We start from the raw sequence: 72,089 nt of genomic DNA on the forward strand, positions 1-72,089 counted from the left end.
ATGCCTTTCCATGAATAAGATATTACATTTTTACTTTATAAAATGAAAAACCGGATATTTTATTACTCGTCGTGACATGGAAATTAATTTCGACTCTTAAATTTATTAAAAGAATGAATTTTTACCTTAAATTTTAATTTCATCAGATGACACTTCAAACTCATATAAAATATTGCAATTTTAACCTTCAATTTGAAAACAAGTTGAGTTTCTCAATTCAAAATTCATTTTTTAAACAATGTTTCTTTTTATAGTTCAATAATTTATATAACATATGCAAGAGATGAATCCGATACAATTTTAAACAACAATAGATTTAGATTTTGTTGTTAAAATTAAAATTACAACGTTTGTTTTGGATTAAATAACCATGATATCTCAAACATCTTTTATTAATGCTTGTAAAAAAAAAGTTATTTAATCCAAATCAATAGGAATACTTATAATACTATCCAGAACTTAGTTTGGGAGTAAAAACAACTTAATTATTAATCTAAGTAAAATTTATAAATTTCATACTTTTTTAGAAATATTCGTCAATATCGATATTTTATCCATATATCCCAATGATATTGAAATTTCGATATTGATACTAATATCGATTTTTTAATGTAAGTCGATTTATGATACAACTTATCAAATTTAGGAGACAAAATTGAATATTTTTCCTCCGATGTATGTATTATATAGTATTATTAACATTTTCAAAATGCATGGAACATACACTAGAGGAATTCCAGATCCAAATAAAGACAATTACAATAAAAGGGGCCCCCAAAAAGAAGGAATTAACAAAGTACAAATTATAAATAAATAAATAAATAAAGATGCTAAATGCTTTGTTGGATTTTAGAGAAACGAATCATCACTCATGTGACCTTGACTTCTCTGTCCCATCTACAATTCTTCCAACAATTTCTAGTCGTGATTGACCCAAGTATAAATATTTCTTCATTTCTTCATTTTTCTCTTTAAATTTTTTATTAAAAAAGTAATTTTATTTAAACTATTTTGATAAAAACATTTTAAAATACACGTGTTTCAAAAATTATTCTGAATAATGGATAAATATTTCAATTTTTTTCCAAAATTAAACCAACCACCCTTTAAAATTTTAATTTTGTATAGATATAAATTTTATAAAATATCAAATAGGTCAAAGACATATTAAACACTTAATTACAAATGAATCCAACCTTAGTTCAAATGTGAAGGCACTGGTATGGTATAGTAACTCAAAAGTGATGAGTCCAACTTGGGTATATATCCACCAACTCAAAAGTGTTTAGTAAAACCGATTATTTTTTCAGTTACATTTATTTTAAAATATAAATCATAATTGACTCTTTTTTTTTTTTCCAAATTAGTACAATAACTATTTTTATGTTAAGTTTATAAACAATATTTTTCGCATGTTATCCATTTTCTTCTAAATACTTTTAAAAATCAAACTAGGTTTTGAAAAAATTATTATTATTATTATTATTATTTTGGAAATTCAACTAAAAGGTCAAATTTTTTTTAGTACAATTAGAAAGTTAGTTATTACTTGTCAAAATCATAATAATAATAATTAAAAAAAAAACTAACTGGAATCAATCATATATATATATATATAGACTAAAAATGAAATCGCTATTGAAGGGACAATTTTCATTTTATATATTCAATCTAACCTTTCTTTGTTAAAAGTTGCATTTGAATTTTGATTTGAAGAGGTTAAAAAGAGAAATCTTAACCACCTTTTTTATATTGGGTAAATCTAATAATTCATTAAAATCACTTTCGAAAACTCACATTATTCACACTTTTTAGAAAAAGAAAGAAAAATTGGTATAATAGTAGATTTTCATAGAATCAGAGTCCACATCTTAACATATTTTTAATTTCTTTTTTTTTTCTTAAAAAAAATAACATTAATTTTATACCTCTAGTATATATATATTTTTAATTCTTTTTTATACAACCAAATTTGGTCTCCTTTTGAAATTGATTACCACAATTACTTGGAGGGGAAGGAAGAATAAGAAAAATTATATAAAGACGAGAAAGTTCCGAAAATTTTGAAGGAAAGTGCAATCAATTTCAAGGGATTATTCGGATTTCGAAGTTGGAATTTATTTTCTACCTTTCTACAAACCATTCCATATTTCTTTTTTGTTTAATTATAAATTGGTCAAAAATTATTTATTTATTATTTTTTTCAATGGTACTATAATCAAAGTGTGAGATGAGGGAATTTGTAACAACCCCACTTTCTAGGACTATTAAAAAGGGGATCCCTACTACATGCATGCATAAATATTCTCATTGAAGAAAATAAAGTAAATTAAAGAAAATAATCATAATCTTAAATTGCATTAAATATATAAAAAAAATGTTCTAACATATCTCAAAATCTTAAATTGTTCAACCCGAGCATCCTTTTTAACAAGAAACAATTTATAAAAAAAATGAATAAATAAATAGATTAATTAATTAATTAAATTATGATAAATCCATGAATGGATAAAAACAAAACATGCGAAAATATAAACAGTCAAATGCGGAAGCAAATTCTGGTTCCTTTGGCACTGTCACGGATTCCTCTTGTCAGTCGCCCGAGTATCCTTGCCCTTACCTGAAAAGAAATAAGGATAAAGGTTGAGTATAAAATACTCAGTAAGTGATCCCATTACTGGGATCAGACTATGCATCCACGATCAAAAGAAAAAATAGCCTGTGACTCATACGATTACATCGGTTTTTTATGATGAAAGAAAAACTAAAAGACGTACTATCTTGCTTTGAAACACATGTCTAGCAGCCCGTAGGCACACCGTCAAACATGATAATAACATGAACGCGAACCCGTCGACCCACGCATGTCTAGCGGCCCGTAGGCACACCGTCAAACATAATAATAACATGAACATTAACCTGTCGGTTCACACATGTTTAGCGGCCCGTAGGCACACCGTCAAACATAATAATAACATGAACGTTAACCTGTCGGTTCACGCATGTCTAGTTGCCCCTAGGCACACCGTCAAACATAATAATAACATGAACGTTAACCGTCGGTTCATGCATGTCTAGTGGCCCGTAGGCACACCATCAAAACATGAAATATGAAAATAAAAGTAACATGAACGTAAACCTGTCGGCTCACGCATGTCTAGCGGCCCGTAGGCACATTGTCAAACATGATAATAACATGAACGTTAACCTGTCGGTTCATGCATTTCTAGCGGCCCTAGGCACATCGTCAAACATAATAATAACACGCGTCAAGGCAAGACAATAAATCACTCTACTGGTCTATTCATGCATCACATACATAATATCAGTACTGATTATAATTTTAACATGCTCATAATACTTGTAACCACCATGCAATTAGCAAAACATAATATCAAACAAAATCATACTCCAGAATCAACCAAGTAACTTGATAGGTCTAATCTAGATCACCTGGCACGAAGGCACCAGTAATAGTATCACTTACCTTAACTTGGTCACAAAAGTCCACGCAAATAATTCCCTAAAACCTTTGGAAAACTTGAATCAACCCAAAGTTGTGGCTTGATCCAAGACAAATTCCAAAATTTGATTCAAGTAGCCAATCTGATCAAGAATTAATTCCAAAATCAATAACTTATTTTTTTTTTCCACTATTATTCTCAATCCAAAAGAATAACCAACCAACTTACACAAAACTTACCCAAACTAAAACTCTCCGATGAAGAGGATGGTTCTTTCTTTGTTAGCAACGCCTCGAAATCCAAATCCTGAAAGTCGACACAATGGGTAACAACAAAATCGTTTCCAACACCAAGAGGCACTTTAAAAACACTCAACACCAAACCGTGCCCAAAATAATCTAATTCTTACCCAATCTCAAAAAGGCAGTGGCGGCGAACGAAACGGCAAGGAGGCGGCGCTGCTCGCGGCAGCTGGGACTCACGGCGGTGACGATGGAACGGCAAGGATGGCAGCTGGAAGGTGCTGGCGGCTAGGGCTGGAAGGAAAAGAAGAAGAAGGGAAGGAAAAAGGGTTGCGTGCGTGTGGGTTGAGGAGAGAGAAGTAAATTTAATTTTCTTTTCTTTTTTTCTTTTTTTTTTTTCATTCCTTTAACCCTTTCCATAAATATATATAACCAAATTAAACTCTTCCTTTTCCCTTAAAAAAACAAATTCCTTAATTATCTCCCAAAATATATATACTTATATATATATATATTCCTTTTCCTTTAAAAAAAAAGAATCTAATATACACATTTAATTATCTCCATAGATAATCAAATCTCCCAAAATATAAGCCAAAATAAAACTCAAATAATTCCAAATAATTAAATCATATTTTAGCTTAGCCCAAAAATATAAATCTCATATAATTTATCCAAGTAGCCAACAATAAAACAAAAAACTTAATTACAAAATAAAAACCAGGATGTTACATTCTACCCCCCTTAAGAAACTTTTGTCCTCGAAAGTTCAAATCCTGAAAAAGCTCAGGATAATGCATCCTCATGTCGTCCTCGCGCTCCCACGTTGCTTCCTCGAACGGGTGATTCCGCCAAAGAACCTTCACCAAAGCTATTTTCTTGTTGCGCAAAACTTTCACTTCCCTGGCCAGGATTCGAATGGGCTCTTCTTCGTAGCTCAGGTTCTTATTTAAATGCAAAGACTCATAATCCACAACATGAGATGAGTCTGCTACGTACTTCCTCAACATGGAAACATGAAAAACATTGTGAACTGCAGAAAGAGATGGGGGCAAGGCCAGCCGGTATGCTACAAGGCCAACCTGCTCCAAGATCTCAAATGGCCCGATGAAACAAGGGTTCAACTTACCCCTCTTGCCAAACCTCAACACTCCATTCATAAGTGCCACTTTCATAAACACCTTTCCACCTACCTAAAACTCCAGGTCCTTACGCCTAATGTCAGCGTAACTCTTCTGCCTGCGTTGAGCTGTCAACATTCGGGCCCTAATCTTCTATATTGCCTCGTTCGTGGTTTGTACTAACTCAGGTCCTAGTAATTTTCGCTGACCAACCTCATCCCAACATACGAGTGACCTACAACTCTTCCCATAAAGAGCCTCAAATGGTGACATACCAATGGTTACCTGATAACTATTATTATAGGCAAACTCTATCAAATGCAGGTGAGAGTCCCAACTTCCTGAAAACTCTAGTGCACAAGCACGTAACATATCCTCCAGTGTCTGGTTCAAACGCTCAGTTTGATCGTCAGTTTGTGGGTGAAAAGCCGTACTGAAATCCAAACGTGTACCCAATGCTGCCTGAAGGCTCTTCCAAAAGCTGGAGGTAAATCGAGGGTCCCTATCATACACGATGGACACTGGTACCCCGTGCAATCTTACCACTTCTTTTATACACAACTGGGCCCACCTACTCACTGAATATGTAGACTTCCCTGGAATAAAATGTGCCAGCTTGGTAAGTCTGTCCACAATAACCCAAATTACTATAAAACCCTTCGCCGTTCGCGGCAAACCTATAATGAAGTCCATCGAGACATGCTCCCACTTCCATTCCGGTACGCTCAAAGATTGCAACAAACCTGCTGGCTTTTATCTTGGGACCTTTACCTGCTGACACACCAAGCACTTACTGACAAACTCTGCTATCTCCACTTTCATGTTATTCCACCAGTAGCAACGTTTTAGGTCCTGGTACATTTCGGTATTGCCAGGATGTATTGAAAATGGGGAGTTATGAACTTCCCATAACAGATCGTTCTTGAGGTCACTATCTGCTGGTACACATAAACGTCTTCGAAAAGTAAGACCATTATCTGCTGACAAGGAGAACTCACCACCATGTCCTATCTTCACTTGCTGCGCTACTTTAACTAAGTAAGGATCACTGCGTTGAGCAACAATGATCTTCTGCCTTAAACTTGGTTGTACCGACAATTATGCTAACTACACAGATACCTCCCCTACCACCACTGTTATCTTAGCCCGCTCAAGGTCCTTACATAAACGACTCTGTCTGGTGATAAGGGCTGTTGAATGGGCTACCTTCTTACTTAGAGCATCCGCCACTACATTCGCCTTTCCTGGGTGGTACAGAATCTCGCAATCATAATCCTTCACTAGCTCCAACCATCTACGCTGCCTCATGTTTAACTCCTTCTGAGTGAAGAAGTATTTTAAACTCTTGTGGTCGGTGAAAATCTGTATCTTCTCGCCATACAAGTAGTGCCTCCAGATTTTTAAAGAAAAAACAACAGCTACCAACTCCAAATCATGTGTGGGATAATTTAGTTCATGGTTCTTTAACTGGCGGGAGGCATAAGCAACTACCTTACCTTGCTACATCAACACGCACCTCAATCCTCTCTTGGAGGCATCACTGTAAATAACAAAACCACCCCTTCCATCTGGTACAGTGAGAACCGAGGCAGTAACCAACCTTTATTTGAGATCTTGGAAACTATCCTCACAAGCCTTACTCCAAATAAAGGAAGCTCCTTTTCTGGTCAACCGGGTCAGAGGGGTGGCTATACAGGAAAAGTCCTTCAAAAAACGATGATGATAGCCTGTCAACCCCAAGAAACTACGTACCTCTTAACCTATGGTAGGACGAGACCAACTCGTGACTGCCTCGATCTTTGCAAGATCAACAGATTCACCTTCCTTGGACACCACATGCCCTAGAAAGAACACCTGCTTTAACCAGAACTCGCACTTGGAAAACTTAGCATATAACTATTGCGCCCTCAAGGTCTCTAGAACCTTTCACAAATGTTCCTCGTGCTCCGCCTTTGTCTCAGAGTAAACCAAAATGTCATCTATGAAGACTATCACGAAGGTGTCAAGAAATTCCTTAAACACCCTGTTCATCAGGTCCATGAATACTGCAGGAGCGTTCGTCAACCCAAATGATATCAGGACGAACTCATAATCCCATACCTCAAACGAAAAGCTGTCTTGGGAATATCACTGTTCTTTATCCTCAACTGATGATACCCCGACCGAAGATCAATCTTAGAAAACACTGTAGCTCCCTGCAACTGGTCAAACAAGTCATCAATCCTAGGAAGCGGATACTTGTTTTTTATAGTCACCTTGTTTAGTTCCCTGTAGTCAATGCAGAGCCATAATGACCCATCTTTCTTTTTCACAAACAACATCAGCGCACCCCAAGGGGACACACTAGGGTGTATGAAACCCTTATCCAACAACTCTTACAATTGAACTTTGAGTTCCTTCAGTTCTGCTGGGGCCATTCTGTACGGAGCTTTCGAGATAGAAGTTGTGCCTGGCTCCAACTCGATAGCAAAGTCTATCTCCCAATGCGGCGACAAACCTATGAGTTCTTCTAGAAAGATATCCGGGTAGTCACGTACTACTGGCTCCAAAGTTAAGGAGACCTCAGGCTCTCTAGTGTCGACGACACTAGCTAAAATACTCCAGGTACCCTGGTTAAGCAACCTTTGGGCTTTCATGGCAGAAATCACTTTGGGCAGGACCACAGTCCTCGCCCCTTTAAATTTAAAGTTGGCTCTCGTGGGAGGGTTAAAGATCACCTCCTTGCGAGAGCAGTCTATACTGGCATGGTTAGTAGCTAGCCAATCCATGTCGAAATTCACATCAAAATCCCGCATGTCCAAGACTACTAAAGTCACATCTAGGGTATGACTCGCTACTTCAATCTGACATGCTTTTATCTTTTTCTTTACTAACATAATTTCTCCAGACAGAGTGGAAACCAACAACACATAGTGTGAAGGCTCTAGTTCTAACATGGCATGCTTAACAAACAGCGATGATATAAACGAATGGGACGAACCCGAATCAAACAATACTAGCACAAGATGCCCTAAGATTGGGAGCGTACCTGTCACAACAGTGTCTGCTTTCTCGGCCTCCTGCCGGGTGGTAGAGTAAACACGACCTTGCTGATGTTGAGGCCTACCCGAACTCCTCTGATCACGGCCTACAAACTGGTTCCCAAGACTGAGCGTGCCTCTAGCACGACATCTATCTATCGAGTGCCCCTGTCTGAACCTCTAGCACGAATAACTGCCTAAAATGTCGAAGCGATCTGTCTGAACCTTGAACCTTTTGATGGGGATGAGGCTCGAAAGCCTTCTGATATGCCTTCCTCTTTTGACCTGAGGAAGGTCCCGCCTCGAATACTTGTGAAAACTCATCTCCTGACTGTGGGTCCACCTCGATTGCCAAACGAAGTGCCTCAACATGAGTGGTTGGTTTGAATGCTCGCACGATACGTCGTATACTGTCTTTTAGGCCTTGAACGAACCTTTCTGCCCTCATGGTTTCCATGGCGACCAACTCCCGGACAAAACGGGATAAGGTGTCAAACTCCTAGTCATACTCCTCCACTGACCTATGTCCCTGCCTCAGCTCCAAGAACCCCCTCTGCTTATTGTACCTCAGGTTGGCAGAGAAGTACTTCGCGTAAAAGCGCTCCTTGAACTGCTCCCAAGTCACCGGATCCCCTTCTACACCCAACATCCCTTCTGCCGACTGCCACCAGATCTAAGCCTTATCGGTAAGCATAAAAATAGCACACTGCACCTTCTGGTCTTCCGGGCATTTCATATAACGAAAAATCATTTCAATTGAGGATATTCATAATTCTGCATTGGTAGGGTCCTTTAGTGATTCATTGAAGGTGCTGGGGTTGTACTTCCTGAAATCTCACAAATGCTTGGCTTCTACCGAAAGGCCTGACATGCTTTGGTTCTGGATCATGTTCTGAATCTGGACTTACGGCACCTGATCCTGTGGTGGTGGTGTCTGATAGAGCTGGGCAAACTGAGCCAGTCGTTCGTCTAACATGTCCTTTACCTTACCCAACACAGCTGATGTAACTGCTTCCCCAATAGTGGCTACCCAATCGGTAACCTCTGCTGGAGCGATGGGGTGGGCTCATCTGTGGCGGCATGGCCGTGTGCTGAGCTCTCCTTTGTGTCCGGGTTCGCGGCCACCCTGACCCTGTGGGGTCCCTAGGCGGCAAGAAATCCTCTGGTACCGGAGGGTCCTGAACTTGTGCATCTTGAATTTGTGGATCCTCATCATGAGGATCTTGATCCTAAACTGACGGATTCTGCTCTACGGGAACACGCTCCTTTCCGATAACCCTATGACTGCCTCTTCCCCTAACACGAACCATTTTCCTGACAGTTATTCGTAACCACCCCTTAGCTACTTTCCTTACTAGCATAAAACACATCCATTGCAATAATAAATGCTATTAACTCGGGTGTATATTATTCTAAATACTTTTCATAAAGGACATACCTGGCGACGATGAAGAATCCGTTTTTCCAAAGGAACAATCTGGACTTACATAATAAGTCAGTCTACAGAACCCCAAAACACGGGCTCTGATACCAACTGTAACAACCCCACTTTCTAGGACTACTAAAAAAGGGGATCGCTACTACATGCATGCATAAATATTCTCATTGAAGAAAATAAAGTAAATTAAAGAAAATAATCATAATCTTAAACTTCATTAAGTATATAAAAAAAATGTTCTAACATATCTCAAAATCTTAAATTGTTCAACCCAGGTATCCTTTTTAACAAGAAACAATTTATAAAAAAAATGAATAAATAAATAGATTAATTAATTAATTAAATTATGATAAATCCATGAATGGATAAAAAAAAACATGCGAAAATATAAACAGTCAAATGCGGAAGCGAATTCTGATTCCTTTGGCACAGTCACGGATTCCTCTTATCATTCGCCCGAGTGTCCTTGCCCTTACCTGAAAAGAAATAAGGATAAAGGTTGAGTATAAAATACTTAGTAAATGATCCCATTATCGGGATCAGACTATGCATCCACGATCAAAAGAAAAAATAGCCCGTGGCTCATACAGTTACATCGATTTTTTATGATGAAAGGAAAACTAAAAGACGTACTATCTTGCTTTGAAACGCATGTCTAGCAGCCCGTAGGCACACCGTCAAACATGATAATAACATGAACGTGAACCCGTCGACCCACGCATGTCTAGCGGCCCGTAAGCACACCGTCAAACATAATAATAACATGAACATTAACCTATCGATTCACGCATGTCTAGCGGCCCGTAGGCACATCATCAAACATAATAATAACATGAACGTTAACCTGTCGGTTCACACATGTCTAGTGGCCCGTAGGCACACCGTGAAAACATGAAATATGAAAATAAAAGTAACATGAACGTAAACTTGTCGGCTCACGCATGTCTAGCAACCCGTAGGCACACTGTCAAACATGATAATAACATGAACGTTAATCTATCGGTTCATGCATTTTTAGCGGCCCATAGGCACACCGTGAAACATAATAATAACACGCGTCAAGGTAAGACAATAAACCGCTCTACTGGTCTATTCATGCATCACATACATAATATCAGTACTGATTATAATTTTAACATGCTCATAATACTTGTAACCACCATGCAACTAGCAAAACATAATATCAAACAAAATCATACTCCAGAGTCAACCAAGTAACTTGATAGGTCTAATATAGATCGCCTGGCACGAAGGCACCAGTAATAGTATCACTTACCTCAACTTGGTCACAAAAGTCTACGCAAATAATTCCTTAAAACCTTTGGAAAACTTGAATCAACCCAAAGTTGTGGCTTGATCTAAGACAAATTCCAAAACTTGATTCAAGTAGCCAATCTGATCAAGAATTAATTCCAAAATCAATAACTTATTTTTTTTTCCACTATTACTCTCAATCCAAAAGAATAACTAACCAACTTACACAAAACTTATCCAAACTAAAACTCTCTGATGAAGAGAATGGTCCTTTCTTTGTTAGCAACGCCTCGAAATCCAAATCCTAAAAGTCGACACAATAGGTAACACTAAAATCGTTTCCAACACCAAGAAGCACTTTAAAAAGACTCAACATCAAACCTTACCCAAAATAATCCAATTCTTACCCAATCTCAAAAAGGCAGTGGCGGTGACGGAACGGCAAGGAGGTGGCAGCTGGAACTCGCAGCGGCGGCGACGGAACGGCAATGTTGGAGGCTGGAAGGTGGACAGCGGCAACTGGAAGGTGCTGGCGACTAGGGCTGGAAGGAAAAGAAGAAGAAAAAGGGAAGGAAAAAAGATTGCTTGCGTGTGGGTTGAGGAGAGAGAGAGAAATAAATTTAATTTTCTTTTCTTTTTTCTTTTTTCATAAGATAGATGGGTTATTCCTCTCATTGCCAATTGGTTATGAGATAGATTGGTTACACTCATATTGCCTGAAAATTAAAATTTAATCCTTATAATTTTAAAAGTTAAAATTTAGTTATTATCATTATTTTATAATAGGAAGTTCTTATGGTTTAATAAAATTCTCACAAATAATCTCATATTTATGATTATAAAACATCACAACTAAATTTTAACTTTTTGTTGAATGAGAAATTTTAGACCAAACACAAGTTGCCACATCATTTACTAAATTAATGATGAAATTCCAAATCATTAAATTTGGGCTCAATTAGTAGTTAAATATGTCCTGAATTGAAGTTGAAGACAAATTTCGATGATGCCATGTGGTTTTATCATGACCGTTGAATCAGATAAGATTAATTTGACCCAATTTGATATTATTATTTGGGTCAATGTACAACTAAGTCCATAAATAGGCTGAATTTGACTCAAATGTCAAATCAGACCTAAATCCGATTAATTGGGCCCAAAAGCCAACCCCATGGACCAATCAAGCCCAAGTCCAACTAATTGAGCCCAAAGGCCAGACCCATAGATCAACCAAGCCCAAGCCCACCTGTGAACTCTATAAATAGATAAGCTCTTTTCATTTGGAGGGGGTGAACAATTCTATACTCCAGAGAGCTTATAAGGATTTCTCTATAACCAGAAGACTCATTGACTCCGAAGCTGATCACATCTGAAGACTGAAGTCCTTCAAAGATATAAGCATTCTGAAGACTGAAGTCCTTTGAAGATGCAAGCATTCTAAAGACTAAAGTCATTTGAAGATACAAGCATTCTGAAGACTGAAGTCTTTTGAAGATACAAGCATTTTCTACATTCAGAGAGTCTAGAGAATTCATCAACAAGCAAGTATTCTTCCAAGACTCCACTCCTAGAAGACGGAAGACCCTTGAAGACATAAAAAATACTCTTCCAAGACTTCTACTTCAAGAACGTTCGGTGCTTTTCTTCTTCAAGTCAAGCACATTCACCCAACTGAGAGAGAATCAGAGGATCAAGTATTAGAGATCGAACCACATCGCATCAAAACAAATTCAATATCAACACTAACTCAAGTTCAACTCCACGAAATAAGTTTCTCCGGAAGCCTCGTGTGAACAAATTGGCACGCCCGGTGGGACCATCTCTACCTCTCATCTCTCTCTCAGCATCCAAACAAGGCAAATGACACCTAAGAAGATGGCATCCAAGGCTTCCTCCACAAACAACTCATACATGGGACCTGTCACCTGCAGTCGCTCAAGAGAAGACATGCAGGAGCAAGAACAGAGCTCCCTCATTACCCACAATATCTTGAGGCAAATGACGAAATCCCCACAAGGCAGGGTTGTCATCAAGGAAAACCCCCTGTCCCTGTTTGAAAACTCTATTTCCGTCTCCAACAAGCCGAAAAGAGATTCACCGCCAGATGTGATCTCTGTCATGATGACAGATGTGACGGCAGAAGCGGCTATGGCAGAAATGGAAAGGAAGATTCACTTTTTGATGAAAGCCGTTGAGGAGCGAGACCATGAGATTGCTGCCCTGAGAGAGAAAATGCAGTCTCGAGAGGCTGCTGAATCCAGCCAAGCACCTATGGTCAAAGAAACTGACAAGGGGAAGACCGTGCTGCAAGAGAACCATGGGCGACAGTCAGACTTGGTGGCCTCGTCCAACAACTGCAAGACATGATCATGACCTCCATAAGAGCTCAATATGGAAGGTCGACTCAAACTTCCTTCATGTATTCCAAGCCATACACCTAGAGGATCGACAATCTAAGAATGCCGATAGGGTACCAACCCCCAAAGTTCTAACAATTCGACGGAAAGGGCAACCCAAAGCAACATATCGCCCACTTCGTAGAAACATGCGAGAATGCGAGAACAAGGGGAGATCTACTAGTCAAATAGTTCGTCAGAACCTTCAAAAGAAACGCTTTTGACTAGTACACAGACTTAGAGCCTAAGGTGATTGATAGCTGGGAGCAACTTGAAAGAGAATTCTTGAATCACTTCCACAGCACTAGGCGCACCATCAACATGATGGAGTTGATAAATGCCAAACAACGGAAAGGGGAGCCGGTCGTCGACTATATCAACCGATGGAGAGCTCTGAGTCTGGATTGCAAAGATCGACTCACCGAATTATCTGCGTAGAAATGTGCATACAGGGTATGCACTGAGAACTTCTCTACATCCTGTAGGGAATAAAGCACTGTACCTTTGAAGAATTGGTGACTCGTGCCCACGACATGGAGCTAAGTATCGCCAACAGAGGAATGAGGGACTTCTTAAGCCATGAACCGAAGAAAGACAAGAAGGAAGTGAAGGGTACCGAGAAAATTGTGAAAGGTGCCACAAAGGAATCAATGGTCGTTAATACGACCCCGTTGAAGTTCTCCTCGAAAGGGAAAAAGAAGAAGATAGAAAAGAAAGACGAAAGAGGCGAAAGACATCGCCTAACCCTGAAGGAACGACAGGAAAAAGTCTACCCGTTCTCCGACTCTGATGTTGCGGATATGCTTGAGCAACTACTAGAGAACCACCTTATCCAGCTACCATAATGTAAACAACCGGAACAGGCCGACAAAATGGATGATCCTAACTACTGCAAGTATCACAGGGTTCTTAGCCACCCAGTTGAAAAATGTTTTGTACTAAAGGAATTGATCCTCAAATTGGCTTGTTTGAGGAAAATAGAGTTAGATCTAAAGGAGGTGGTCCAAACGAATCATGTTATGGTGACGCTAGCTCCAAGTGTGGCGGCACAAATCATATATTATGAAGAAAATGAGAGCTCGGTCCAATTTGGGACCTTCGAACCTATGGTAGTGCGGTTTTTGCAGGAGGTCCAAGCTACAGATCCTCAAAACGAAGGAGAGCGCGCTGACGATGACGATAACAAATATTGGATTCTTGTGGTGCGCTGTAAGAAGAGAAGACAGAACTCTACCCAAAAAGAGCCATGCTCTCATAGAAGCTACAAGAGAGGGAGCAAGACACAAAAAAGGAAGGGTAGAAAGAAGGCTTGAAGGCCCAAAGCTATTGACGAGAGAGACGAGGATGTTCCTCGTCCCAGACGACAGACAACGTAGCAAATTTTCTCCCGAAGAACTTCTGCAATTGGGGTTTAGAGAAGACACCAGAGGTTGCTGTATGTCATGCTGTCAATATCAAGGAGGACGAATATACCATTCCAGGTCCATTAAATTTGATAGGAGAACCAAAGGGTTCGTCACCATTCAATATAAATGACCTACTTTCACTCCCGCGATAAGCTAAGACAACCCTCATTGAGGCACTGTTAGAATCCAATGCCTCTGGTGCATCGACCTCTGCAACACGTGCTTATGCCTCGTGTTACACATCCATAGGCTTCTCAGACGAAGATCTGCTACTGGGATCCAAATTACATAATAGGTCTTTGTACGTCTCTGGATACATTCGAGAACAGAGAGTGGGTCGAATCCTCATCGACAATGGATATGCCGTCAATATAATGCCTAAGACGACTATGAAATAGTTGGGCATACTCATGGAAAAGCTATCAAACAGAAAATTAGTAATTCAGGGTTTCAATCAAGGCAGCCAAAGGGCGATAGGCATGATACGCTTGGAGCTCCTCATTGACGATCTGAAGGCCGACGCGCTGTTTCATGTGATAGACTTAAAGACCACCTATAAGCTTCTATTGAGACACCCTTGAATTCATGGGAATGTTGTTATTACATCGACACTACATCAGTGTTTCAAGTTTTACCAAGACGGGATTAAGAAGGTTGAAGCAGATTCTAATCCATTTTTCGAGGTCGAGTCTCACTTCGCAGATGCAAAGTTTTACCTAAAGAGTGAGAATTCCAGTGAGACTATGCCGACAAAGAACTTGCTGGCAAAGAAAGCAGGTGGATCCCAGTCGAGGTTGCCAATAGACACAGAGAAAAGGGCGGCTAGAAAGGTACAAGCCTCCAACCCTAAAGAGAGTAGAATATCCCTCGGCATTGGAGAAACACCCGTGGTGAGGGGCAAAAAACCTCAAAAACTCCGATTCTGCACTATGTCCCTTTGTCGAGACGAAAAAAGGGTGAGTCACCTTTTACGGAATGCTCAAAAGGTTTGCAGGTCGAAGACATAGAAATTCTAAAGGAGAGTTTCGTCACACCCCTCACGTCGATAACAAAGCAGGAAGTCCACAAGTTGAAGGTGGAAATGATAGGGTTAAAGTTGTCCGAGAGGCAAACTAAAGACAGATTCGATCCCAAGGCTTACAAGCTGTTGGCGAAGGCGGGCTACAACTTCACAACTCACACTGAGTTCAAGAGTTTAAAGATTTATGAGCAACCTCGACTCTCGCCAACCTAAAAGAAGCTTTTGCAAGAAAGACACACTATATCCACGTCGAGGTCGGGACTCGGATATGAGCCGTCAGAGCCAGTCCATATAATCAGAAAGGCGAAAGGGAAAGTGGCCAACAGTAATCATATCACTGCAGAAAAAGTCGATGATACAGGAGAAAAGGAGGGTAAAGAAAAAGAGCCTCAGCCTTCGACTGTATTAGATCGCCTGTCGCACGCGCCTTGGTCTTCGAGAGGTTAAGCATGACAGAAACAGAAGGGAAAGCCCACATATTATTCCAAGAGTTACTCGATGTTCAGTTTTTCGAAGGTTGACTCTGCTAAATGAAGGAAATGAGGAAATCATCTGTCAATCGCCGGTCGTAGAGTGACTGTCAGCCTTCGAGAGACTAGGTGCAGTTCCGATGGAGAACGAAGGAAAACCTCCTATTTTTTATCGCCTGAAGCACGAGAGGGCTGAAGATCCCCTCGACCAATATGTCCCTAGTAAGACAAAGGAGAAGGGAAAAGTTTGTGCTGACGCCCCCGAAATGACCATAAAAAAAAGGGGCCGATACCCCGAGAGTCCATCTGGCGATGAATTGACCTTAAAAAATGTTGAAGCGTCATCGGACCAAAAGCCATCAGGAGAGGCAAGAAATGATGGAGAAATCCGTAGTACCGTCCCTTCACGCATGAAGAGAAAGACCTTCGTTACTCTAAACACAAGTGAGGGCACGCTCAATATAAAGAGGCATGACATTGATTTCACCAATCCTAAGAATGGAAATTTAGAGCATGAGGAAGGCGAAACTTCGTGCCACCACATCACAATCACCGAAGAATCCAAAGAGGGTATGACCGAAGAGGAAGTGGAAGATGCTCCGCAAGGTCTAGAGAACGGTGGTCAATCCACGGTGGACGAGCTAAAAGAGGTGAATCTACTGTAGAAGAACCACGTCCGACTTTCATCAGCGTATCCCTCTCGGAAGAGGAAGAGGACGAGTACATGAGTCTGCTCATCGAATACAGGGATTTTTTCGCCTGGTCATACAAAGAGATGCCAGGACTAGATCCAAAAGTAGCAGTCCACCATTTCGCGGTAAAAAAAGGGTGTCGACCTGTTAAGCAGGCTCAACGACACTTTCAGTCAGAACTTATCCCCTAGATTGAGGTTGAGGTCAATAAGTTGATTGAGGCTGGGTTCATTCACGAAGTTAAATATCCAACATGGATAGCCAACATTGTCTCGGTTAGAAAACATAATGGACAGCTTTGTGTTTGCGTAAACTTTCGCGACCTAAATAGCGCATGCCCGAAAGATGATTTTCCATTGCCCATCACAAAAACCATGGTCGATGCGACAACGGGACATGAGGCCTTATCCTTTATGGTTGGATCTTTCGGGTATAACCAGATACGAATGCCCTCGTAGACGAGGAAATGACGACATTTCGAACCCCAAAAGGGATATATTGTTACAAGGTAATGCCCTTCGAGTTGAAGAGCGCCGACACTACTTATCAACGTGCCATGCAGAATTTGTTTGACGATATGTTGCACAAACACGTGGAGTGCTATGTGGATGACCTTGTGGTCAAGACCAAGCAACGACATGACCATTTGAAAGATCTAAGAACCGTGTTCGATCGCCTACGAAAGTACCAGTTGAAGATGAACCCCCTCAAATGTGCGTTCAGCGTAACTTTAGGAAAGTTTCTGTTCTTCGTTGTGAGACATCGAGGTATAGAGATAGACCAATCCAAGATCGATGCCATCCAGAAGATGCCAAGGCCAAGGAATCTACATGAGTTGAGAAGTTTGCAGGGACGTCTGGCCTACATCCGGAGGTTTATTTCTAACTTGGCAGGACGGTGTCAACCCTTTCAAAGACTGATGAGAAAGGGAGAGAAATTCGAATGGGATGAGGCCTGCCAGAATGCTTTCGATAGCATAAAGAGGTACCTGATTAGCCCTCCTGTCTTAGGAGCCCCAGTAGCGGGCAAGCTGTCGATACTATCCATTGCAACGCAAGAGAGATCATTGGGGGCATTATTGGCACAAGAAAGAGAAAAGGGAAAAGAACGCGCTCTCTATTACTTAAGTAGAACCCTAAATGGAGCTGAGAGCAATTATTCCCCTATAGAGAAGACGTGTCTTACGCTCTTCTTCGCCATAGATAAGTTGAGACACTACATACATGCCTTCACAGTCCACTTAATTGCGAAGGCTGATCCCATCAAGTACATCTTGTCCAGGCCGATCATCTCGGGAAGTTTAGCCGAGTGGGAAATCATGCTTCAATAATACGACATTGTTTTTGTACCGCAAAGGGCAGTTATAGGGCAGACATTGGCTGATTTCCTAGCAGATCACCCAGTTCCATCGGATTGGGAGTTAAGTGAAGACTTGCCCGATGATGAAGTTCTCTTCACAGAAACCTCAGGGCCGTGGGTCATGTTCTTTGACGGAGCGACATGAAAAAGTGGTACGGGAGCAGGTATCGTCCTCATTTCGCCAGAAAAGCACATGCTGCCTTATAGCTTCGCACTTGCCGAGTTATGCTCAAACAATGTCGCTGAATACCAAGCCTTGATAATTGGTCTCCAAATGGCCTTAGAGATTGAAGTAGCTTGTATAGAAATCTTCAGTGACTCAAAGTTGATAATCAATCAACTCTTATGTCAGTACGAGGTGAAACATGATGACTTGAATCCCTACATCGCCAGTTGATGGGGAAGTTCGAAAGCGTGGCGTTGGAACATGTCCCAAGGACAGAGAACAAGAAAATGGATGCCTTGGCAAACTTAGCCACTGCCTTAATGGACTTGGATAATGTGCCCCTTAATATATCGCTTTGGCGGAAATGGGTTGTACCTCCGGTTGGGACTACATATAGGGAAACGAATGTGATATCAGTCTATCTAATCAACAAGGAAGACTGGCGGCAGCCCATCATAAATTACCTTGAGCATGAAAGGCTCCCAGATGACCCCCGTCATAAAATCGAGGTTCGTAGGAGGGCCGCGCATTTCATTTACTATAAAGGGATCCTATACCGTCGATCCTTTGAAAGACTTGTCCTTCGATGCCTCAGTAAAGAAGAGTCAGCGAAGGCTTTGGAGGAAGCACACTCAGGCGTATGTGGCGCGCATCAAGCTGGACCAAAGCTACAATTCCAGTTGAAAATAATGGGTTACTATTAGTGGGGAATGGTCCAAGACTCAATGGATTATGCAAGGAAATGTGAAGCCTGTCAATATCACGCGAATTTCATTCATCAACCACCCGAGCCTCTACATCCAACCATAGCCTCGTGGCCTTTCAAAGCATGGGGGCTTGATCTGGTCGGCCCTATAACACCTAAGTCATCAGTAGGGCACTCGTATATCCTTGCAGCCACTGACTACTTCTCAAGATGGGCCGAGGCTATCGCGCTAAGGGAAGCTAAGAAAGAAAACGTGGTGGATTTTATCTGAACTCATATCATTCATCAGTACGGTATTCCTCATCGGATCGTGACGGATAACGGAAGATAATTCTCCAACAGTTTGATGGACAGGTTGTGTGAAAAATTCAAATTCAAGCAGTACAAGTCATCCATGTATAACGTCGCAGCAAATAGGTTGGCTGAGTCATTTAACAAGACATTGTGCAACCTACTGGAAAAAAAAAAAATTGTTTCCAAGTCAAAGAGAGATTGGCAGGAGAAGATCGGTGAAGCGTTGTGAGCTTATCGCACCACTCATCGTACCCCTACAGAAGTCACCCCGTACTCTCTTGTTTATGGGGTAGAAGCTGTCCTTCCTATGGAAAGAGAAATTCCATTGCTAAGAATGGCAGTGCAAGAAGAGCTCACTACAGAGGACAATGCCAAACTACGGCTCCAAGAGTTGGAAGCACTATATGAAAAACGATTAGAAGCTCAATAAGCGTTGGAATGTTACCAGGCACGAATGTCTAAAGCCTTCGATAAGCATGTAAAGCCTCGGTCCTTTCAAGTCGACGATCTAGTACTTGCCGTAAGGAGACCAATTATCACAACAAGACATATGGGGAATAAGTTTACACCTAAATGGGATGGGCCCTACATCGTCAAAGAAGTCTATACAAACGGAGCGTACAAGATAGTTGATCAAGATGGGCTAAGAATTGGTCCAATCAACGACAAGTTTCTCAAGAAGGTTTACGCTTAACAAATGTGTAAAAAAAAAAAAAACACTTGAACTACGTCATGATTTAATCCCTTTCTTTAAAGGTACGAAGGAAACTTAAAGAAATTTAAGTCTAGTCCATCAGAAGAGGTACAACAACCACGCAAATATGATACTACAAGATTGATGTTGATCATCCCCATTAAGGAATGACACTCCAGATTGAAATGTTAATCCCTATTGGGGGCAACATAACGGATTGAAGAAGTTCGTCCCTCGTAAGGAGCTAGCACAGTAAATAAAAGGCACACTTGGAATGCACTTTGCTTCCTCTTCAAAATCAAACTCGGATGCTCTTCCATCTTCAAGTTCAGAGGTTTCGTCGATGTTTCATCTTCATGCTCAAGTCTGGAGGCTTTTCAATGGCATCTTCATGCTCAAAGTCGCGAAGTCGAGCTCAATGTGAAGATTCATCGATGCTTAGTCAAACTCAAGTGCGGAGGATTTACGGATGCTTCAAGCTCAAATGTAGAGGATTCACCGATTCTTCAAGCTCAAGTGCAGAGGATTCGTCGATGCTTCATCAAACTCAAATGCGGAGGATTCGTCGATGCTTCATCAAACTCAAATGCGGAGGATTTGCCGATGCTTTGTCGAACTCAAATGTGAAGGTCTCGTCGATGCTTCTCCATCTTCAAGTTCAGAGGCTCCATCGATGCTGCTCCATCTTCAAGTTCAAGATTGGCGTGCATGACCCCCACTTCCATCTTCAAGTTCAAGATTGACGTGCATGGCCCCACATCCATCTTCAAGTTCAAGATTGGTGTGCATGGCTCCACTTCCATCTTCAAGTTCAAGGTCGGTGTGCATGGCTCCGCTCCGTCTTCAAGTTCAAGGTCGATGTGCATGGCTCCGCTCCATCTTTAAGCTCAAGATCGGTGTGCATGGCTTGGCTCCATCTTCAATGAGCCAGTCTACAAAATCATGATGCAGCTTCGCTTCATCTCCAAAGTCTGGCATGGTTCACTACATCTTCAAATTCATGGCGTGGCTTCGCTTCATCTCCAAACTGATGGCGCGACTTTGCCTCATCTTCAAAATGTTGGCGCAATTTCGCATTATCTCCAAAGTCTGGCGTGGTTCGCCTCATCTTCAAAGTTGTGGCGTGGCTTCGCTTCGTCTCCAAACTGATGGCGCGACTTCGCTTTATCTTCAAAGTCATGGTGCGGTTTTGTTTCCTCTCCAAAATGTTGGTACAACTTCACCCCTTCTCCAAAATTGGTGTAGCTTCGCTTCCTCTAAAAAAATGTGGGTGTGGTTCCACCTCATATGGGAGATCAAGTTTGGTTTGCCAAGCTCTACCTCATATGCGATGACAACTCTAGTCCGTCCGACTCTGCCTTGTACGCGAGATCGACTCTAGCCAACCTAACTCCGCTCAAAAGCTTGATGGCATATTCTTCTCATCTTCAAAGTTTGATGGCATATTCGCCTCTTCCTCAATACTCAATGACATATTTCTTTTATCTTCAAATTTTGATAAAGGAGTAACATAACAAGGTAGACTTTATCGAGATCCTCCCTAGGGTGAAAGCATGAGAGAGTTGTAAGCCTTGTAGGGCCCCTCCCATGACGTTCAAGATATGCGAACGGTGCTACAAGGTAGACCTTATCGGGATCCTCCCTAGGGTGAAAGCATGAGAGGGTTGTAAGCCTTGCAGGGCCCCTTCCATGACATTCAGGATATGTAAATGGTGCTACAAGGTAGACCTTATCGGGATCCTCCCTAGGGTGAAAGCATGAGAGAGTTGTAAGCCTTGCAGAGCCCCTCCTATGACATTCAGGATATACAAACGGTGCTACAAGGTAGACCTTATCGGGATCCTCCCTAGGGTGAAAGCATGGGAGAGTTGTAAGCCTTGCAGGGCTCCTCCCATGACGTTTAGGATATGCAAACGGTGCTACAAGGTAAGACCTTATCGGGATCCTCCCTAGGGTGAAAGCATGGGAGAGTTGTAAGCCTTGCAAGGTCTCTCCCATGACGTTCAGGATATGCGAACGGTGCTACAAGATAGACCTTATCGGGATGCTCCCTAGGGTGAAAGCATGGGAGAGTTATAAGCCTTGCAGGGCCCCTCTTATGACGTTCAGGATATGCGAACGGTGCTACAAGATAGACTTTATTGGGATGCTCTCTAGGGTGAAAGCATGGGAGAGTTGTAAGCCTTGCAAGGCCCTTCCCATGACGATCAGGATATGTGAACGGTGCTACAAGGTAGACCTAGACCTTATCGGGATCCTCCCTAGGGTGAAAGCATAGAAGAGCTGTAAGCCTTGCAGGCCCCTCCCATGACATTCAGGATATGCGAACGGTACTACAAGGTAGACCTTATCGGGATCCTCCCTAGGGTGAAAGCATGAGAGAGTTGTAAGCCTTGCAGGGCCCCTCCCATGACGATCATCCTACAAAAGACGCGATTGTACTCCCTTTAGTTGTGCTTTAGCTCCTACAAAAAAGTAAGGGGGACAAATTAGTAAACCTACGCGCAAAAAAAAAAAAAAAAAAAAAAAGGCAAGTAAAGGAAAAAAAAAAAAAGAAAGAAAGAAAGAAAGAAAAAAGGAAAAAAAGAGAAAAAAATACGAAATTTTCTTTTAAAAAAAATGAAAGAACAATAGAAAAAGGAGAGAAAGGAAAGATTAGAAGAAGATGGGGATAAAGATAATGGAGGGGTTTGGGTCCTATTTATAGAGGTTCCCTGGGTTCCATAACAAATTTGGAAATCCAAATCAAATAAAAGATTTGATTTAAAATATTAGATTTTTTTTTATCATATTTTCCAATTTGATTCTATCCTAATTTTAAATTAAATTAAACAAATTTCCTATTTAATTTAATCTTATTAGATTTTGTCCTCAAATTTATCTTCAATTAAGATTTGGACATATTCTAAATTTTATTCAAAGTCAAATTTAAATTTGGATAAAATCATAAATTAAAATCGGACTATATTCCAAATTTTATTCAAAATCAAAATTATTCAAATTGAGATTAAATTGCAAATAAAATCTCAAATTAAAATTTGGGCATATTCCAAATTTTATCCCACCTAAATCACCAAATCATACTTTTATCCCAAATTATTAAGTCAAATTAAAATTTGGGCATATTCCAAATTTTACCCCAAATCCAAATCATCAGACTTTTATCCTCAAATCAAATTATTAAGGATAAAATCTCAAATTAAAATTTGGGCATCTTCCAAATTTTATATCAAATTCATCTAAATTTAGATTCTAAATCAAGTTGTGGGAAAGATCTAAAATTCATCCCGAATTAAAATTTGACCATATTCTGAATTCAAGTATCCTATTGAGCGGATAAGAAAAAAAATCATCTTTTATTAAAATTTGGGCATATCCCAAATTTTATCTTAAATCCAAATCAAATTAAATTGGACAAAGCTAAAATATTTTCATAAATTTGGCAATATTCCAAAATTTATCCCAAATTCAAGTTAAACTTATGTACTAAATTCATAGTTTGACTGACACATCGGTCAAATTCAATAACAAATATATTTGGATTTTGATTCCAACTTTATATTTTTCGAGATTTAGGGGCACTTGTTGAATGATAAATTTTAGACCAATCACAAGTTGCCACGTCATTTACTAAATTAATGATAAAATTTCAAATCATTAAATTTGGGCTCAATTAGGACTTGAATATGTCCTGAATTGGAGTTGAAGACAAATTTCGATGACGCCATGTGGTTTTATCATGATAGTTGAATCAGATAAGATTAATTTGACCCAATTTGATATTATTATTTGGGTCAAAGTCCAACTAAGTAAAAAAAAATAGGCTGAATTTGACCCAAATGTCAAATCAGGCCTAAATTTGATTAATTGAGCCCAAAGGCCAACCCCATGGACTAACCAAGCCCAAGTCCAACTAAAGGCCAGACCTTGGATCAACCAAGCCCAAACTCACTTGTGAACTCTAGATAAGCTCTCCTCATTTGGAGGGGTGGACAATTCTATACTCGAGAGAGCTTATAGGGAAAGAAAACTCCTTGACTCCTGAAGTTGATCACACCTAAAGACTGAAGTCCTTTGAAGATACAAGCATTTTCTACACATTCAGAGAGTCCAGATAATTCATCAACAAGCAAGTATTCTTTCAAGACTCTACTCCTAGAAGACAGAAGACACTTGAAGACACAAAAAAGACTCTTCTAGGACTTCTACTTCAAGAACGTTCGGTGCTTTTCTTCTTCAAGTCAAGCATATTCATCAAACTGAGAGAGAATTAGAGGATCAAGTATTAGAGATCGAACCACATCACATCAAATCAACTTTAATATCAAACACCAACTCAAGTTCAACTCCATGAAACAAGTTTCTTCGGAAGCCTCGTGCGAACATTTTTTTTTTCTAACTGTTTTTTTGTTTCTAAATAAAAAAAGGATAATTTTTGTTTATTTAATTAAGAAAAAACTACACACCAATTATGGCTCAACTGACTTACTTGAGCTTAAATTTAAAAATACTAAAAGAAGCTATAAACCTCTATTTATTTATTTATTATTATTTTTTGTAATATATATATATATATATATCAAAATTACTAGGGAAAATTTGTTATTCAAATATATATATTTTTAATTATTATTGTTTTAAATTTTATTTTATAGATCCTTTTGGCCCTAGTCCACTTTATCGTGCTTGTCTTTATTGTAGAGGTTCGAAAATGTTAAATTGTGAGTATTTTTCTTTTAGTATATATATATATGTCGCCTCCTAATTTTGAATTTAATTTTTATTTGATCAATAAATTTTAAAATATTATGCTTTGAGTCATTAAATTTTAAGTTTGATTTCGATTTAGTCCCGAAGATTTAAAATATTATATTTTTATCATTGAAATTTGAATTTTGTTTCAATTTAGTATCGATTTTTCACTAAATATCCTCTTTCTTTTTTTTAGTATTAATGATATTAATTAATGAGAAATTTTCATAGATAGAAAAAAATGTCAAATTAATTACATAAATAGCAAAAAAAAAAAAAAACATCAATAGACATTTATAGATTTCTATCAACGTCTATGATTTAATATCAGTGATAGACTTGTATTAGTTTCTATCAAAGAATATTAAAATTTTCTATTTTGTGTAAATAGTTTCTCTTATTTATTTAAAATTTTCTTAATTAATTTAAGACAAGTATGATTAATTAAGTTTCATTATTCTTCATCTCCATTAAAATTATTTTAAAGCTTCACTTCATTATTCAAAACCATTCAATAGACATTAACAATAAAAATTGAAAGTGTGTATTTAGTTAAAAATCAAAGTTAAAAACGTAAACAATGAAATCTAGGGCAAAAATGAAACAAAACTCAAAACTCAAATGTTAGAGGGAAAATTAAAACATTTTGAAAAGAGACTAAATTAAAATAAAATCAGAAAATTAATGGCCAAAAGGTAATTTTTTTCCCTCTTCTTTTCATTTCCATATTCTCTTCGTCATTACTTATTTTAGAATATTGTAACTCAAATAACGGAATGCGAATTTGTTTGATTATTATTTATTCTCTTGCTTTTATTTTGAATATTCATTTTTCTGATAATTTTTTTTATCGTCTTTTGTCCTCTACATGGATAAGATAGTATTTGAAAAATATTGTGGTCATTAAATTTTTAAATTTTCAAATCATCTCTTGAACTTATGAAATTATTATGAACATCTCTTGGTATAATTAGTTTTAAAGAGTAATTAAAGAAATATTTTTAAGTTCAAAATTTTGTATAATTTGTTGGCAATATTATACTGGTAGTGTACATGCAAATTAATTATGGCCCAATGGCCCATGGGAAAAGATTGGGCTAGAAACAAAAAAGGGCTTCAGGCCCATTTTTGACAATTTTTTTTAATTTTAAATTTCTATTATTAATAATAATAATTATTATTAAGATATAGGCACATGGGCGGAGATGACTCATCTCTATCTCAATTTAGCTTACGTGGAGGTTTCTTCTTTCGTTCTTTCTCCCATTTCCTTTACAAAGGGTAATATATAACAAAGTTGAAGGGTAAATTTGTAATAAGTTGGTTTATTTTTGCAATTTTCGTAGAAAATTCAAATTGGAACATGAAAGCGAAACAAGCAGTCCCTCCCTTTTATTACAAAACCATCTCTCCTCTCACCCATTTCTGAAACTCATCAGATTTCGCCATTTTCACCCTAGCAAGAAGAAGAAGAAGAAGAAGAAGAAGACCAATCAATGGCGATGCCCCATCTTGGTTGGTGTTATACAGCCATCGGTCCCCCTTTTTTTTTCTCCATTTCTCCATCACTTCCTCTTTCGTCTCCATCAATCTCTCCCATTTCTTCTTCTTCAACCGCCGCTCATTCACTCGGTAGGTACATTAATTACATTAATTACACATTGCAATCTAATTTCGTTTTCTATATTCTATCTTCCGCACCAAGAAACATCCCATTCTCAAACCCCTAATCCTTCTTTTCCCCTAATTTGAAATTTCTGACATAAATTCGTTTGTTCTATTCTCCGAATTGCTCATTAACGTCTCATTTAAATTTTGAGGTGAAGAACATCATCGACATCACAATCGTTAGATGGAAGCTCGTACGAAAATGGCAGTGGCTGTAGCTGTATTTTGCTCTTCCCTGCTTATCGCCGCTTTGTTTTCATTGCTCTGGTTGTGGATTCACCGGAAAAGGAGAAACGCTGGTAAAAGCAAAGGCAAAGGTAACCCTAGAATCTGAAATCTGTGTTAAGATCATTCATTCAAATGGATTATTTAGAAATATCTGAAAAAGAGTGTGTGTGTGTGTGTGTGAATCATAAGATGCGAAGAAGGGGATTGGATTAACTCCATTTGTGATTGGGGAGAAGGGACGTTTGTCATTGATTGATTTCAAAGTACTGGAGAAAGCTACTGGGAATTTTGAGGAGGGCAATGTATTGGGTGAAGGTGGATTTGGGAGAGTTTATAAGGCTTTGTTGGATGATAATTTGGTTGTGGCTGTGAAGAAGATTGATTGCAGTGGCTCCCAAGCTGACAGAGAATTTGAGGTGATGCCTTTCTCGTTGGGTTTAATTATAAAATATGCCCTCAAACTTTGTCATTTGTTTAAAAAATATACCTATGCTTCTCTCACAAGTATTTCAAAAATATGTTTAGGAGAACTGAGATATAAAATGATGTGATAGTCACCTAAAAAAAATTAAATCATTATATTGTCATCGCCACGTAATTTTAAATCTCGATTTTTGTTCAGTTTTAGAGTATCTATATTTTAAAAGTAGTTTTAAAACGTCTATAAAAGTTGAAGAATGATATTACAATTTTTGAAAGTATAGAGATATTTTCGAAATAAAAGACAAAGTTGAAGGTATTTGAGTTTGATATGCAATTCATTTGTTTTTTTAACTATCCAAATCCTAAACCTCAACTGTTCAACTAAAATTTAGCCAAAAAAAAGTGTCAAATTACAAGTTTTCGTAATCTGATCTTTAAGGTATGTCTATTTGACACTTTAACTTTAAAAGGGACTAATAAGCATTTCAACTTGAACTTTTAATTTTATATTCTTTTTTTATTATGTTTAATAAGTCTTTGATTAACAAGACACATCTACTAAAGATAAAATTGAAAGCTACAAGCCTATTAACATAAAATTCAATTTTGTATTGAAATAAAATTTTTAAAATTTTGAAATACCTTGAAATCTAATCAACACAAAATTAATGGGCTTAATAGACACAAATTCGATAGTTCAATGATCTATTAGATACGTTTTAAAAGTTCATAGACTAAATAGAGGGAAGAAACTGAACCAATTGATTTTTTATTTTTGAATTTTGAAAATTAGGTTTGCTTTCTTATAATTTCTTTACTATAATTTTAACATTTTTTAACTAAACATTTGAATTCTTAACAAATTACAAAAACAAAACAAAATTTAAGTTTGGTTTCTTTTTAATCTTATTTTTCAAAAACCAAAGAATTATCAGGACTAGAAAAAAACATTATAAGTATTTAAGAATTTAGATAATTATTGTTATTATTATTATCGTTGTTCTTTTTTTTGTTTTAAAAAAAATTGAATTGGAATATTTGATTTTATTTTTGATGCAGAACGAAGTTAATATATTGAGCAGTATTCATCATCCGAATATTATTTGCCAATTGGGATGTAGCAGTGAGGGAGACACAAAGTTGATTGTTTATGAGCTCATGGAGAATGGATCTCTAGAAACTCAACTGCATGGTAATTCTTTTCTTATTTTCAAATTTAATTTAATTCTTCTTTGAGTTTTGTATCTAATTGTTTCCTTAGTATCTAATAAGGAAATGATATTTTAGGTCTCGTTTGGTAATCACTTAGTTTTTAATTTTTGTTTCTGAAAATTAAGCCTATACCATCTACATTTCTTACAATAATTTACATCTTTATTAAGTACAATGGTTCAATTCTTAGCCAAATTTCAAAGACAAAAACAACTTTTAGTTCTCAAATTTTGGCTTGGTTTTTTAAACCATCGGTAAAAAAGAGATAACAAAAGAAGAAATTTGGAGATAGAAGTAGTATCCATAGACTTAATTTTTAAAAATAAAAATAAAAAACAAAATGGTTACCAAAAGGACCTTAGTTATATGCTTAATAGATTCCTAACTTTAACCTAAATCAACATCATCCTTATATATTATATCGAAAATATTATTTAAGCATTTTATTAAAAATATATGTATTTTTTTTTAATGAAAAGAACAAATAAAAAATGCATTAATTGTTATTATTAATCTTTTTTTAAAAAAAAAAAATCGTTCCAAATCTATTTTTTACTTGCCTAAAAAAGTATGTTTTTACCCATTTGAAACTAGAGGTTGGCAACTCGGCATGTGGTATGTGATGCATTTTTACCGTTGCAAAGAGCGTGCATTACTTAGTCTCAATTTTAGCATCAACTGAAATAATAAATAAAATATCAGGACTAAAATATATGATTCAATCCTTTATTTATTTATCTTATTTTTAATTTTTGTAAGTTGAAAATTGATGGCGCAGGGCCCTCCTCTCGTGGTTCGGCCTTAAGTTGGCACATGCGGATGAAGACTGCTCTCGATGTTGCAAGGCATGTCCCTTGCTTCCCTTTTATTAACAACTTCTAATTTTAATTATTTTAAAAAATGTTTGGATTTATTTGATAACGATTTTATATATTTAACATGCAATTCTTGGAAGCATCTCTTTCTCTTCATCTATTACCAAGAAATTCTTCAAATTTAAATTATGTATAAAATAATGCAAGGCTAAGGAACGTTATGAATGAGCAGAGGATTAGAATACCTTCATGAGCATTGCAAGCCTTCAGTTATTCATAGAGATTTGAAGACTTCCAACATCCTTCTCGATTCCAACTTCAACGCTAAGGTACTTCCTCTTCCTATTTTTGTTCTTTCTAGACTTCACATTATCATCCCTTTTATAATTTTTTTTTTTTTTTTTTGAGCATTTGGCACATTGAGTCACTTATTATAGTTCGTAAAAATTAATTTAAAATTTATTGAAAATACATGGAATAAAATTGAATAAACTTCAAAATATAAACACGAAAATGGTATTTTCACCTTATTATTATTGTTAAGTTACAAGTTTAGTTTATGAACTTCTAGCTTTGTGTCTATTTTGTCAATTTTCAATTTTGTATTCAACATCTTGGACGTAAGTTTTTTTTTTTTTTTTTTTAAGTTTAGGCCATTAGACAATTTTAAATACCATAGGGATCTACAAACACAAAATATGAAAGTTGAGAAACATATTGGACGTAAGTTTAATAACTTATTAGACAGACTAATATAATTTAAGTCTTATTTGGTAATCATTTATTTTTTTTGTTTTTCTTAATTTTTATTAAAATTAAGTCCATTGGTTTCTATTTTTTGTTCTCTACATTTTAGGAGTATTTTCGAAATCAAATACAAAATTTAAAAACTTAAAAAAAAGTAGATGATTCAAATGAAAAATAAAAAATCAAATAATTATCAAACAAATCTTAAAACTTATTAGGAAAGAAGGGTCTGATTCAATACAAGGGCGTAGGATTAATAATGGCACCCCGGATGGGGGTTGCCCGTAGAAATTTTATGATATTAAATTTTGATGATTAAATGATATACTCTTGTGGGGGCGTGTGTTAGTACTTAGTATTAAAGGCCATCTGTTTCATAAATGCATGTCTAATTTCAATACATTTATCATGGCTCTTGTACTCTTAAAAATGAACCTTACTGTTTTCTTATTTTATCTCATTATTTTTACTCGTTCCGATTCAGCCCAACTTAATTCATCCGGTTCGTTCAGTTTGACTTATAAACTTATTTGAGTTATGTTTGGTTTAATTCATACATATAGTGATTTTTTCTCCTATAAATTAACATTGCATTTATGAGTTTTTTCCTGAAAATTTGTGTTGAGATCTTACTGATAGGATCACACATTTTAGAAATGCTAGGACTAAAAATGAATATGGTTGATCAAAATAAAAATAATTAATTTTGAAAGTACATTTATCAAAATAAATTTTAATTCAATTTTAAATTTTGGCCAGATAATGTTAGATATGGTTGTAAATATTGCGAGTTAATTATTTAACTAAAAGTTTTATTAATTTTCAAATTCTTACTTACCATATATGAGCGTAAACATTTATATATATATATATATATATAAACATGTATAAACTTATGTATCAAAAAAATATTGTTTTATTTTTAATCGAAGGAAGTTTTTCGTTAAAAAAATGAAAAATGTTTGAAAGTTTAAGAAATAAAGAGAAATAGATAAAATAAAAGTAAGACAGACTTATAATAGAATAGTATTTTCTTTTGGTTTTAAAAACACTTCTTTGAATTTGGTGAAGCTAACAATTTAATTTCCAAACTTTAGTTTGGTTATGATTTAATTCATATACTTTCAAAAATATAATAATTTAGACCCTAAACTTTAATAAGTTATAATTTAGTCCTTCATAGTTTACAATTTATAAGGATTTGGTCCATATTGTGAAATTTTTATCAAACTTAAATGTCAATTTTCTTCTGACTTTGTCTTCATAGTTTATAAGTAAATTTAATTTTCAGATAGTTTATGAATCTAACACACGTAAAAGATCACATAACATGATACTAATAACTTTTACAATAGGAACTAAATTGTTACAAATTGTAAAGTAGTGGAACTAGAACCTTAGTTATTAGAGTATAGGGATCAAAAGTGTATTCTAACCTAGTTTTTATTTATTATTTATATGGGTTTTTTTCCCCTAAGGATGTATAATGAATGTTTTATTAGCAGGAAGATTAACAGAAAAAAGTGATGTGTATACATTTGGAATTGTGGTACTGGAGCTTCTGCTAGGAACAAGGCCAATGGAGAAACTGCCAACACCACAATCCCAATCTTTCATCACATGGGTAAACCCTTTAAAAGCTTCAACACCTATACCTAACTCAATTTAGTGAATTCATTACATTTTTTCCCTATTATTTTTGTTTAAAGTTTAATGTTTAATCTCTCTCTCTCCCTATCTATATATATATATATATATATATAATCAATATAAATTATATAGCAAAATAATAATGGATATAATGGAAATGACAATGCAGGCAATGCCTCAACTCACAGACAGATCAAAGTTACCAAACATAGTAGATCCTGTTATTAGAAATACTATGGATCTCAAGCACTTATATCAGGTTCGTTTCTTTCATTTTTGGAGTGTTGTTTCTTAGCTTAATTTAATTTGTCTAAATTTAATCGCTAAACTTAGTATGATATTGATGTTTATTATTTAGTTAAATTTTACAAATTGACCCTTAACTCACCTAAATATTAATCGAGCCAATTAACGAAGCCAACAAAATTAAAATTATAGGGATCAAATTGAAAGTAGATTGAAATATATGATATGGGTGTGGTTATTACATTACCGTTGTCCATTAGGTTGCTGCAATGGCTGTTTTGTGTGTACAAGGAAAACCAAGCTACAGACCTTTAATTAAAGATGTTCTACACTCGCTGGTTCCCCTTGTTCCCATGGACCTTGGAGGTACCCTAAGATTTAACCCACACCAATGATCACCACTTTTTTTTTTGTTCATTTTTTTTCAATTTATGTAAAAAGATATGGACTTTTTGAGGTCATTTCACTTGATAATTATTCTGTATTTGAGATTTTCTTAAATGCAGTATCAATGAATTAAATAAAAATACAAAGAATCAAATTGATAGTCTCTTGTTTTAATCTATTCATCTTCCTCTATTTTTCTTGACTTTGGTATAATCTTTGGAGAAAATAATTTTATTTAAGTGACCGGCTGATCTTTAATGAAATAAAATAAAAATAAAAATACTATCATTAACAAGTCTTCAACCTTAGTTTGTACGATTATATATTAATTGATTCTCAAGAAATGTGAAGTTCTTGATCTAAAAAGAAATTTGATGTAAACAATGCATAACATTGTAACATCTCGAATCTTAGGAAGATTTAAGTTAATTATCTAAAATTATTAAGTTTAAATTTTCCTTTTATTTGAAAAATTTAGATTAAATTGAAATAATTGAAAAACTTTTATTGGTTAAATTGATTAGATATTCGAGCCGATTATCTTGAAAATATTGAATTTTGCTTCCTTTTATTTTGGATTTTAAGGCCAACTTAAAAATAATAATAAAATTAAAAGAGATAATTAATTTCATGTGATTTTGAATTGATTTAAATATTTGGAAAATTTTAATTTGTATCAAATTGATGATCTACCCTTTAATTTTGGTTTTTGAAGCCTAAATTAAGATAATTTGAAAAGTTAATTGATTTATAAATTTAATAGAATCTTTAGAGATTTTGGAGATGTTGTGATAAAATATTTTATTTATCTTTCAAAATTGGAAAAGATTTTTTTTTTCGAAATCAAATGAGAGTGAAAAGAGGTAAAAAATTAGGGAGAAAGCAATTTGGTTTTTCAGTGGCAGCTAACACAAAATTGTCGATTGCTGGAGTTTGAATCATTGGATCATGCTCAAATTTGGTCAATCTGTTTGAGACATATAGAGTTTCATTTTGAACGGTTGGATCGTTGTTTGAAGCTCTAGTTTGTTCGTAATCGCTGCTGAATTAAATCTTTAAAACTAGAAATTCCCCTTCTCTCTCACTCTCGCAAACCCGTCCAACAGCAACACCCACTGCCTATCTATGGTAGCCACGAGCCGACGCGCCATCAGTCGCCACTGTCTGATCTTTGCCGGAATCTTGAGAAAAATCTTGGATTCCAGATTTGGAAGTTTTGAGGCATTGACCATCAAGTTAGAGACTATTTTTTTCGTTTTGTAGAAAATTGGTAAAGATAGGTAAGTTTTTGGTAAGTTGTTGGTTGGTTGTTCTTTTGGATTGAGAGTAATAGTGGAAAATTTAAGTTGTTGATTTTGGATTTAATTTTGATCAGATTGGCTAATTGAATCAAGTTTTAGAATTTATCTTGGACCAAGTCACAACTTTGGGTTGATTCAAGTTCTCCAAAGGTTTTAAGGAATTATTTGCGTGGACTTTTGTGACCAAGTTGAGGCAAGGCGACCTAGATTAGACCTATGAAGTAACTTGGTTGACTCTGGAGCATGATTTTGTTTGATATTATGTTTTGCTAGTTGAATGGTGGTTACAAGTATTATGAGCATGTTAAAATTTCTAATCACTACTGATATTATGTATGTGATGCATGAATAGACTAATAGAGCGATTTATTGTCTCGCCTTAACGCATGTTATTATTATGTCTGACGGCGTGCCTACGGACCGCTAGACATGCGTGAACCGACAAGTTTACGTTCATGTTATTATCCTGTTTGACGGTGTGCCTACGGACCGCTAGACATGCGTGATCCGACAGGTTTACGTTCATGTTATTATCATGTTTGGCGGTGTGCCTACGGGCCGCTAGACATGCATGAGTCGATGGGTTCAGGTTCATGTTATTATCATGTTTGACGGTGTACCTACGAGCCGCTAGACATGGTTCATGTTCATGTTATTATCATGTTTGACAGTGTGCTTATTGGCCGCTAGACATGCATTTCAAGGCAAGATAATACGTCTTTTGGTTTTCCTTTCATTATAAAAAAATCGATGCAACTGTATGAGCCACGGGCTATTTTTCTTTGCTCGTGGATGCATAGCCTGATCTCGATAATGGAATCACTTACTAAGTATTTTATACTCAACCTTTCTTAATTTATGTTTTTCAGGTAGTGATAGGAATGGATCGGTAGGTGACGAGAGGGACTTGTGATCATGCCATATGGGACATGTAAATCGCTTCCGCTCAATTTACGTTTTCAAGCTATTTAAAAGTTTTGATTTGAAACTCAATGTTAGTCAAAATTTTATTTGTTCAAGTTATTTTTTTTTCTTCATTATTTTAGGGGCCCCGGACAAATGCTTTACTTATTTGTTATTTATTTTGGAAAACTATGTTTATTATTTTAATGAAATTTATTTTTCTTAATGGTCAAAATATTTTGAATGTAAATGTGTAATTATGAGTAACAACCTTTATCAAAGTACTAAAAAAGGCCGGATCATTACAAACGTAATAAGGGAAAATACCTAAAAATTATAATTTGTCACTAGATCTAAAATACGTTCGAAATTGGACCAACAAAATGTAAGCAAATCGGAGCTGAAGAGAGATTAGGAGGAATATTGGGAGTGTTAAGGGACTTCCTAGAGTTGGGATTATGTGGAGTTTGGTGGATGCAATTGAGATTAGGATCTTCTAAAATTGCACTAAACGTACCAAGAGATTGAACTCAGAGTAGAAAGAAAATTGGATCGAATAAGTGAGTTTTAGTCATCTTTTTATATACAACGGGAAGATTATAGACTGGAGAATTTAAGGTCGGTTTGATAGAGAATTTAAAAGCAAAAACTTGAAATCAGATATGTGTGTTTGGCAATAGAATTCAGAAATTGGATTCTAATTTAAATAATTGTAAAATTATTATTAATTTATTCACGATCATGTTTTATGTTAAAAAAAATTGTAAAACTATTATTTTGTAATATTATATCATTTACAGAAAAAATTAAAATTTTAATCTCTATAGTTTAGAACAAGTTAAAATTTAGGTCTTATGATTCATAACTAAAATATACGCCCTATGGTTTAATAAAAGTTTTATAATAAATAATCCCTGTAGTAGTGACTAATTAAGAGGATTTCACAAACCTTAGGTACTATATATAAAGTTATATCAAACAATAAGAACTAAATTCCAAAATTTAAAATGACTACCTTTATCCAAATCATAGAGACTAAACTTAGAATTTAACGTAATTTAATTTATAATACATTACATAATACATATTTTAATTTAAAAAGAAACTTAGATTTGGTTTAAAACATAATATAATATTTTTATAAATATTTTAATCTTTATTTAATATAATTTTGTATTTTAATTTTAAAATTCAAATTATAGATACAAAAAAAACATATATATTTCAGATTTTGCACTATTTAAATCACAAAATCCAAAAACAACTTTCAAAAATAATTTTTTTTGTTGTCTACCTAATATATATATATATAAATAACACTCTTCTTTATTTTCATCTTATAATTAAAATAAATAATGTCAACTACGTATTTTACTCTCTTTGATTTTTTTTGTTGTTTTTATTTCTTAGAAAGATATTCAAATTCAAATCCAAATCCAAATTAATTTTATAAAAAAAAACTAAATCAATCTATATATCATTTGGTTGAGAAAAAAAAAAAACTATATTATTTCTTTTTAAAAGATCAAATTAATAAAAACAAAATTGACAGATTAAATAATTTCAAATTTATTTCTATTATTCACTATAAAATGGAAATCGAAATCCAAGTCTAAATCGTAATTCCATCTTATTAAACCAGAGATAAATTCATCCTATAAAGCCTACTCCCTCCTCTCGCCAAATCAAACGAACCAAATTGTTCTCTTCCCTTTCTATCGAAGCATTCATTGTTTGTTTTAAACTCCATGGAAATTCCCTCAAAGCAAGTTCTTCTCCCTTCTCGAGATGGTTCCGAGAAGATAGCCATACCTATCAAACCTCCACATAAACGACGTCTAAACAAGGGCAATCTTAGGTTTCTACGCACTGTCAAGTTCACTCGTACGGTAAATGAACATTTATTCTACGCTGGAACCTCATCCTTTGGCCCCTCGCCAACGCCAAGTTCTCTACCTCTACCAACTTTCTTAACCAAGACTAGTAATTTTAGATCAACTACAGATGGAAGTACTCGAAACTCAAGGATGCAAATGTAAATTTCATCCTTCGGCATCGTTCTCTACCTCAACTAATCTATTTAGATGAATTATAGATGGAAGAAATCAGAATTTAAGGACACGAATGTAGTACTTATAGAATGTATAGAATAGTGTACAGGGTCAAAATTATAGTTAGGAGTATTCTATAGAATTAGTATATGAGGGTTTCTCAGAAAGGTTTTTTTCTCTTTCAGAACCACCCATGAGGGTGTAGCTGTATATGATTGTGTAATGTATATTTTAAGTCTCTACACTGTAAATGATTATGATTATGAATGAAATTATGTAATGTATATTATGATTATGTAATGATTATATTAGATGGAACTTCTTGATTATCTTAAACTGTAAATGAAATTCGAATTATGCATGTAAAAGTATATTTTGGCTACACTTTTATGAATTGGCTCCACCTAAACTAAACCGATCTAACAGATTAAAAGAATATAAAGCTAAATACTAAAATGATTATATATATGCTAAGAAGTGAAAATTTGTTCCACTTGTTCCCATGGAGCTTGGAGATATCCTAATATTCAACCCACAACATGATTCCAATCACTTGATAATTTTCTCTTGTTTAAGATTTCTTAAAATCCAGTTATTAATGTAAATTAGACAAAAATACAAGAATAAAATAGATAGTCAATTCTTTTATTTCTTTGTCTTCCTCTATGTTTCTTGGTAAAATTTTTGAAGATGATTTTATTTTAAGTGACTTTGAACCGAATCCGAATGAGAAATTTTAAAAACCATACATCACTAACAAGTCTTCAACCTTAGTTTGTACAATTATATATTAATTGTAATTTGTTCTCAGGAAACGTGAAGTTCTTAATCTCAAACAAATTCAACATAAACAATGAATGCATCTAACGTAGGAAGCAAAAATACCTAAACATCATAAACTCGCATTAAATTTAAAATAAATTCAAAATTGGACCATCAAAATATAAGACAGATTGGAGCCTGAGAGAGATTAAAAAGAATTAAGTGAAAGGGTTTCTAAATCTTCTCATCCTCAAATTTAAAATCCCATACATAGGGATTTCAGCTAGAGATTTACTTCTCCGTTTCCTTTAATACAATCCTCAACTTCCTTCACACCTAAGCTCTACATACAGTCTAAAATGCAATTAAAAAACACTAATTTGATCAGATTGTCAATAAAGTTGGTATAGGGAGAGCACTTGGCAGAAGCAAGGCAATGTACACTGACGTGCCAACATCAAATAGTTCAATGAAATTTGAGTAAATGAGTTCAATTTCGATACTATCAGCCAATTCAAAACTCGAGAGCAAAGAATCCATCAAATCAATGGAATCTAAATCCTCTAGATATTATTGGTCGTCAATTACAGAGATACCACGAGTCTCTGCCTAGAGTAGTTTGGTAAATCCAATTTAGATAAAGGAGGGATTTCTATGCTGGAACCTTGCCCTTTGGCATCTCGCCACTGCCAAGTTCTCTACGTCTACCGACTTTCTTAACAATGACTAGTCTATTTAGATCAACTATAGATGGAAGTACTCAGAAGTGTAGAACAGTTGTTTGGGTTAAGTTGAAGTTATACCCCTTTAGTACTTTATAGAGGGGTATCTAGAAAAGATTTTTCTCTTTCAGAACCACCAACAAGGTTGTGGCTGAATATGATGTAATGTACAACCTAAGTCAATACTAGGATAAGCTAGTTGAAACTTCTTGATTATCTTCCACTGAAAATGAAGGTCAATTATGGATGTAAGGCCACACAATTTTATGAATTGGCTCGACCTGAACCAACCAGATTTTACAGAATAATTAAACGAATAAAAGCTAAATCCCAGGAATGACTATATCAATTCTAAGAAGGGGAGAACAGAAAGACTAACGTAACAAATTGGCCACACAATTCAATCAATTTCATAAAGAAATGCCTATCGATCTCATCCAAATCCTTAGAGAACAGAAGCAGGTAAATGCCATAAAGGTTTGGAGAAACTGCTACACCACAGATATAACCATTGATAGTAAATTCTCTCTATTCCAAAGCACTTCAAACTTGAGTGTAACGATGACTAAACAAAAATATCAGATAAACTAAATTTCAGTTGCACAAATACAAAAATAGGTCCCTGCGAAAATTCAAGTTCTCAATCTTAACAAAATCAAGGTAAATGAACATTGAAGTTATTGATTCGAAAGCACCTTAGAACCCTAGCTTGGTGCGACGCCAGTGCCTGCGCTTTGCGTTGTATCTGTAATACGATCGAAAGTAGAACGTCAGAATGTAAGACTCAAAATGGATGCGAGAGAGAGAGAAAGCCAGATTCAAAAGAAAATATAAAGATGAAATAGCGTAGGCATAATACCTGATCGTGTTGTCCGTTCTCAGGCGGATCCAGTGCGGGATTGGCCTATTCTGCCTCATCTTCTTCGCGAGCTTCTTCTTGATTCTGAAAGTCTTGTGTGACGGCTGGAGATTGGAAGAGAGGAGAAAATCGTATTACAGATTCGCAGAAGTTCAATCGTCCATTAAAGAACAATGAATAGCATCAAGTTTACGGGGAAGAAAGTTCAGAGAGAAGGATAACAATACGTACCATTTTCGAGTTCCGGCGATCGACGGCGAGCTTGGAAGCAGACGGCGGGATAAAGAAAAACCCTATTAGTAGCGAACAACCTTTATACACTCCATTGTAAAGGGAAATCGAAACTTTGCCCGCGGGCGGCCCAATCGGATGTCGACTGTCGGTTAATGGGCTCCGGATTGGGCCGAACTCCACCAAAGTTATACCACGTTTACTAATCCATAATGAAAATCGGTGTAATCTTAATAGAATTCATTGATAAATTAATTGTAATGGACTATAATTACAAATGAGATGTTTGAGATAATAACTATCTTAAAACTATAATAATCACCTCATGCTACAGTACTTAGTATTTTAAAACTCTCAATTAGTTCTCATTTGCTACCGTATTTACTATTTGCTATGATTTTTATTATTCAACATTCATCATTTTTTTATTGTTTGTTATACTGTTTACTATTTTTTTTAAACTAAAATATTTTACATCCCAAACACATATTATTATAACCCAAACTAAAATAATCTACACCTCAAACACAAACTATTATAATCCAACTATAATAACTAGGACTATAATAATCAATTTCTTACCTCAAACGCCCATAAAGTAATTTGATTTAGACATAGAAATATTGTTGACAAGAGACTTTATAATTTAGTAAAATAATTTATAAGGTGAATAGTTCTAATAATTCATAAAAAATTGACAACATAACAATAACATCATAATTTAAATATTCCAACAAGCAGAATTTAAGATGTTTACCTAAGGTCCATAAATTATTAAAAATAAAGAAAATAATATAAACTAAAAAACTAAAACAAAAAAATAAAAATGAATCAAAATACGAAAACTAGACGCATATAAATAAAACAACAAACTTAAAAACAACAACAAAAAAAAAAAAGTAAATTAAAAGAACTTATCTGGTAGACTAGGAGAAGAAGTTGAAAAAGAAATTAAAAAACTGAACATTTATTGAAGTTGAAGTCTTATAAAAAAAGATCATAAACAATGTCCCTTCGGGGACATCCAATAAAATTAGAACGATATAGAGACGATTAGCATGGCCCTTGCGCAAGGATGACATGCACAAATCGAGAAATAGTCTAAATTTTCTTATGCATATAAATAAAACAACAAAATTAAAAACAATAAGAAAAGTAAATGCCAACAAGAGCGTAGCTCAACTCGTGGTTTGAGGTTCGATTCCCCCACCCCACACTTTAATTATATAATACCTTCCCTTTGCGTGTGACATTGATTTTTTGTAATACCCAAAAGGCCCCTCAACCAAATATTTAGCGTAACTAAATTTGTGTTGCCGATTTTTGTTAACCATAGATCCCGATTTTCTTGTAAATTATCTTCTCATATTGTTTTGGAATTAAGATAAAAGATGTATTTTCCCTTTTTTTCCAATTATCTAATATATATATATAGCCCAGTACCAAGCTCTGAAACTAATTCGATTCTCCATTCTTACGTACTTCACTGCATCTCCTTAGCCAATTATAATGTTTTGTTGATAACAACTACATGCAGTTGCATGTGGTTAAAATGTCGGCTTTTAGACTAGATTGTGATGATGTATTTGCTTGAGCAGAGATTTATCCCATATTGCATTGACAAGGGTGATTGGGTTTTTCTTCCCTATCATTTCTCTCTCATGATTTTCCCTATTTCTTTGAGCTCAAGTATAGTCGTGGACTAGATATTTCAATATTAAAGATTTCGGGAAAAAAAATGATCTTATAAAGAAGAATTACTTTTTTCTTTGCCAACCAATCTTACTTTATAATTATGAATTTCTTCAGCTTTATAAGTTGAATGAAATTTTTGTATTGGAAGAATTACACTGTAATTAACTTTCTTTTTTTCTTTGCCAACCAATCTTACTTATAATTATGGGCTTCTCCAACTTTAGAAGTTAAATGAGATATTTGTATTTGAACAAATACACTGTAATTAATTGTGTACTTGAAATTAACTTTCTTTTTTCTTTGCCAACAAATCTTATTTATAATTTGGGGTTTTTTTAGCTTTAGAAGTTGAATGAAATTTTTGTATTTGAAGAATTATACTGTAATTAGCTTTCTCTTTTCTTTGCCAACCAATCTTACTTAAATTATGGGTTTCTCCAATTTTAGAAGTTGAATGAGATTTTTGTATTTGAAGATTACATTGTAATTAATTTTCTTTTTTCTTTGTCATTACTTTATAATAATGAGTTTCTTCAGCTTTAGAAGTCAAATGTGATTTTTGTATTTAAAAAATTACAATGTAATTCATTTTTTTTTATCAAATACCTGAAGCATGATAGGTTTCATTTCAAACATGGAACCATCTAGTGTTGGATGCATAATTTCAGGTGAGAAATCATATAAGATAAGCGAAACATTTGAAGAAACTCTTTTACAATAGTACCTCTGAGTGGAAGCGGATCTTTCCAAAGACATTGTGACAGAATTATCACATTTATATTCAAACATACAGATATGCATCAAACTGTAAATTACCGGCATGCTTAATGATTAACAAACAAGAGAACAAGAAAACTTACCAGTTAAAGACTCTTTCTTCTCGGCAAATCTCGCTCTCTCTTTGAACGGACGCTCTCGCTCTCGCTGGAATGACAAGCTATCGTTCAGCAAAAATACGATTGTCTACCACGAACAGACTCCACACGAACAGACGAAGATGGGGATGGCACCACCAATTAGAATCCTTAGTATTCTCGAAGTAAGAATCCAAAGAGTGGGCTCTATTCGGATTTGGTAGAGGGGAGGAGGAATGAAGATCATATACAACGAGCAAGCAAGTGGGAGAAAGGCGAGTGTATCGTATAGACAAAATGCTTGATTGTTTAGGTAAAGTACACGATCGTGTAGGAAAAGGTCAGCGATCGTCTATACGATCGTTTAATAAATGCTCGGTGCTAAGCGATCGTTTAGTAAAATGTAAGTGATCGTTTAGAAAGAAGCGCGCTCATGTATGCGATCATGTAGTAAAAGCAAGCTATCGTATAGTTTCTGATTTTACTAAGCGATAGGCAGCACACTACTTTTGAGCAAATAACCGTGTTGATTGCAAAATGAAAACAATTTTCATTTTATTCTTCAGTTACGAAAACCGAATGGAACTTCCCATTAACGCACAGTTACAAAGAAAACAACGGCCAATTATCTCATAATTGTCCAATTAAAAAATAATAAATATAATCATATTATATTCATTAACCTATAGTTTAATATCATATATCAACCATAGTGTTTTCTCCTCCACTAAATATAAATCATATTTATATCCAATTTCCTCCAATCAATATATCTCCTACATAAAGTCAATCATATCATATATAATTAACCAGTTCGATCATATCATATATAATCGAAGTCCCTCTTGTCAATTTTAACATTTCAAACTGACCCAAAAACTGATTGTCAACTCGAATCCTTTAAGCTACCAAGGGGACCTTATGAACCTAGGCTCGAAGCTCCAACGGTACGTGAATAACTGACTAAACTCTTTAGCCATGAGATCCACCATCCGTTAACTGTCAGACATTCCACTAAAGATCGACAATTGAACTCTTCTTACCACAAATATATTTCTTTATTCATCGGATATAACCAATCAACAGTACGATAACCCTTCACAGATGCTCGTAAGTACAACTGAGCCAATTTACCATTTTGGCCCTATAGTTACATTTAACACCTTAAGTACCACTGATCCCTCTAATGAATAATACAACATAGTCCTACTATGTGCGGACACCTCTCGGGCAATGAGAAGATGTGTGGCGCCACATCGTTCAAGCCTCGGGATCAGCCCTTAAAGAGCAATCTATCTACTTACCCCTGTTTTTGGGAATGAGTGAATTCCATCTTGTGTAGCTGAGTTCCTAGCTCCCAAATCAAACAAATCCCCAAAGTGGTAGGTTTGAGTCAGAGACCTGGCCACTCGCACCCATGCAAATCAAAGGACCGCCCTCAAATACAAGAGTTCCCAACTCATTCAGGATTGAGATCGTGTTACCTATGATCATCCAATGTTCAAAGTCAAATAGTGAAGAAAATATCATATATTATACATCACAAGCGTTCGTACAAACTATGTTTACAAATTAAAGGACACAAGACTTTAGGGCATCATCCCCAATAATTTTCCACTTGTCTTAAAGCGAGTAGGGTGTACAAAAACTAGTACAAACAAAAAACCAGGGCACTAAGGCCCAGTACAATAAAATTCCCCACTTGCCCTAGTCTAATCGTGGGCGGTCCCGTAGACCCATGCTCTGAAGGTGACCCTCAAATACTGTAGCCGTGAGAGCCTTCACAAATGAGTCAGCAGTGTTGTGCTCCAAAGCGATCTTTGTGACAATCACGTCCCTTTGATGCACTGTCTCGCGGATCAGGTGAAACTTCCACTATGTGTTTGTCGCGCTTGTGACTCGTGGGCTCCTTGGAGTTCGCCACAGCACCACTATTGTCACAATAGAGGGTGATAGGCCTAGACATATCTGGAACGACTTTTAGCTCTGTCAGGAACTTCCTGAGCCAAACGGCCTGCTTAGCAGCGTCGCAAGTCGCTACGTACTCGGCTTTTATAGTGGAGTTGGTGATGCACCCCTGCTTAGTGCTTCGCCATACTACAGCTCCTCCGTTAAGAGTAAAAACTGACCCTGAAGTGAACTTGCGAGAGTTCTTATCAGTCTGAATGTCAAAATCCGTGTATCTAGTAAGGATCAAATCCCTAGATCCATATTCGAGCATGTAGTCCTTCGTTCTCCGAAGATACTTGAGGATGTTCTTAACTGCAATCCAGTGACCCTGCCCTGGGTTAGACTGATACCTTCTGACTATTCCCACAGCGTAACAGATGTCTGGCCTAGTACAGAGCATCACATACATCAAACTACCAATGACAAATGCATATGAGACCCGTCTCATCTCCTCAACTTCTTGAGGCATCTTAGGACACATGTCCTTAGACAAAGTGACTCTATGCTTGAACGACAGTAGGCCCCTTTTGGAGTCCTGCATCGAGTACTTGAGTAACATCTTGTCAATGTACGATGCCTGAGACAACGCTAGCACTTTGTTCTTACGATCTCGAAAGATCTATATACCCAGAACTGTTGGAATGGTACCAGCATGCAACGAAAGTGACAAGGATCGATAAACACTCTAATTGATTAATTTTGGCAGAAAAGAAAACACGCTCAAACAAAATTTACTGGGTTTCAAGACATACCTTTGAAGAACCTTTGAAATCTCGATTTGCAACTGCTAATTCCTCCAAATCTTTGTGCAGACCACCACAAGATCTTCCCTATTATTCTTTTGTTGCTCTAGATTGAGTTGTGGGACTCAAAATAAGCTGGAATCAAAGGGAACTTAGAGAATTCTCACTGCAATAACCCAATGAAGAACACCTTCTTCACATGAATTTTCAGCTAAAATTCTATCGGTTGCCATCCTTCAACTTCACTTCAATCGCTTCAATATATTGCAGACTATCATGCAAAGAGATTTGCTGCATGGGATGGAACTCATGCTTGGAGTAAATGAAGCTTGAAGATGGTGGGTTCTTTGTGAGCTAGTTGAAGATGAAGTTGGAAAAATCCAAAATTTCCCCCTTTTTTTTTATGTATTTTCTATTTCCAAAATCCAAAATTGATTTTAAAATCATATTTTATTTCTAAAATCAAAATTTATTAATTTTACAAATTAATTTCCTAATAAGATTAATAAATAATTATTTAAATAAATTAAATATTTCTAATTAATTTAATAATATTAAATTAATTTTACACAAATCCATCTTCATATATTTAAATCATATTTAAATATATATTCTCCAATTCTGTTTAATTCTAATTTGAACGTTTCAAATTAACTTATCACGTTACTCTAGAGTTAATCCATTTTCGAGCTAGTAGGGGGACCTCATGGACCTACAGATCATGGGCTCGAACGATTTGAGATTAATCGGCTAAACTTATTAGACCAATCTAGCCCCCATTCTTTAACTAATGGGTCACTTCACTAAAGCTCATAGTTGAACTCCTTTCACTCTAGATATATTATGTCCACTCGATATTACCATGATTAGTAAGTCAACTCTTCACAGGTTGTTTGTAATAACGGTTGGGTCGAATCTCTGTTTTACCCCCGAAATTACCTCTTGTTCCTTAAGTCCCCACTGATCCTCTAATGAATAATTGTTTTGTGATCCAATCAACAAAATCGAGTCCTTCTTGGGCTAATGAGGGTACGGTCCCTTGTTCAAGACCTGGAATCAGCACTTAAGGGAACAACCTCTCTATTATCCCTAAAAGCAGGTAAGAGTGAATTCCGTCTTACACCCTATGTCCCCAGCTATCTATCCAGTCTTACCCCTAAAATGGGAGGTTTATTGAGCCGACGTTGTTGAGCCAACCCTCACCTATGCAAATCTTGTTGGGATTGATGCCCTAAAGTCTTGTATCCTGTAGTTTGTAAACAGTTTGAGCCAACCCTCACCTATGCAAATATTTACTCCACATCTTGTATTTTTGCTCAGTTGCTTGTTTTAATTTGCTTTATCACAAACCAATAAACAATAAAATCTCTGGTTATTTGTATGTGACTCAAGCATGTATGTGTTGACATACAAGTGGATCATGTCATGAGTGATAACTAAAATGTTATGTAGTATATGGATATAGGAGGGAAATCTTATCCTGGTAACGCTACAGATGCGACCCTCTTTGTAGAATGGTCACAAGTGTTGTGACTTGTCACAGATGGTCTAATCCTGATCATTCGTGTTGGAGACATGCAAGCGAGGGCGTCCTATACAAAGAGTTTGTATAAGACCCGACCACGAAGTGTTAACGTCTCGTTATATAATACCGTTCATGACAGAGACTTCACTTCACTAGGATGACCATAGGTAACATGACCTCAATCCTGAGTGAGTTGAGAACTCCTGTCATTGAGGGCGGTTCTTTCATTTGTATGGGTGCGAGTGGCCAGGTCACCAATTCAAACCTACCATTTTGGGGATTCGTTTGATTTGGGAGCTGAGAACTCAGCTGCACAAGATGGAATTCACTTCTTCCCCGAGGGCAGGGTGATAATGGTCAGAAATGCACGTTAACATAGTGCTAAGTTCCTTAACAATGCTGACTTGCGTTGATAAAACATGTTAAATTGCGTCCAAAAAGCTCAAATTCATAATATTGCGGTCACATGCATTCATCGCATAGGAACAGTTGATTTTTGTATTTTTATGCAGAATATGCATTGACACAAGATGGAAATTGAAATCATAGGAAATCATTGGTCGAGCGCAGCATTACTGCAAGGCTTTGCAGTGATCGTGTTCGCAAACATTTACTTAAGAAAGATTGCCGCAACCTGGTCAACGAAACTTGATGGGCGCATCTGGGTGAAAGGCTAATTAATTGCGTTGGGACAGAAAGCTGATGACAGTGGAATCTGAATTAAGTTGACAGTTGTTAACGATAACAAGTACATTCGATGACATATATTCGGCGCATCAGTCAGGGAATTAATGTCGTTCCATCTGTGCAATCATGAGGGAGAAGTCGTCGTTCACCTGGATGTTCTGTAAATACTAAAGGCAACCTTCAGAAAAGGGGTTCGAAAATTCATACGTTCGGATCGCACGTCTTTGTTCATAGTTTTCCTTTCGTTTTAAGATGGAGCAAGAAAAAAGTAGTGAAGCCGAAGATCGGTCAGGGCAACTCGAGAGGAACCTTGAGGCGTAGAAGTTGGGTCGACCCTCGCGAGAGCGAGATTATCTTTTGAACACGAGTAGAAAGATGGTGTAAAAGCCTGGGAAGCAAGAGATTGCTACCAGGCTCTTTATTCTATTCTTGCATTGTTGTCTTGTACTTCATCTTCATATTTATACAATGGAAGTTCTTATTCTACATATGTTCACTCTCTTAGCACGCATGAGTAGCTAAATTAGTCGAATTGGTTTAGAAGAACTAAGCTAATATGACTTAGGATCTTGTATTTATGTGTGCTTTATTAATCCATTCGAGATACTCAAGAGGGTAGTCTAAGGACAGGATCTAGGCTTGGGAAGGTCAGGTCAGAATCTAGGCTCAGGAGAATTATATTAGAATTGCATAAATAAGAGATAGTGACTTAGAGATAAGCTCTGTTTGCCAACTTGCATCGCATGCATCCTAGAAATGGGAATGATGATATGTGGTCACCTTGTTTGTGTATCATCGCATAGACAAGAATTAGAGGTTTATGTGTAGGCCTTATAGACACCTTTGCACGTACATCGCATGCATTCTAGCCTTAGAAGCTGTGGCATTCACACCGAGAAGTGGCTTACTATTGTATGCATGTTGCATGATCGCAAAGCATGAACGCATTTTAGGAAGTGTTAGCCAAACCCTTTCTCAATCCGTTCATCGTATCTTCCGTTTATCAACTCTTTTCAAACTCCGTCGTATTTGTTTATTTTTTCCTTAACGCAATCAACAACAAATCAATCATTAATTGAGTTACCGGTTACTGCAAAATTTTCTAAAAATTACAACTGCAAACTGTTTTCACAAGTCCCTGAGTTCGACCCTGGATTTACAAGGAAACTCAGTGGAGTTTACACTTGGATTCCTCTGAGGAAACTTGGGTGCTCAACGCAATATCATCATCGCATATCATCCATAATTTCACTTCATAAAATCAAGAATCAAGTTTTTGGTGTCGTTGCCGAGGACTTCGACAAAATAAGCGGTAATTTTTCTAATTTCTTTGTAGATGCTCAATCTCTGGCGAATTACGACCCGAAGATTGAGAGGACGTTCAGACGAAGACTGAGAGACAACCGCCAACAACAAAACAGAACTCCAAGAATGGCGGAACAACCGGCAGAAAGGGCCGCGAATGCGAACAATATAATGGCTAACCCCATCCTTCTAGCGAATGATCGCAATAGACCCATTCGAGACTAGCGTCGCCCAAACTTTATGATTTCTCTCCAGGAATCATGAGGCCAACGTTAAATGGATCGTAGTTTGAAATGAAGCCGGTAATATTATAGATGATCCAAGCTGGTGGGCAGTTTGGAGGAAGGCGTGGTGAAGACCCGCACGCCCACCTCCGGAGCATCATAGGAATCTGCAACACTTTTGTGTTCCCGAATATCTCTACTAAAGAAGTTCGACTAACTCTGTTTCCATTTTCTTTGTGTGATCAGGCGAGGAAATGGGCATATTCTCTTAAATCGAAGAGATAACTTCGTGGGAACAAGTGGTGGAAAAGTTTATGAAGAAGTATTTCCCACAAACTGAGAATGCTAAGAGAAGGAAATTAATAAAAAAAAATTGAACAAGAAGATGACGAATCGCTCAGCGATGCTTGGGCGAGGTTTAAGCGGTTGGTAAGAGACTGTCCACATAATGGCTTACCAGACTGTCTACAGATGGAGATCTTCTATCAAGGACTGAATCCCTCTTCGTAGACCGTTGCCAATGTGGCAGCCACTGGTGGTCTGCTAGACAAAACATATGATGAGGCAAAGAGTATACTTGATCGCATTTCCAAAAATCACGAGGATTGGCGGGAAAACGATCAGAGATTAAGAATTAAAGATAATGATGTAAATAACGGGGTCATCGCATCCCTACAAAATCAAATGTCTGCGATGATAAGTTTGATATAAGGCATCGCAATTAAGAACATGGGGGCGAAGTAAGGGCAGGTCTACACAATTGCAAAAACGACCGCAAGTTGTGTCATTTGCGGAGACGTTCATTCGATGGAGTCCAGCAAATCCGCAGTCAGTGTGTTTCATAAAGAATAATCTCTATTCTGACACATATAACCCCGGGTGGAGAAACCACCCAAATTTTACGTGGAAAAATCAGCAACAAAACTTCCAACCTATGGTGCAAAAAGAAGGGCCACCCAGATTTTTCCCGCAAAATAATGGTCCAACGCATAGTCAAGTTAGCAGCTCGCAAACACCGCAATCTTCGTTCTTGGGGAGCCTGTTGAAGCAGTACATAGAGAAAAACGAAACTGTGCTTCAAAGTCAGGCTACGTCCATCCGTAACTTAGAGTTACAGTTGGGCCAGATTGGGAGTGAGCTGAAGAATAGATCGCAAGGAGCGTTGCCGAGATCAACTGAGCTACCTCGTAATACTGGGGGCACCGGGAAGGAACAATGATTAGCAGTTTCCGTGCTAAGCAACAAAATGACTACAGAAGTAAGGGAGAAACCCATCGCGACCAACTTGAATGCGGTAACAACCAAGGACCCGTTGACCTATAGTTCGGAAAAGCCAAGAAAATGAACCCTGAAGTTGCGTCCACCCTCAAGCCTCTAGATCTTGAGACAGAAGAAGTCTAACCACCAGCAACTCCGCAAAGATTGAAAAAGAAACAAAATGATGAAGACAAGATCGTAATAGTGGCCATAGCACAAAATGCTATGATCCCACAAAAAATGTGCGACCCAGGAACCTTCACAATACCATGTTCAATTGGAAGGGTCTATAGTGGCCAAGCACTATGTGATCTTGGTGCAAGTATAAACATAATGCCGCTATCAATCTTCAAACAATTAAATGTTGGCACACTCCGCCCCCCAAAGGAAAATCTCCTGCTCGCAGACAGATCTCGAATACATCCTGAAGGAGAGTTGAAAAATGCCACAATCTCAATTGATAAATTCATCTTGCCGGCAGACTTCCTCATTTTGGACTATAAAGTGGACGAAGATGCGCCCATCATATTGGGACGACCATTCCTTTCGACCGGTCGCGCTCAAATTGATGTACGCAAGGGAGAGATTGTAATGAACATTCATGGGGAAAAGCTCCGAATTAAGGCGGTAAAGATCCCAGAGGACAAAGAAAAGAGGGAAAAGCCACCGTGGACGTGAAAAACCCAACTTGGAAATAAGCGGTCCCTGAGTTAATATATGACTCAACCTCATAAAGGACGCAACTCTTTTGAACATCCTTTCTCTTGCATCATTACTTCATGAATATTTATCATACTCGTTATTACCTATTATCGTAATTACTTTGTTGTTATTAATCATCTATCTACATTGTTCTTATTAAAAAAAAAAACATTTGTTTTATTTAAAAATTACTTGACCCTCTCTCTGTTTTTCTTGCAACGATCGAGGCGCAAGATTATGGAGGTGTTACATGAAGAAGAAACGTATCTCACTCCATCATCGCAATCCAAAGAAGAGAGTTTGCCGCAAAAATGGATGCATCAATACACACTGCGGGCGACAACGCAAATATGAGGGTTGTATTATTCCTTCACTTTATTTCAAATTTTGCGCTATCGCATCGTATTTTAGTTTTAAAATTTTTATCACCATATCCTCTTTGATTACTACAATCATTCGACATGGATAAATTTAGTGAGTTACCACATACTGTCTCTTTGCCAATGATGAAAAACATGCTTCTATTTCGTTCGTATATATTAGAGTCAACTTAACTTTAAGATAGTCACCTCATAAAATATTTCTAGAAGTTAGGGGTTTGCTAGCTTTCTTTCAAACTCTCTTTATGAAGCTTTCTAAGAACATCGTATGCCTTATCTCAATATTTTGGCAATGAGAACATTGCCATATTTTAAATTTGGGGGTGAGGTATTTATTTTCGACCTTGCTATTTTGAAAAAAAAAAAATTAGAATAATAACTCCACTGTTAACGCAATGGGAAACCCATGTTGATAAGAGTTAAGTTGTGAAAGGCACTTACCCGTAGTTGGATGTCCACATGACACACGTAGGGGAAAGCCAAAACGAAAGTAAGTCACCAGGATCAACGCATAAATAAATGACCGCAACTCCACTGCTAAGTAGGTATGAGTTTAGTTTGCGAAATAGTGCATTGCTCGTAGTTAGATGTCCGCATGACACACATGAGGGCAAGCCAAAACGAAGGCAAGACACTTGGATCAGCGCAAGGTTAGAGAAAAAAAAATAATGTTAAGAAATATGCAAGGATAAAATCATTTGACACCCTGAAGGAAACACAATATCCATATACTACATATCATTTTGGTTATCACTTAAGACATGATCCACTTGTATGTCACCACATACATGCTTAAGTTACATAATGACAACCAGGAATTTTAATTTATTGGTTTGTGGTAAAGCAAATAAAACATCCGATGTTCAAAGTCAAGTAGTGAAGAAAATATCATATATTATACATCACAAGTATTCGTACAAACTCTGTTTACAAACTACGGGACACGAGACTTTAGGGCATCATCCCCAACAACATTATATTTGATTGGTCTACTGCAATCATTAGCTAGAAGAATGGGGTTGGCAAGAGCAACCACGTTATCACTTCCATTGGCTCTTACATTGATTACTGCATTTGGCTCTTCAAGATTGTTTTATTGATCTTCCATCTTCCTAGCCCTATTTTGTCTTCTTTCCTTATTTCTTCTTCTTCTTCTATGAAAGTTCCTCTCGATTTCTAGGTGGTATAATGGCTCAGGTGGTTGATTCTTCTCTCATAAAACATTTGTACATCATCCACAAATAGAGATATAATACGCCATCTCTCGAGTCCTGCAACAATCAGAAACAATAATTTAACACAACTTTAGTTATCGCAATCATCGGAAACGATGCCAAAAACTTAATGTGTTTATATAGAAGTGATGAAATGATTATATGCTTTGGTCTCCTTAATTATGTAAACACTTTGTTTTATCTAATTAAACCCAAGTGTAATTTTAACTCGTCTTGGTGAGTCCAGGGTTGATTGGTACAAAAATAGATTTCATTAATTCTATCTTACCCATGCAAATGAAATTTATAATGCTCAAACAACTACTAAAACTAATACGTAGTTAAAATGGAAGTAGGAGGTTGATCCCAAGGGAACTTCTATTAATTGGCTGAGAATAACCTTTGAATTAAAAAAGACAGCAATTTAGGGGGGGAGGAGGGGTTGTTTGTAAAGAAACTAAAAAAGAAAACTAACTAGAATGAAGATGAAAACAATTTGTAACTCAACTTACTATTTTTTTTTTTAAGAGAGTTAATAAAAATATATTTTTAGGAAATCTTGTTACTAGGTTTAATCCTATTATCGTTCTTGAACAATTACTTGAAAACTCAATATTCCATAATCTAATAAAGGAAGACCCTTAAAGACCCATAGAGCCAATTAACATGAATTATATCAATTAGCCCTAATCTAAGTAAAAAAACACTTCCATATAGCATTTATCATGTTCTTTTCTTAGATTGCTTTAAAGACATGAGTTATCATGATTATGACATTCAAGAAACACATTAAAGTAATTTTCAAGAATGATTGAATGAATGTTCTAAATTAAGTTATTCAAGAGTTAAATTCGGAAAACGTCCTAATTAACACAAGAAAACTTAATTTTTGTAACTGATGAAAGTAAGAGAGGAAAAGAGCACATAATGTTTTACATGGAAAACCCTAGAACAGGGAGAAAAAACCACTATATAGAACATTTTTTTAAATTATTTACTAATGAAACATACAAGAGAGGGCACAAATATAAATAGACTGGTAGGAAACCCTAATACAACTTAGGACGAAGATAGATTACTAAAATATTTAGGGTTAAACAACGAAAGCCCTCTATTTTCAACACTTTCCTTCAAGTTGGGGCATAGATATCAATAAGACCCAACTTGCTAACACAAAAAACAAAGCTTTGCTTGAGTAACCCTTTTGTGAGAATATCTATGACCTGTTGACCAGAAGGTATATATGGAATACAGATACTACCACTGTCCAGTTTTTCTTTGATGAAGTGTCTATCTATTTCCACATGTTTTATCCTGTCATGTTGAACTGGATTATTCGCTATGCTTATCGCTGTTTTATTGTCACAATAGAGCTTCATTGGACAATCACTATCTTGATGGAGATCTAACGGAACTTTCTTCAACCAGATTTCTTCACATATTCCCAGACTCGTAGCTTTGTATTCTGCTTCAACATTGCTTCTAGCAACCACCCCTTGTTTCTTACTTCTCTAGGTAATAAGATTACTCCGTACAAAGGTATAGTACCTAAACATCAACTTTCTGTCTACAATGGAGCTTTCCCAATCAGAGTCAGTGTAAGCTTCAATACATCTTTTGCCAGTTCTTCTAAACATCAGACCCTTACCAGAAGTAGTTTTCAAGTATCTCAGGATGCGTTCCACAGCCTTCATATGCTCCTCGTAAGGTGCTTGCATAAGTTGACTCACTACACTGACAACGTAGGATATATCCGGTCTAGTATGGGATAGGTAGATCAATTTTCCCACTAGAGACTGGTATCTATCTTTATTGACAGGAACTTTGTCAACAGAATCACTAAGCTTAATATTAAATTCCACAGGAGTATCCACGGGATTACATCCAGTCATACCTATTTCGTTTAGTAAATCAAGTGTATATTTGAGAGACTGAAATTCCTTCTTTTGACCGGGCTACTTCCATTCCTAGAAAGTACCTTAATCTCCCAAGGTTTTTAATCTCAAACTCCTTAGCCATTTCCTTTTTAAGCCTGACAAGTTTAGTAGCATCATCCCCTGACAAAACAATATTATCTATATACACAATAAGAACGATAATCTTCCCTGAATAGAGTGTGATCTGAGTGCCCTTGAGCTTAACCTTGGGACTTTACAAAGGTAGTGAATCTATCAAACCAAGTTCTTGGAGATTGTTTCAACCTGTACGGGGACTTTCTTAGTTTACACATTTCGTGATCAAATTGAGCCTCAAAACCCAGAGGGAGGTTCATGTAGACTTCTTCTTATAACTCACCATTAAGGAATTCATTTTTCACATCGAGCTGATGGAGCGACTAGTCTTTGTTCACGGCCACTGATAGAAAAACACAGACGATGTTTAACTTTACTACAGGAGAGAAAGTCTCTGAGTAGTCTATCCCAAAGGTTTGAATAAACCCTTTAGCAACCAACCTAGCCTTGTACCTATCAAGAGTTCCATCAGACTTATACTTTATGGTGAACACCCACTTGCATCCAACCATCTTATGTCCTTTAGGAAGAGAAACACGATCCCAAACATTATTTTTCTCAAGAGCTTTCATTTCCTCCATAACCACAGCTTTCCACTCAGGAATCTCCATTGCCACATGTATACTGTTTGGTATTGTTATTGTATCCAAACTCGTAGTAAGAGACGAACTTAAGGGACAAATTACAGTAAGACAAATAACTATGCATAGGGTACTTAGTGCAAGATCTAGTACCTTTCCTTGGAGCAATGGGAAGATCAAGAGAGACATCATGACTCTTTATTCTGTCTGACCCTTCATCAATAACCCCACATCCATCCTCCTGCTATAGAGTTTCACCCTCTGGTACTTTTCCCACACACTCTTCCTTACTAACAACCGTATCACTTTCGGGGCTATTGCCTTAAACTTATCACTTTTAACTGCATCAACATCACACATGGTTTCCTTGGTACAAGCGTCGATACTGTTAGAGATTTTTCCATTCTCACCCCCATTACACATATCACTCTCATCACAAACATCAATACCATTAGAGATAGAAGTACGAAACTATTGTTGGAACACATATCATTGTAGTTGAAGATGGACAAACTATTGATGGACCTTTGTTTGGGATAGATTCATGGGGCTTGTAGTGCCCTAACCTCCTGAAATAGAACCCATATTGTTAGTGGTGGATGCTTGAATGGGTTGTTGTCCAAGATATGGAAAAGAGGACTCTCCACCCTCAAAACTACTTCGTTGGTTACTGCTGGTGCCGCCACTCGACTCCGTTGAAGGATAACTACTGCTGTTTGGAGCCATCGGAATCAAACCACCAGAAGCAGCATAGCTGGTCGAAGCACTGATTGAAGCCAACTAGTGATCAAAGATAGCTGAAGTGGTCTGAAGGATGGGCTACGGTTGGCTGAAGCTAGGGTTCGATTGGAAGATGGATCGACTAGAGTGGGTCTATTCGGTTGGGATCGACTGGAGTTAGGTTTGTTCGAAAGTGCTGAAGCATGGGATTGAAGGAAATATAAACAGAGATCTCCATGAGCAACGGAAGTGAATTGTTCCAAATCCCATTTAGAATGAACACAAACAATCACAGTCTAAACGGAAATAAATAGGTTATGCATAATAAAAAATTACAGTGCTATAAGAGGATACAAAGGCTAGAGTATGCGTACCTTTGAAGTCTATTCTTTAAGTATCCCTCGACCGATGTTCAATGCGTCCAACGATGCACTCGAATGCAACGAACGAAATAGCCAACAACACAGACAATTGGATGCTTCTCGAACCCAATCGAGTCCAACTCGATCCATGAATGGATTTAGAACACCACCACAATGGTTACCTTAGTATTCTCGGTGTTAGGATCCATGAGTTGTGGCCTCTATATAATCTTAGGTTGAGGAAGATAGGAGGTATACGATCGAGTAAGTGGGAGATATGAAGACTATCCATTGTATAGACGATGTACTCGATCGTTTAGATAATGGAAGCCTATCGTATAGACTTTTCTACTCGATCGTGTAGCGACGATCAACAGAGTAACAATTGTATAGTTAACTCTTAGCTCGATCGTTTAGATTCTCAATGGCTATCGCTTAGTAAAAAATTTTTTTTACTTGATAGCCTTTTCCCGTGAGAATTTTTCGAATGAATCAACCACTAATTTTGGAAAACAATTTTCCTTTTATCTCACAGTTACCATAAAATTTCCAATAACCTCCCACTCAAATCAGTTATTAGAGAAAAAGAATTAATTATCATATAACTAATATATTATAAATAAATATGATAACCAACTTATCATATTATATTTATAACCTATAGTTTTAATATTTCATCATATGAAACATATAAACCATAGTTCTTTTTCTATTTTATGGTACTTAATATAAATCACATTTATATTAATTCCTCAAATTAATGTATTTAATACATCATATCAATTATATCACATATCATTGAATTTCCTCCTGTTAATTTGAACACTTCAAACTAACCCAAAATCTGATTCTCAACTTGAACCCATTGAGCTACCAAGGGGACCTTATGGACTTGCTTCAATAGTACGTGAATAACCGACTAAACTCTTTAGTCACGAGATCCACCATCCATTAACTATTGGTCACTCCACTAAAGACCGATAAATGCACTATTCTCACTATAGATATATTTCTATGTTCATATGACCAATCAATAGTGCGATAACCCTTCACAAATCGCTCGTATGTACAGTCGGGCCAATTTGCTGTTTTGCCCCTGTAGTTACATCTAACTCCTTAAGTACCACTGATTCCTCTAATGAACAATAAGTCATATTCCTACTATGACTGAGTCCTCTTCCAAAGTAAGGGTGTGGCCACTATGTTTAAGACCTAGAATCAGCCTTTAAGGGAGCAATTTATCTACTTACCCCTGCTTTAGGGAAGGAGTGAATTCCATCTTGTGTAGCTGAGTTCCCAGCTCCCTAATCAGACGAATCCCTAAGGTAGACTTGTTGAGTTGGCAATCTGGTATCACTCTCACCCATACAAATCAAAGGACCACCTTCATAGGCAGGAGTTCCTAACTCACTCAAGATTAAGGTCACGTCGCCTATGGTCATTTTAGTGAAATGTAAGTCTCAATTATCAACGATGTTATATAAAGAGACTAATCATCTCGTGGTTCGGTCTTATACAAACTGTTTATATAGGACACCCCACTCGCATGTCTCCATATGAATGGTCAAGATCAGACCATTTGCAGCACTTTACAACACTTATAAATATCTATAAAGCGGGTCGTATCCATAGTGTCACCAGGATAAGGTATCCCTCCTTTATTCTTATACTACAGACCATTTAGGTTATTACTTAAGACATGATTCACTTGTAAGTCTCACATACATGCTTAAGTTACATGAAACAACCAAGGATATTAGTTTATTGGATTTGAGTAAATGAAAATAAAATAAAATTTATTTTATTAATAACAATGTGTGTACAAAATGTTTACAAATTACGAGACCACCGGGAGAATTAGGACACCAATCCTTATAATCTCCCACTTGTCCTAATGCCTTGAGAGACTAATGTACAATACATAAATCAGTACAATATACAATAAACTAGGGCATACTCTATACCCCAGTATCATCTCCCACTAGCCCTAGACAAGGTATCGCATGTCTCGTAGACCCAGACTCTTCAGATGACTCTCGAACACTTTAGCCATGAGATCCTTTGTAAGCGGAGTAGCAACATTGTACTCCGACGCGATCTTCGTGACTATCACATCACCATGATGCATAATCTCCCTGATCATATGATACTTCCATTCGATATGCTTGCCTCTTCAGTGACTCCGAGGTTCTTTAAAATTTTTCACAGCCCCACTGTTATCACAATAGAGTGTGATCGACAAAAACATATTTGGAACAACTTCCAAATCTGTAAGGAACTTCCTAAGCCAAACAGCCTCTTTAGCAGCTTCACAAGTAGCTATGTATTCGGCTTCCATAGTGGATTCCGCGATGCATCCCTACTTGATGTTTCGCAAAACTATAGCCTCTTTATTCAATGTGAACACTGAACCTAATGTCGATTTTCGAGAATCTCTATCAGTTTGAAAGTCAGAGTCTGTGTATCCTATAAGGATCAAATCCTTATATCCATACATGAGCATATAGTCCCTTGTTCTCAGAAGATACTTAAGGATCGTTTTGACCGTCGTCCAGTGATCTAATCCTAGATTGGACTGATATCGACTGACAATCCCTACTGCATAGCAAATGTCAGGTCTAGTACATAACATTGCATACATGAGGCTTCCACTAGCCGAAGCATAAGGAATCCGTCTCATATCCTCAACCTCTTGAGGTGTCTTAGGACACTATTCCTTAGACAAAATAATTCCATGCCTGAAAGGTCATAAACTCCTCTTGGAATTCTACATCGAGTACCTGATCAACAACTTGTCAATGTACAATGCCTGAGACAAGGCCAACCTCTTATTCTTACGATCCCGAATGATCTGGATCCCTAGAACATATTGCGTCTCTCCCAAATCTTTCATTTGGAATTGGGCGGCTAGCCACCTTCTATTGTTAGTCAGAAAACTTACATCATTCCTAATGAGTAGGATATCATCCACATACAGCACCAGGAAAGCTCCTGAGCTGTTGATGATTTTCTTGTAAACACAAGGCTCATCAACATTCTGATTAAAGCCAAATGATTTGATCGCACTATAAAATATAATGTTCCACGATCTAGATCCTTGTTTCAGCCCATAAATGGGCCTATTAAGCTTGCAAATCTTTTGCTCTTAATCTGGAACAATGAATCCCTCTGGTTGAGCCATGTAGATGGTCTCCTCAAGATGACCATTCAGAAAGGTAGTCTTGACGTCCATTTGCCATATCTCATAATCATAAAATGTGGCTATGGATAGGAGAATCCTAATAGACTTTAACATGACAACAGGTGAGAAAGTTTCCTCATAGTCCACTCCCTTGACCTGGGTATATAACCCTTTGCCACGAGTCTAGCCTTAAAGGTTTATACCTTTTCATCTACACCTCGTTTTCTCTTGTAGATCCATTTACATCCTATAAATTTTACCCCATCAGGCTGATCCACAAATTCCCAAACATAATTGAAGTACATAGACTTCATTTTATGATTCATGGCTTTAATCCACTCATCTTTGTCAACATCCTCCATTGTTTGCTTATATGATAATGGATCCTCAACTCCATCATCAGACATGCTGTTTTGGGCTTCAGTCAAACCCATATAGCGATCAAGTGGGTTCGTAACCCTCCTACTACGTCGAGGCTGTGGTTGACTAGATGAACCGACATCTAACAACTCTTGTTGATGTATCAGTCTGTTCAACAACTCTTGTTGAACTCTCAGTAGTCCCACTAGAAATCTCATGTAAAACAAGTTTACTTCATGGCTTATGATCTCTGATGTGGTTTTCTTCCAAGAAGATCACATTTATCGACACAAGAACCTTATTCTCACTCGTATCATAGAAGTATCCACCCCTCGTTTCCTTGGGGTAGCCTACAAAGAGGAAAACTTTCAAACGCGGTTCCAACTTTTTAGGGTTAGCCACAAGCACGTGGGCTGAACATCCCCAAATCCTGAAGTTGCGTAAATTACTTTTACGACCTCTCCAAAGCTCAAAAGGTTTTTAGAACAATTTTCGAGGGAACATTTTTCAAAATATAACATGTAGTCTCCACTGCAAATCCCCAAAACGAGTTTGGAAGATGAGGATAATTCATCATAGAACGAACCATGTCCAACAGGGTTATGTTTCTCCTTTCTGATACACCATTCGACTGAGGTGTACCTGAGGCCGAGAGTTGGGACATGATTCCATGTTCTATCATATAGTTTTGGAATTCTAAGTCCATATACTCTCCATCTCGATCAGATCGTAGTGTTTTATCTTCTTACCTAACAAGTTTTCAACTTCAGCCTTATACTTCTTGAACTTTTTAAGAGTGTCAGACTTACCCATATCTTGAATAATCATCTATGAAAGAGATGAAATATTAAAGCCCATCTCGAGATCTAACACTCATCGGACCACTGATGTCTGAATGTATAAGCTCCAAGGTTTCCTTGGCTCTATAACCTTTTCCAGTAAAAGGTCGCTTGGTTATTTTGCCTTCAAGGAATGATTCACATACCGACAAGGAGTTTTCTTCTAAACCTTTTAGAAGTCCACACTTCACCAACTTTTCAATCCTATTGAGGTTGATGTGACCTAACCTTAGATGCCAAAGATTGACGTTTTCCTTAGAAAACCTTTGGTCTTTTTGCAGTTGTCGTTGTTCTGAAAATTTCAGTATTAAGTAGGACTTTTATGACTAACGACCTTAGTATTGGGTTTAATATCCTATAACTCGTAGTTTGTAAATCATTAAATATATTCTATTTCCAATAAAGACGTTATTGAGGTTATTCAGTAAAAGATGTTATTGAATATGTAAGTTGCGAATATCTAACCTAAATCCAATAAACTAAGATCCTTGGCTATAATATGAATACTCGAACTAAGACATATCATAGGATCAAGTTCAAGTATATAGCCAAAACTGTCTACAGTATAAGGATAGGGTTGGGTACCTTATCCTGGGGACACTATAAACGCGACCCACTTTGTATTAAGTACAAACGATGAGATCCTAAATCGTTCATGTAGAGATATGTGAGTGGGGTGGTCCTATGCAATGAGTTTGCATAAGACAGGACCACGAAATTAGTCACTTTCTCTTTATAACGCCGTTTACTGAAGAAACTGACTATTTCACAAGATGACCTAGGTAACTCGATCTTAATCTTGAGCTAACTATGAACTCTTGTGTATACGAGATTATCCTTTGATCTGCATGAGTGAGAGTGGCCAGACATCGCTGACTCAACAAGCCTACCATTTTGGGGATAAGATCGGATAGATAGTTGGAGACATAGTCTCGCAAGACGAAATTCGCTTCTACCCATTTCAGGGATAGTAGAGAGGTTGTTCCCTTAAGTACTAACTCCAGGACTTGAACAAGGGGCCCCACCCTCTCCTTGGCCCGAGAGGGACTTAGGTTTGATGGTTGGACCACAAACCGATTGTTCATTAAAGGATTAGTGGAACTTAAGGAACAAGAAGTACTATAGGGGTAAAACGGACATTTGACCTGGCTATAGCTACGAACAACCTGTGAAGGATCGACTTACTGAACATAGTTATATCAAGTGGACGGAAATATATCTATGGTGAGAGGAGTGCAGCTACTGGGCTATAGTGGAGTATCCCGGTAGTTAACGAATGTTGGTTAGCTTGGTTAATGAGATTAGTCAGTTAACCTCGAATTGTTAGAGCCCATGATCTATAGGTCCATTAGGCCCCCCTACTAGCTCATATCGGAATAAAGCCTAGAACAATTAGATAGAAAACTTTGAATCGTTCAAAATCGGGAAAGGGTATTATCGTCAATTGTATTTGACACAATAATTTAATTATGAATTAAATTATTAAATGAGAGATAAAGTATTTAAAAGTGTTTTAAATATTATATACATGAATAAGGTTCATATATAATGGATTGCACAATGTTAGAATGATTAATTGGATTAATCATATGAAATTAATTGGAAAAGTTTCAAATTAATTACCAAAAATTAATTTCAATTTAGAATTGAAATTAAAATTAAAATGCAAGCTAAAATCATATTTTGGATCAAAGATAGTGGATTTTGTTGGAATCCCACTTATGCATGGTGATTCAAAGTGGAAAAACAACTCATCCATACACTCTTGCATGTAATGTTACATGAACACCTAGAATCCACTATTGCTTGCATCTCCACCATGTGTCTTGCATCTCGAGGCTTCTTAATGCATGGATTCACTCTATAAGTAGAGGTAGAATTAGATTGAGAACTGAAGACAACCATTTTCCATACTGTTATGCTACTGGAATTTGGTCTCAAACTCACCTACCTTCATATATCTCTCTAGAGCTTGAACATTCAAGTATTCTCTTCCCATTCCCTATCTTTATAGACTCCCACAAGTCGTTCTTGGCCCGGAGAATAGTAGGGAAGACACTAGAGGTGGTCCACACACCGTTCATGAGCAAAGGAATCAAAGGGAGTTACTGAATCGATTTCCAAAAAGGTTGGTACAAATTTTGCTCTCTGTTTACGGTATTTGGACAACATGCTTTCATTTTCTAAAATTGATGTAGTTAAGTGTCTTCAATCCTAAAATTGCTTCCGCATGTGTTTAATGAACACCTTCACTTAGTACATATAAGTTATTTTCCATTGAACCAAAACAAATCTCCATACCATTCTTGAAAATAAATACTCATAAAAGAGAGACGGTATAACCTTGTTTAATCAGACAAGAAACTTAAATTAAGTCCCTCTTGATATGAGGAATTACATAAACATTATCCATTAACATTTAACGTTTCTTGTCCAAAAATAACTTAGCCTGCCTACAGCAACAACTAAAACAACCTCACCAGTACCGACTTGAAGAGTCAACTCTCTTTTTTCCAATGTTTTCTAGGAACTAAATCCTTGGTTGGAAGAACTTACGTGATTAGTAGCACCTGAATCAAGCATCCAGGCAAAATCATCATTCTCTACCAAACATGTCTCCAAGACAAAAAAAATCACATTTACTGTCTTTAGACTTCTTCCTCTTCTGGAAAGTAGTGGGATCAGTATCAGAACCTAAATAAGCTCCAAGTTCCATTTCAGAGAACAATTTTCGTCGATGAATTTTTTCAGAGTCAGCAATAATTGCTTTCTTTTTTAGTCCTTTGACATTCAAGAAAGACTGGAGATTATCTTGGGAATTGACACTATTGGTTTATTTGTCATCCATCCCTTTGTGCTCAAAAAGTGAGAACTGACATTCAAACAACTCTTGCAATGAGTCCATGATCTTACGTGCAATGTCCATGTTCTCAACCTTTTTGGCCAATGCATCAGGTATGCTAGCCAAACTGTGAAGTTGGGCCATCAAATTAGCCTTCATCCACACCTCATATGCATTACGAACATTTTGCGGTGCATCAAGGGCCGGGCCTTGAGGACACTCCTCAACCATGACAAACTCGAGGTCGTTTACCACAAAATATGTTTTAAGAGACTCTTTCCAATGTATGTAATCGGTCAAATTAAAAGAGGCAACTAACGAAAAATCATACATGTTGCTGAAAAACACATTGATCTATATTAGATTTTAGCAAATACTCTTGAAAAACAAAATCTAATCTGGTTTAGCAAAATCTAAATGAACCCTGTATGACATCTAGTTTTGCGATGACGCTTCAGTGGTTTAGGACAAAAGCCATGAAGAGTAGTCAATTTATCCCTTCTCTGAATTGAGACACTCTCAACCAGTCATTAATACCAAAACAACTCTTGTTCCTATAACAACTAACCATCATTGATTTGGTCAAGAAATCATTAACTTGCTTAACAATTTCCCGTTAGTGTGACCCTTCATTTTAGATCCTAGAGTTCCGCCCTAAGCAGCCAATCCGAAGGGAAAGAACCCAATTGGGGCAAAAACTAAAGTGACCCTATCCATTTCTGGAGTTCACCTTGATATTGACTAACGACACAAATCATCCAAAGGGAGACGCTCCCTGGGCGCCACAAGGCCGTGCAAGAAGATCTCACGGTGCAAACCAATGAAGAAGACAGCAGGACATGTTGACACACATCCTTCACCCACTTACTATAAATACTCTCTCCGTCAACCTTGATATTGACTCATGAAAACACCATCTGAAGGGGGATGCTCCCAAGGCACCACGAGGCCAAGCATGAATCTCACGGTGTGAACATTAAGGGAGAAACGTGAGTGGAATTGACATATCATATATATCTTTTCCTCCCATTGAGTATTTTATAACCTAGGGTTTAGTTTACTTAAAACACGACTAACGATTTTAACTAAGTGACTTTTTAGGTTTTCCCAAAAGTAACTCTTATTTTAGAAAGTGGAACAACTTTTGATCACCATTCATTAAACTCTTTAACGAAATCTTTGATCAACTGTTGCATGCTTGTAGCAAATCTATCTAATTCATCTTTCCAGGTAGGTTCACAGGTAGGGGTGTTTCATTTCCGTCAGCTTCAATACCCCGGCCTAGACAGAACCTGCCTTAGACAAAAGGTCCCTTATAGATAGATTCAATACAAATTTAATCTTTTATTGAAATCAATTTAATCCTATTAAACCGATTTAAAAGATTAAACTTAGGTATCTAATCTCATTTTAACTAGGAACTTAGATGTAGCTCAATCAAATTTTAAAACCCTTTTAAAACATGAGTTCAACTAAGTTCGCATGCAACTTTTTCTTATTGATTTTAGTTCTAATTTCCATTATAACTCTTATAGCAGGAAACAACTAAAACCAACCACAATGCAAAGCAACATACAAGGCATTCATAAATCTTATAAATAAGCCTAAGTATCATGCTTCATGCATTGTTCATTCATTACTACTGGTATATAACACTTATATAACAAAGCAATGAACTAAGCATACATGCTCTCATACACCCTTATACTATAACACTTATGATATAAAGATGATGCATGAATATGCTTAATGCATGCATAAATATAACTCATATATTTCATGATGCATGAGCATGTTTTCTTGTAATTTCATTATGACATTTACTATATTACTGAAGAAAATCAGACATGAGGATTTCCATGAGCAGCGGAATGATCGTTCCAAATTCCAATTGAGATTGAACAAAACAATTACAGTCAGAAACTGGAAACTAACAGGTCATGCACAATACGAAATTACAACATGCTTTATAATAAGATCAAGGGATAACAAATACATACCTTTGAAGACTCATCAAAATCCCTCAATCACGAACGTTCGTTCAGTCTTTAAGACAGCAATACACGAACACTCGAACACAATGATCACAACACAACACGATCAATAACGAACACCACACGAGTAACGCGAACACACAACGAACGGCCTCCAAAACCTCGAACTTAGTCGAGTTGAGTGAGGACACCACCACAATGGCTACCTTGGTATTCTTGGTGTGAGAATCCAGAAGTGTGGGCTCTGTGTGGACTTGGTTAGAGGAAGAGATCGGAGGAACAACAATCATGTAGATGATTGAGCAAGTGGGAGATGAGAAGAGTCTATCGTATAGATGAATGCTCAATCGTGTAGAAGAAAGCAACCTATCATATAGATAATGCCCTACGATTGTTTAGCTATGACCAGCTGAGTGAACTATCGTATAGTAACACTTCACGATCGTTTAGTCTTTCTTTCAGCTATCGTTTAGTGAAACCATTTCACTTGACAGCCTTTCCGTGAGTACTTTTTCAATTAAGCAACTCTACTAAATTTAGGAAAACATTTTTCCTTTTATCTCACGAGTACCATAAAACCAACAATAACCTCTCACTCAATTGGTTATTAGAGAAAAAGAGATAATTATCCAATAATAAATATTATTATAAATAAATAGGATAACCAACTTACCATATTATATTTATAACCTTTAGTTTTAATATTTCATCTCATGAAACATATAAACCATAACTCTTTTTCTATTTTATGGTACTTAATGTAAATCATATTTACATTAATCCTCCACTTGATATATCTCATACATCATACCGATTATATCATATATAATCAAATTTCCTCTTGTCAATTTGAACATTTCAAATCAACCCCAAGAACTGATTCTCAACTTGAATCCATTGAGCTACCAATGGGACCTTATGGACCTGTAGCTTGAAACTCCAACAGTACATGAGTAACTGACTAAACTTTTTAGTCATGAGGTCCACCATCCGTTAACTGGCGGGCACTCCACTAAAGACTGACAACTACACTCTTCTTATTACAGATATATTTTGTGTCCATATCAACCAATCAACAGTGCGATAACCCTTCACAGATCGCTTGTAAGTATAGTTAGGCCAATTTACCGTTATGCCCCTGTAGTTACATCTAACTCCTTAAGTACCCCCGATCCTTCTAATGAACATAAGTCATAGTCCTATTATGACTGAGTTCTCTCTTCCAAAGAGAAGCTGTGGCTGTTGAGTTTTATGTCCTAAAACTCGCAGTTAAAATGATAAACATTTTCTATATTCAATAAACTTATTATTGATTTTATAAATTGTATGAAAATCTAAATCCAATAATCTAAGACCCATGACTATTACACGAGTACTTGAACTTTATGTGGAGACATAAGAGTAGATCAAGTTCGAGTAAATAATCAAAATGATCTATAATACATGAATAAGGTTGGGTACCTTATTCTGGTAACACTATTAGATGTGACCTACTCTGTAATTGTTACGAAGAGTTGTAAAGTGCTACATATTATGTGATCCTAATTCGTACATGTTATGACATGAGGAGTGGGGCATCCTATGCAATGAGTTTGCATAAGATCGGACCAAGAAATAAGTCACTCTTACTTTATAACGTTGTTTATTGTATAAGACGGACTATTTCACCTAGATGACCTAGGTAACTCGATCTTAATCCTGAGCTAGCTATGAACTCTTGTTTATTCGAGATTATCCTTAGATTTGCATCGGTGAGAGTTGGCTCAACAGCGCCGGCTCAATAAGCCTCTCATTGCAGGGGTAAGACCTAATAGATAGTTGGAAACATAGGTTACAAGCAGGAGTTCACGCCTACCCAACTTAGGGATAGGAGAAAGGTTGTTCTCTCTAGTACCGAATCTAGGTCTTGAACAAGGGGCTTCACCCTCTCACTGAACTGAGAGAGTTTAGTTTAGTGATTGGATCACAAACCAGTTGTTCATTAGAGGATCAGTAGGAACTTGAGGAAGAAAATGTAATCTCGAGGGTAAAACAGATATTTGACCCAACCGTTATTACGAACAACCTATGAAGGGTCGACTTGCTGATTATGGTTAAATCATGTGGACATAATATATCTACAATGAGAGGACTGCAACTATGGGTTTTAGTGGAGTGACCCATTAGTTAACGAATGGAGATTATTTTGGTCTAATGAGTTTAGCCAATTAATCTCGGATTGTTAGAGCCCATGATCTATAGGTCCGCGAGATCCCCCTACTAGCTCGTAATTGGACTAGTTCTAGAATAGCGTGATAAGTTAATTTGAAACATTCAAATTAGAATTAAGGTAATTAGTAATTATATGAGATATAATTACGTGTTTAATTTCAGAATTAAACAGAATAAGAGAATTTATATTTAAATATGATTTAAATATATAAAGATGGATGTGTGTAAAAATTAATTTAATATTTGATATTAAATTAATTAATTTTATAAAATTAATAAAATTTTCAGTTTTAAAATCAAAATTGATTTTGAAATTGATTTTGATGGAAACTGAAAAGTTGGTATAATACACAAATGGATCCATCTTTTACTTGCTCACACAAAATCTATCAACATTGCCTTGTGTTACTCTAAGCATGAGCTGCAACTCATGCAACTCTCTTCCTTGCATGATGGTTTGCAATATATTGAAGCGTTTGGGGTGAATTTCGAGCATGCAATCAAAAGTGAATTTTAGAGAAAATTCGTGTTGATGAAAGTGCTTTTCAACAAGATTGTTGTTGTGAGAAATTCTTCATATTCCCTTGATTCAAGCTTGTATTGAGTCCCACAACTCAATCTAGAGCACCAAGAGAATAGTGAGGAAGATCTTGAGGTGGTCTGCAATAAGATTCGGAGAAGATTGCAGTTGGAGATCGTGTTTTGAAGAGGTTCTACAAAGGTATGTCATGAAACTCACTTGTTTTCTGCAAGAACATGCTTTATATTTTTCCAAAATTAATGAATTAGTGTGCTTAAATGATTCTTGTTGCTTCCGTTGTTGCTGATACAATCCTACAGTGTCCACTATGTTCAAGACCTGGAATCAGCTCTTAAGGGAGTAATCTATCTACTTACCCCTGCTTCGGGGAAGGAGTGAATTCCATTTTGTGTAACTGAGTTCCCAGCTCCCAAATCAGAAAACCTCCAAAAAGGTAGGCATGTTGAGTTGGCAATCTGGCCACTCTCACCCATACTAATCAAAGGATAGCCCTCAAAGGTAGGAGTTCCCAAAACACTCAGGATTGAGGTCATGTCACCTATGATCGTTTAGGAAAGATGTAAGTCTCAACTATCAACGACGTTATATAAAGAGACTATTCATCTTGTGGTCCGGTCTTATACAAACTCTTTGTATAAGACACCCCCGCTCACATGTCTCCACATGAATGGTCAGGATCAACCATCTGTAGTAGTTTACAACACTTGTAAATCTCTATAAAGCGAACCGTATCCGTAATGTCACCAAGATCAGGTATCCTTCATTAATCCTTATACTACAAACCTTTTTAGGTTATCACTTAAGGCATGATCCATTTGTATTTCTCATATACATGCTTAAGTTTACATACAATAACCGTGGAGCTTTGTTTATGTGATATGAGTAAATGCCAAATAAAATAACTCTTATTTTATTCATAACAATGTGTACAGTTTACAAACTACGAGACTCCGGAGAATTAGGATACTAATCCCAACAATTATAACACCTATAATATATGATGCATGAATAAAATGCATAACCTAATGTGGGTTTTTAATCTATATGTCATACATTATGGCATATAAACAAACATACATCTCATGTACATTAAGTCAAAGTTGATGGACCAGGATAATTAGCCTCAAATTTTTAAGAATAAAGCTAACTATTACAAAGAACAATGAGTCCACCGATTCAAACAGGCAAATCGGGTCTTGAACCGTCTGGACGAAGATCACGTCTCCTTGATCATGTACAGCTCCCTGTGATCATCTAGCAATGCTGCATAAGCATAAGCAACGATCGGGTACCTTTAACTATGCGATGAAGCATGAAGGTCACGTGATCGTGCAATGCATGCCTTAAATGATCAAGTAAACGACAATGATGTGGTGAAGCATAATTGTCTAAATGATCGCTGAGCAAGTGTAAGGCATCGTATACCGGGTGATCATGTAGTCAATGACTATGCGATGAAGCATGCTGAACTACACGATCATTTAGTGAGTGCGCCTATTAAACGACGAGTGTCAAAAAACTCTATGCGATCGTTTACCTCAAGCGTCCACATGATCGAGCAACCAATGCTACAAATAGAGTAAACTCTTTACCCAATCGTTTAGCATCAGCTATAAGATCGTTTAATAAATACTACACGATCGGATAGAACTTTTCTATATGATCGTTTAACCAAATCTGAACGATTGTTTAGCCTGGGCTACATGATGAGACCAACCTTTGGTCTTCTTCCTCGATGAGAACAACATCTCCATGTTTCGAAACTTCATCATGAATGATACAAAACACTTCAAACACTTTGAATATAGACTTGATTGCTTGTTAATTGTGCCAAAAAAATGCAGGGGCCCTTACAAATTAACACTTTGTAAACTTAAAGAAAGCTTTAATCAGAGGCACCATGCCGTAAACATCCACAAACACATTTAACTCTTAAACGCATTGTATAAAACTTAAAACCCACCACGACTGTAAAAGAAGTTCAATACAACAATGAAATTTGGAAATCAGAACAACTTGTCTCTCATACCAACTGAAGGAAATCTAAATAGAGATCTTCGTGAGCAGCGGAAGTGGATCGTTCCAAATTCCATTCAGAATGAACACAAACAATTACAGTCTAAACGGAAACGAACAGGTTATGCATAATAAGAAATTACAACATGCTACAAAAGGATACAAGGGATAAAGCATGCGTACTTTTGAAGAACTATTCTTTAAGTATCACTCGACTGATGTTCAATGCGTCCAACGATGCACTCGAATGCAACGAAAAAAATAGCCAACAACACAAACAATTGAATGTTCCTTGAACCCAATCAAGTCCAACTCGGTCCAGAACGAATTTATAACACCACCACAAAGGTTATCTTGGTATTCTTGGTGTTAGAATCCAAGAGTTGTGGGCTCTGTATGATCTTGGATTGAGGAAGACAGGAGGTATACAATCGAGTAGACGATCGAGTAAGTGGGAGATATGAAGACTGTCTATTGTATAGACGATGTACTCGATTGTTTAGATAACGAAAGCCTATCGTATAGACTTTGCTACTCGATCATGTAGCAACGATCAATAGAGTAACTATCGTATAGTCAACTCTTAGCTCGATCGTTTAGACTCTCAATGGCTATCGCTTAGTAAAAACTTTTTTTTACTTGATAGCCTTTTCCTGTGAGAATTTTCCGAATGAATCAACCACTAATTTTGAAAAATAATTTTTCTTTTATCTCATGGTTACCATAAAATTTCAATTAACCTCCCACCCAAATCGGTTATTAGAGAAAAAGAATTAATTATCATATAACTAATATATTATAAATAAATATGACAACTAACTTATCATATTATATTTATAACCTATAGTTTTAATATTTCATCATATGAAACATATAAACCATAGTTCTTTTTCTATTTGATGGTACTTAATATAAATCATATTTATATTAATTCCTCCAATCAATGTATCTAATACATCATATCAATTATATCACATATAATTGAATTTCTTCCTGATAATTTGAACACTTCAAACTAACCCAAAATCTGATTCTCAACTTGAACCCATTAAGCTATCAAGGGGACTTCATGGACTTGTAGCTTAAAGCTCCAACGGTATGTGAATAACCGACTAAACTCTTTAGTCAGGAGATCCATCATCCGTTAACTATTGGTCACTCCACTAAAGACCGACAATTGCACTTTTCTCACTACAGATATATTTCTATGTTCATATGACCAATCAATAGTGCGATAACCCTTCACAAATCGCTTGTAAGTACAGTTGGACCAATTTACCGTTTTGCCTCTGTAGTTACATCCAACTCCTTAAGTACTACTTACATCTAACTCCTTAAGTACTACTTACATCTAACTCCTTAAGTACCACAAATTCCTCTAATGAACAATAAGTCATAGTCCTACTATGGCTGAGTTCTCTATTCCAAAGTGAGGGTGTGGCCACTATGTTTAAGACCCATAATCAACCCTTAAAAGAGTAATTTATCTACTTACCCTTGCTTTGGGGAATGAGTGAATTCTATCTTGTGTAGCTGAGTTTCCAGCTCCCCAATTAGATGAATCGTCAAAAAGATAGGCTTGTTGAGTTGACAATCTAGCCATTCTCACCCATACCAATCAAAGAACCGCCCTCATAGGCAGGAGTTCCTAACTCACTTAGGATTAAAGTCATGTCACCTATAGTCATTTTAGTGAAATGTAAGTCTCAATTATCAACGGCGTTATATAAAGAGACTAATCATCTCGTGGTCCGGTCTTATACAAATTATTTGTATAGGACACCACCGCTCGCATGTCTCCACATGAATGGTCAGGATTAGACCATTTGTAGCACTTTACAACACTTGTAAATATCTACAAAGCGGGTCGTATCCGTAGTATCACCAGGATAAGGTATCCCTTCTTTATCCTTATACTATAGACCATTTAAGTTATTACTTAAGGCATGATCCACTTGTATGTCTCACTTGCATGCTTAAGTTACATGAAATAACCAAAGATCTTAGTTTATTGGATTTGAGTAAATGCAAATAAAATAAATTTTATTTTATTAATAAAGATATGTATATAAAATGTTTACAAACTAAGAGACCACCAGGAGAATTAGGATACCAATCCCAATAGGGATTGGGTGGGCTAAGGCAAACGGTTCGATCAATGCTATTTGGAGGTAGCTCGGCTCGATCGAAACTGCAACTGGCTGGGTCGGCACCGTCTAGAGGCTTCTTGACTCGATCGAGAACGTGGTTGGCTGGGCTTGACTCAGCTGGTTAGCTCCGATCAGGTCAGTCAAACATTGTTACGCCGGTTGGAGGAGGTATGGAGTAGCCGTCTTAAAATACCGTTCCACGACAGCCTGTACAACGGTGGCTATGTTGGCGCCATTGTCATCGATTGGTGGTGATTGTGACTCCCCTGGTTGATTTTCATTGATGAAGGATAGGGTTTCATCGCCATTTTCTGATACCATGATGAAAATAAAATAGGAAAAGAGCACACAATGTTTTACGTGGAGAACCTTAGAACAAGGAGAAAAACCACGATACAAAACACTTTTTATTATTTTCTAATGAAACATACAAAAGAGGGCACATATATAAATAGACTAGTAAGAAACCCTAATACAACTTAGGACGAAGATAAATTACTAAAATGTCATTAGGGTTAAATGGTGAAAGCCTTCTATTTTCAACAGTAACCAATCTCACAATTATGTAATAGTGCCAAGCAATAATTACATTCAAGAAATCAATAGAATTAAAGCGTCAATTATCCTCTACTAATTTCTATTCAAATTCAGCCCAAGAACATTCAAGAATGCTGACAATTTAAGAAAATATACAAAAGAACTAAAAAAAATTAAACCTAGAATTACGATTTCCCAAGAAATAGAATTACCTAACCATGGGATTGAGAAGTCTTGAAAGAAGTCTTTGAAGATATGATGAAATCCATGAAACAATTCACTAAGGAATTTTCAATTTTGCAAGAAATCTCTCAATACAAGAACAAATTTGTGAAATTTTCTCTCTAATTTTGATCTAAGCTCTCTCTATCAACAAAAATAATGAGTTTTCCTCTCCTGGTTGAAGTCTGAACTGAATTATTTTTGTTCTAAAGAAGGTCACCGTATTGCAACCCTACCATTAAGAAGTCCAACACTGCGTTACATAGGCGCGCACACACATTTTTA

At 36.6% G+C, this 72,089-nt stretch overlaps 2 protein-coding genes, 1 long non-coding RNA gene and 1 other non-coding gene across 4 annotated transcripts; 3 read left to right on the plus strand and 1 right to left on the minus strand.

Annotated features, from left to right (window-relative positions):
- Positions 1–2,419: 2,419 nt before the first annotated feature.
- On the minus strand, positions 2,420–4,039 carry LOC150034133 (uncharacterized). Its single transcript, XR_016532507.1, has 4 exons — positions 3,874–4,039; positions 3,704–3,770; positions 3,488–3,606; positions 2,420–2,620 (listed from the first exon to the last, which is right to left on the minus strand). It is a non-coding gene; the product is annotated as an uncharacterized LOC150034133 (long non-coding RNA).
- Positions 4,040–18,279: 14,240 nt separating this feature from the next.
- On the plus strand, positions 18,280–18,753 carry LOC150034134 (uncharacterized). The gene has a single exon (XM_090317243.1). It carries the CDS (start codon positions 18,280–18,282, stop codon positions 18,751–18,753), a length of 474 nt encoding a protein of 157 aa, XP_090173369.1.
- Positions 18,754–25,922: 7,169 nt separating this feature from the next.
- Positions 25,923–32,025, plus strand: LOC120084917 (putative receptor-like protein kinase At1g80640). Its single transcript, XM_090317244.1, has 10 exons — positions 25,923–26,127; positions 26,322–26,480; positions 26,581–26,807; positions 27,874–28,006; positions 28,805–28,871; positions 29,074–29,170; positions 30,880–30,901; positions 31,094–31,212; positions 31,408–31,497; positions 31,745–32,025. Exons 2-10 carry the CDS (start codon positions 26,348–26,350, stop codon positions 31,877–31,879), a joined length of 1,023 nt encoding a protein of 340 aa, XP_090173370.1. The 5' UTR covers positions 25,923–26,127; positions 26,322–26,347; the 3' UTR covers positions 31,880–32,025.
- Positions 32,026–39,708: 7,683 nt separating this feature from the next.
- Positions 39,709–39,811, plus strand: LOC120087442 (U6 spliceosomal RNA). The gene has a single exon (XR_005484581.1). It is a non-coding gene; the product is annotated as a U6 spliceosomal RNA (small nuclear RNA).
- Positions 39,812–72,089: the final 32,278 nt, after the last annotated feature.

The sequence above is a fragment of the Benincasa hispida genome, chromosome 9, assembly GCF_027475165.1.
Source record: "Benincasa hispida cultivar pf3 chromosome 9, pf3_genome.v1.1, whole genome shotgun sequence".
NCBI lineage: Eukaryota > Viridiplantae > Streptophyta > Magnoliopsida > Cucurbitales > Cucurbitaceae > Benincasa > Benincasa hispida.

Bases quoted from the DNA above. Each gene is read 5' to 3' on its own strand.
- LOC120084917 (XM_090317244.1), top strand. From the start codon at position 26,348: ATGGAAGCTCGTACGAAAATGGCAGTGGCTGTAGCTGTATTTTGCTCT. The intron at 26,808-27,873 runs GTGATGCCTTTC...TTTTTGATGCAG, and splicing joins AAGCTGACAGAGAATTTGAG to AACGAAGTTAATATATTGAG. The intron at 28,872-29,073 runs GCATGTCCCTTG...ATGAATGAGCAG, and splicing joins ACTGCTCTCGATGTTGCAAG to AGGATTAGAATACCTTCATG.
- LOC150034134 (XM_090317243.1), top strand. From the start codon at position 18,280: ATGGGGAAGTTCGAAAGCGTGGCGTTGGAACATGTCCCAAGGACAGAG.